At 33.3% G+C, this 72,089-nt stretch overlaps 3 protein-coding genes and 1 pseudogene across 3 annotated transcripts; 2 read left to right on the forward strand and 2 right to left on the reverse strand.

Moving 5' to 3' along the window:
- Positions 1-18,850: 18,850 nt before the first annotated feature.
- Positions 18,851-21,704, forward strand: LOC105762855 (BTB/POZ domain-containing protein At1g63850). The gene is made up of 2 exons (XM_012580793.2): positions 18,851-20,155; positions 21,011-21,704. The coding sequence occupies exons 1-2, from the start codon at positions 19,013-19,015 to the stop codon at positions 21,287-21,289; spliced, it is 1,422 nt and encodes a 473-aa protein (XP_012436247.1). The 5' UTR covers positions 18,851-19,012; the 3' UTR covers positions 21,290-21,704.
- A 166-nt stretch (positions 21,705-21,870) lies between these two features.
- LOC105761911 (protein NONRESPONDING TO OXYLIPINS 2, mitochondrial) lies at positions 21,871-23,110 on the reverse strand. Its single transcript, XM_012579847.2, has 3 exons — positions 22,904-23,110; positions 22,715-22,833; positions 21,871-22,250 (listed from the first exon to the last, which is right to left on the reverse strand). Exons 1-3 carry the CDS (start codon positions 23,026-23,028, stop codon positions 22,231-22,233), a joined length of 264 nt encoding a protein of 87 aa, XP_012435301.2. The 5' UTR covers positions 23,029-23,110; the 3' UTR covers positions 21,871-22,230.
- Positions 23,111-23,231: 121 nt separating this feature from the next.
- Positions 23,232-25,911, forward strand: LOC105762858 (NADH dehydrogenase [ubiquinone] iron-sulfur protein 8-B, mitochondrial-like; annotated as a pseudogene).
- A 730-nt stretch (positions 25,912-26,641) lies between these two features.
- Positions 26,642-31,048, reverse strand: LOC105762850 (probable LRR receptor-like serine/threonine-protein kinase At2g16250). The gene is given in 5 exon segments (XM_012580789.2): positions 26,642-27,058; positions 27,061-27,693; positions 27,922-27,944; positions 28,565-28,693; positions 29,055-31,048. Coding segments are annotated over 5 exon segments (2,763 nt in total). The 5' UTR covers positions 31,007-31,048; the 3' UTR covers positions 26,642-27,032.
- Between the last annotated feature and the right edge of the window lie 41,041 nt (positions 31,049-72,089).

Consider the following 72,089-nt stretch of genomic DNA (forward strand, 5'->3'; position numbering starts at 1 on the left):
AGTTTTTGGATTTTGGTCTCGGTTTTGGGCTCCCGTGCTCAATTTATGATCTGAAGACCAATTTTCAAAGTTTAATTACCCATTGGATTAATTATCTGACTTAAAAAATTAATTTCCAAAGATATCATATTAAATTTAATTAATTTGATTAATTTAATTTTATTTGATCAAAATTAATTTCCCAAAAGTACCATGATTGAAATTATGTCTAGAAGCATTATTCCGATAATTCACAATTATGTCTAGAAGCATTATTCCGATAATTCACAATTACTTAATCATGGAGTTAGTCCATAAAAAGTACCATGATTGAAAACTCCTTATTGTATACTCTTTACGAAAGCAATTCATCCAACTGTTTTGTCCAATGACTTTGTCATGTGTGTGTTACCCTCATATGATATCCTTGATCCCTTCAAGTTAAATTTGTTCACTCAATACAATCCTATTTTATCTCATTGTCACCATTTTGTCTTTTTAATGATTAAAATGATCATTGTCAAGAAATGACTGTAATAAATTGCTCGTTTGAGAACAAGCAACCCATGGTCACGTTCCATATTTATCAATCCACACAATGCCAATGGGAGGATATCATTAACTCTTTAATTGAGATATGAATCTCACTGTTGCTAGTAAAGTCGTGTCATACACAAGTCATGTACCCAACATACCGGCTATCGACTCGATTCATAAACCTCCACTTATATCAAAGCTCATGAGTTACATACGCATGGTCAATGACTAACTCAGGATTTAGGTAAATCACACCATAAATGTCACAAGTGAGTTAATTCACAAACATATTCAGAATTAATTCATCTTGGGTCCAGTCCAATGTATCATTCTGCCAATGAATACATCTATGTGTTTACATGTGGAGTCAATTGCTCCAATAGCCGAGACTAGTCATCTCCTTAATTGGAATTGTAGAGACATAATAATCCTTCTCAGTATTTGAATCAAATACTCAATTTGATTCTTTTACGAGATTACAGACTCGTTTAGATTATCTACTAAAATAAGTTGGATTTCCTGCAATGTAAACTTTCTTGCAATGCCACTTATCATTAGTTTGAACTTAGAGAACCAATGAGTTAATATTTGCTTGTCACAATTTCGCTATGCATGCAAAATATGGAAGACAAAAATACAAAAGACGTAACAGTGAAATGTGAAATTTATTTATTCATCGTTTAAATACAAAGAAAACAATTATATGTTTACTACAATATGGGCACATTTCCCAACAGTTATATGTTTACCCCAGTGTTTCTGATGAAACAGTTATAGCAGTATTGGTTAAAGAGGTTGAAATACAACAACACCATACATTAATAGGGTTCTACAAGATGGAGAATTGAATTACTCACGAGTTGAGAAAATTGTTTTTACTCTAATTGTGGCTACAAGAAAACTCTGCCTTTACTTCCAAGCTCACCCCATTATGTTGTTATTAGACCAACCGCTTAAAGAAATCTTGGGAAAGTTAGACATTTCCGAAAGAATGACCAAATGGAATGTCGAGCTGAGTGAATTTAGGTTGGAATATTCGCCATGAAAAGCAGTTAAAGCTTAGGCCTTAGCAAACTTTGCAGTAGAATGCTCATTTTCCCAACCATTCGAAGCCCTTGAGAATAACAATCCCACCAATGGTCCAATTAAAATGTCAGAAAAAGGTCCTTCCACAACCCACCACCTGCCACGAGAAAAGCCTTGGGTGCTCCATGTTGATGGTTCTGCAGGAAAATGAGGTTTCGAGGTAGAGTCTTATTGATTGGTCTTGAAGGAGAAGAATGTTAGTATAGTTTATCTTTTGTCTAGTTCACCATTAGCAACATTGTTGATTATAAGGCTCTAAGTGTGGAATTGGAGATGGCCTAGAAGCTGAGCATCCAAATTCTTTAGGTTCACATAGACTCCTAGCTAGTTGTGAAGCAAATCTAAGGAGAGTATGAAGTCAAAGAGCCAACACTGGCCAAATACTACTCTCTAACCATTAATTTGTTGAAAAAGCTCCCTGAGGTCCAAGTGAATAAAATCCCTAAGATAGAAAATGTCAGAGCCAATGCCCTATCCAAACTAGTAGTTACTATCAACATTACGGAGAAGGGAAAGATCTTGTTGGAACATAAAAAACATCTAAGTTATGACGCAACAAGACAAGTTCTTGCCCTCGACTCAGAAGATACTTGGATCACCTCCATTCAGAATTTCTTAACGGGAGAAAAGACATTTGAGGACCAAAAAGAATATATGAAGATGGCACGGATAGCTTCCCCCTATACCTTGACTAAAGAGGTTCTATACAAGAAAGGTTTCCTACAACTAGACCTGTTTATGGGTCGGGCTATTCGTCCAGACCCGAAGGCTTGCCCAAAATTTGAGAGGGTTTGGGCAAAAATATTAGGCCTGGAAAATGGGCTTGGGCAAAAAAATTATGCCAGTTTAAAATATGGGTTAAGCTCGGATTTGAACCTTCAGGGCCCAAGCCTGGCTTGACCTGATCCATTTTTTATTTTATAATACTTTTTATTATGTTATTTATATATATATATTATGTAATTTATAACACATTAAAAAAATAAACCTATACTAAATATATAATACTACTCCAATGTAAACATTAAAATAATGTTCAGATAACTATATAAAAAATTTTAATAAATAAAAAATGTATAGAATTATTAAAGATTAAAACAAAATAAAATATATATTTTTTTAAAAAAAATTTAAAAATATGGGCGGACCTAAAATGGGCTTGGGTTAATCTTTTGCACATATGGTCGGGTTTGGATAAGCATAAAGTATGTTAATATCATACTTAGACTTGACTCAAACTCAGTCCATGAACACCTCTACCTACAACCACTTCTCCAGCCTCCATAGCAACCGCCACCCTCTCTTCTTTGCCCTCTTGTTGTATCAACACGTACTAACTTGATATGCAAAGTTTAGGGTATTTTTTAAAAAAAATTATAAAGTAACTGTAAGAAATTTTAATGGAACTCGAAAACTAATCTGATTCTGGGTTCAGAAAACAAATAATAATAGCTTAATTAAATTTTATATAAAGTCTAGGTGATGTTTTATGTTTCATAGGATTGACTTGGAATATGGACTAAGGGAGGACAGTAACTATTCCGTGGGTGTTGGGCTATGGGGAAACACAACGGTGCCCCACGCTTGTGCGAGTGCAGTGTGCTTTGTTAAGTGTTCATTCGGTAATCCTCAAATGGGTGTGTGGTGTGGTCCTACTCCCGCGCTTCGCTTCTACACTTTGCCTGTCTGTTTACTTACGTTTCAATCCAATAAATCAATTTTAAACATAGGTCCACCCTCAACAATTTCCCATCATTCCCCCCTTTGATTCCAATCTGCAAAACTTTTGCAAACCTTATCGTTTTCAGAAACCACTAGAGCAATTATTTTATACAATCAAATAATTTTAACCTTTTAAAAATCAAATTTAAAGGATAACTTAATAATTATATATGAATTTTTATTTTAATAGACTTCGAGAATTTTTATTTGATATCAATGTATATAAAATATTAATTTTGGTTTAGTGTTTGCTAATCATTAATATCGGCACCATTTTATATTTACTTATTGTCTAGACGAATAATTATATTTACTCAACATAAAATTAATTAGAATTATTTTTTATACAATTGAATTAGAATCATTGTTTTCATAATTGGACCAAAGTTGGGTTAAGAGCCGGTCAAGCTATTATCCAAAATAAAGGGTTAAATTATTGACCCATAAATCGATTATTTATTTTTGAATATATATTTTTAATTTTTATTCTTTATTTAATTGAATTAAACAAATAGACTAAATCAAGTATCAATTGTCTAACCTATTCGAACACAAACCTTCATTAGATTTTGTCAACTGTAAACAATTTTTGTTGAATGTAAAATGCTACATTAGAAGGTATCATACAACCATAAGACTAATTTAAATTGAATTATTATGACTTTATGATGCATCTTTATTTTTATTTTTGAAACTAAGATTAAGTACTTTATTAATTCTAATGATTATTTATTTTGTAATTGAATCATTAATTCTACACATTTGTTAAAGAATATATTATAATAATAATAATAATAATAATAATAATAATAATAATAGAATTTGATTTGAATTGTACCAAAATTGAATTGGACGGGGAGAGGTGGATGTGTATGCATGAAATTCTGTGAATTCCTATCGTAAGGCCTAGACCCAGAGATGCATTATTATGGGGTCATTCACCCAGTGGTGCCTATATCACTATATCGGGTTATTGTTGAATAGCTTTTACACCGATATCCAATGATTCTAGGTGTCGATCTCGTAAGACTTGTTTTAGCTGGCACTAATGATGGTTTGTTGAGTTTTGATGCAGGCAATTGCATAGATGGTTCAGGTTTAGGCTAATTTACCAAAAAAACACCCTTTTTTTTCTTCTAAATTTACCGAAATGGGCCGATTTTTTGATTATTTACCAGAATGATCCATTTTCTGGGAAATCGCGTCCACGTCAGCGCGATGTCAGGGTACGTGTCAGGACATCGCGTCCACGTCAGCGCGACCTACTGACGTGGAAGGAAATCACGACCTGCTGACAACTTCTGTTGACTGGCTGTTTCTCGGATATCTATATTGTTCCGTATTCTAGTGGAGCAAGGTCGACCCTTTGGTTTGCGACGCAATTCTCTATCCGGTAACAGCTTAAAAGGAGCAAAAGATACGGGCGGCCACTTACGTTCATCTGGGACCGATGGGAAAACGTGTCTCCATACGTTGTACATGTTTTCTAATTTGTACACTTCGTCCACATAACTCAGCGGATCCAGACGGAGTTTCTGACAAGATGCAATAACATGAGTGCATGGATAACGAAGTGCATCAAACTTCCCACAGTCACAAGTCCTGTTTCGCAAGTGTACATGATATTGCCTTCCAACAACACCTTGGTGCGGTCTGTCAAACTCCGTCACGCGAAACCATAAATTGTCTCGATCGTGACACACTGTGTGCGTGATGTTTGCCCTCGCCTTCGCCTTGTTAATTTCTTGAACTACCTTACTGCACCATACATGGCCACCCTGCATCTGACCTGCATAAGTTCTTTGCCGCTTTGGAAATAACGCCGCGTAAACGGAAATATGTCTCGCACAACCGATGTTATCGGTAGATGGCGCGTTCCTTTAAGAACAGAATTTATGCATTCTGCCAGGTTCGACGTCATATGGCCATATCGTAGGCCTCCGTCGTATGCTTGTGCCCATTGTTCGAAACGTATGTTACAAAGGTAGTCCGCCCCTTCTTCGTTTTGGGATCGTAAAATTGCCAACATCTCGTGAAAACGATCTTTATTTATTTCATACCCTGCCAATATAAGTTCATAGTGAATATTTTATACCACTTCTACCAATAAAACTAATTCAAATTGACAAACGAAATAATACAGTTATAGAGTAAATACCCATGTTGGTCACTTGTCGTTGTTCGCTCTTAGATGGATATTGCCTGTAGTAGTTCGAAGCAACGTGTCTTAGGCAATATCTATGGTGTGTGCGCTGCCACAAGCTTCCCTCTCGATCAAATGCAGCTAGTATATCGGCGCCCCGATTTGAAATAACACAGATATCAGGTTGGGGGCACACATGCCCCCTTAACCTAGAGAGAAAGAAATCCCAATCATCAGACGACTCCCTCGGTGTTATTGCAAATGCAATTGGAATAATTCTCCCACCGCCGTCCTGTGCCACTGCAACCAATAGCAGATGAGTATACCTACCGAACATGAAGGTACCGTCAATTTGTACCAATGGCTTGCAGTATGGAAATATGTCTCGGCATTGCTTAAAGGTCCAAAATAGGCGTTTGAACACTTGGCATCCACGTAGCAATCGGCCGTTGTAGTACGCATGTTCCGTTTCAAGGTCTGTGATGGCACCTGGGACGTATCTCTCTAGCACCTGACACCACTGCCATATTTCATTATATGAGGCGTCCCACCCACTATGCAGCTTCTCCAACACCTTTTGCTTAGCTATCCAAGCCTTGCGGTAAGAGGGCGTGTACCCCATTTGGCTACGAATATTGGCAATTATCACCGACACTGAAGTCTTAGGATCTGCTTTTATCGTGGGCAGTATCAAGCTAGCCAACATAGCTGAATCCATTTTGGGATGATCTTGTGAAACACCTACAGAGAGAGTACATTAAATAATGCAACATTGAAAAATAAAATTATTATTCAGATACATTCAATACTGTACCTGCAGCACATGTATGTGGACCTTTGTACTTTTTAATCTCCCACAACCCTGTCCTTTTCCTTAACGAGGCGACCATTTTCCATGAACATGTGTCGTCTTGCACCGCACACTTTGCCTCAAACTTATCAGATTTTGATTTAACGACGTGGTAATTAACGCCGTTTTTGATGCTATGCTGTTTCAAAGAACCAATAAAACTATCTTTATTGGTAAACTGATTACCAACTTCAAGTTCACCGAAATCTACCCCAGAACTTGTACGATCGCACATCTGGTGTGGTAGATCTGGAAACTCTAACGCATCATCCGCTGACAGATCGACATTATGCATGTGGGCTGGAGGTGAGTATTCTTTGAATCGTGGATTTTCTTCATCATCTGAACTCCTTTCACCATCTTCACCTTCTGTTGGAATAGGCTCCGGTTTAGAAAATAATCCCGCCTCTACACCATCTGGCCCGAGCTCTCGAGGTGGATCCACATCGGAGTCATCTTCTAACCCACAATCATCTGCAGCGTACGACGTCCCCTCACCGATTGATGTCATAGGTAGTACGTCATCCCTTCTTCTGGCATTTGATAACGTCCCCAATTGGATGTAGATTGCCATCCACTAGAACTTGATGCAGTTCCCCAGTACGTATTTCCAGCGTCAAACGTCGAGCCACCGACGTACATGTCCCATCCACCGACAGAGTGTCTTGCGAGGGATGTGCATTCGACACCGCTACCGAACATGGGCTGTTCCGTATTTTGTAACCCGCTAACCGAGTGTCGGCCAGGGGTCGTGTATACATCTCGAACACCGGACGGAAGTACATCAGTTGGTGACGTAAATTGTACATATAACTCAATATAAGTTGCTCCGCTAGCAAGATGAGTCTGCACCATTGCCTCCAAGCTACGAGCACATTTTATGTCGAACGAGTCATATGTCACCGAATCAACACAAGAACAAAATCGATACGTGATTGACAGAACTTTCATTGGCTTCGTTTCGAATATTTTACGCCTAATTCTTTTACGAAGTTCTGTCAAATCTATGTTCTGGTTAAATGACAGTCACATCGTATTCTCCAAAAAAAAATAACACCATTCTCGGTGTGGCAAACCTCACCATCGTAATAAATAACAGCACTAATACGTTCACTCATTTTGAAACTCTAACTTTCTTAGCCTCTCTAAAATGTTTCTACTATGACTTATGCATTCTAAGAATATTTTCTGCCTAATTTATAGCCTCAACCCAAACTTGCTACTGTAGCAAAATCGCGTCCACGAGGGCGCGATTTTATACTATTTGCTTAGAAACGTCAAAAAAAATTTTATTTCTTACATGACCAACTATAGCGAAATCGCGTCCACGAGGGCACGATTTCACAATTTCTTCTCAAATAGCATCCTGTTAGAAGCGATTTTATACTATTTGCTCAGAAACGTCAAAAAAAGTTATTTCTTACATGACTAACTGTAGCGAAATCGCATCCACGAGGGCACGATTTCACAATTTCTTCTCAAATAGCATCCTGGTAGAAGCGATTTTATACTATTTGACCAGAAACACCAACTCGAAATAATTTATTCCGGGACCCCTAAACCTTAAAAAGCCTGCACCCTAAACCCTAAAAGCCAGAAAACCCAAAATTGAAATCAACGTCAAAATCGCGTCCCCGGGAACGCGCTACGTGGCAGGACATCGCGTCCACGTCGGTAGCGACTGCCGACGTGGACGCGATGTCCCGACACGCACCTCGACATAAGCGGCGTGGACGCGATTTCCCGGAAAATGGACCATTCCGGTAAATAATTAAAAAATTGGCCCATTTCGGTAAATTTTGAAAAAAAAAGGGCTTTTTTTGGTAAATTAGCCTCAGGTTTACTGTGTAGCAAGAGGCAAATCTTAGGGGAGCCCCTCCCCAAATGAAAAAAAAATATATTTTAACACCTTAAGTTAATATATAGTAAAATTGAACTTTTAACTTTCAAAAAAAAAAATATGTTCAATCCTATAAAAATAATGAAATCATAAAGAAATATATGATAAACTCTTAAAAATTTATAATGAACTTAATTTTTTTTTTTTTGATTCACCCCAATATGTGGCTACTTCATAAGGAAATTTTCACAACCTTCTTATGGCATTTATGAAGACATCACTTTGGAATATACGCAAGACTTTCAACATGAAATTTTGATGTACAACTTGTTGAAAAGGCCTTTATTGCCAAGAACTCGAGGAGAAATACACTGGCAGCCCCCAGTGGGTTCAACAATGAAGGTTAATATAGATGCGGCCTATGACACATCGAGCAAATGAGTGAGCTTGGAGGCTATAATGTGCAACCTTGATGGCCGGGTGGACCATGTGACGCGTGGTCGTAGCCTACAGTGCCATTTATACTATGTGGAAATCTAGATTTTATTGCCAAGCTCCACACCAAGAGGGACAGTGCAATGCGCTGGTTTGGAAACTGGATCCCTAGTGTCTACCCTTGCTCTATGACTGTATTGCTTAATTTCTCTTTAAACACTTCTATTACAAAAAGAAATGTATTTATAATTGACCACATATTTACCATAAGAAAAAATCTATAACTCTTAATATTAATGGATGATCATAATTGTATGCTAATATGCTAATTTAATGATATGTATAAATTTTATGTAATTACCATTGGAAGTGGAATAATAAAGATAAAGTAAGAGATGGACAATAATTTCCCTTTCAAAGAAAGGAGATAATTTATGTTCTCAATGTACGAAAAATGGTTTGTCATGTATTTATCGTGTATCCGAATATTTTATTATTCAATTAATTCCTTAAGAAAAGGAAATATATATCTCGTAGATAATATAACAACAAATATTATCCTTAAGGATAAAAATAAATTTCTTGTTTAGTAATGAAACAAACAAATCTTTAGTGGTAGCTCTAGAAGAGCTAATATATTGTTACCTTATGTTCAATGTGGCAATGGAATATGTTAATATTTTGTAATACAATGGTTAGAAGAGCTAATACATTGCTATCGGAGAAACAAAGTCATAGTTAATGCATTATGTTCTAGCCAGTCTCAAAGAAAGCATTATTTTTTAAAAAATATTTGTTGTAACGGATATCATATTGAGATTGTGGACTATGAGACAATTAATTTTATATATTATGTTAAAGTTGTGTGACCCAAATTCTAAGAGATTGCTTTGCTTGCAAGTCAAGTTAAACAAAATATATTTTCTTTCTAGAAGATTTAATATTTATGAGTAGAATATATTTAGCATTTATTAGCATAATATATTTGACTTTGATTAGAATTAGGTTTTTTCAACCTATAAATAGATGTAGTCAAAACTCCTTTTGTAATCATTCAAATTTGACATAGTGAATTTTCTTCTCCTCTGCCTGTGGTTTTTTTCCCGAAAGGGTTTCCACGTAAAAATCTGTGTGTTCTTTATTTTTATTTCTCTTTTCTTTACGATATATTAGCATTACTGACGTTCTATTTTCACAAATTGGTATCCGAGCTTCTAGGTTGTTCATCTCAATCACGGTAATGGCGTCTTTGAAGTATGAAATTTCGCTGTTGGATCGCAACACCAGATTTGTGTTGTGGCAGATTAAGATGCAAGTATTTCTTGTGCAGATGGATCTAGAGGATGCCCTACTAGGGATAGATAATATGTCTTCGACATTAACAGATGAAGAGAAGAAGCGTAAGGATCGAAAGGCGTTAACACAATTACATTTGTATTTGTCTAACGAAATTTTGTAGGATATGATGAATGAGAAGACCGCCGCTGCATTATGGAAGAGGCTAGAACAAATATGTATGTCGAAAACTCTAACTAGCAAGTTGCATATGAAGCAGCGTCTTTATACTCATCGTTTGGAGGAAGGTGCGTCTGTGCACAAACATTTAACAGTTTTTAAAGAAATTCTCTCAAACTTGGAGGCCATAGAGGATTAGTATGATAAGGAAGATCTAGGGTTGATTCTACTTTTTCTGTTGCCCTTGTCTTATTCAACCTTTAGAGACACGATTCTATATAGCCGCGAGTCTCTCACAATTGATGAGGTTTATGATTCTTTGACCTCGTATGATAAGATGAAGCAACTTGTGGTTAAACTGACTCTAAGAGAGAGAGAGTCTCATTGTTTGTGGGAGACAAGAACGGAATGTTGATGATGATTGTGGAAGGATACAGGAATGGAATCCTCGCGGTAAATCTAAGGGGAGATCGAAGTCTTCAAACAGAGGTAAAACTTGTAACTTTTACCAGAAGAAAGGGCACATTAAATCTGAATGTTATAAGCTACATAACAAGATAAAAAGGGAGGCTGTGAATTAAAAGGGAAAACAACAAGAAAATTTTGGTGAAGCTGATGTTGTAGAAGACTACAACGATGGTGAACTTCTAGTCACTTCTGTCAACAATTCTAAAGTGAGCGAGGAGTGGATCCTTGATTCGGGCTGCACCTTTCACATGAGTCCTAATCGGGATTGGTTTAAAACTTACGAAATAATGTCTGAAGGTGTTGTTTTGATAGGAAATAATACTTCGTGTAAAATTGTAAGTGTTGGAACGATTAAAGTTAAGATGTTTGACGGAGTTGTCAGAACACTGAGTGACGTATGACATGTTTCAGAATTGAAGAGAAATTTACTTTCGTTGAGTACTCTTGATTCAAAAAGGTATAGATACACAGTTGAAAGTGGGGTTTTGAAGATTTTCAAAGGTTCCCTCGTTGTGATGAAAGGGTAGAGAAAGACTGTCAAGTTATATGTTTTGCAGGGTTCTACTGTTACTGGTGATGCAGCTGTTGCTTTCTCTTCCTTGTCAGATGATGATATTACTAAACTTTGGCATATGCGCCTAGGGCATATGAGTGAGAATGACATGGTAGAATTGAGCAAAAGAGAACTTTTTGATGGGCAAGGAATTTGTAAACTAAAGTTCTGTGAGCACTACGTTTTTAGGAAGCAAAAGAGAGTTCGATTCACTAGAGGAATCCATAACATGAAGGGAACGTTAGAGTATATTCATTCTGATCTGTGGGGGCTATCTAGAATGCCTTTGAGAGGTGGAGCTAATTATATGCTAACTTTTATTGATGATTTTTCCAAAAAAATTTGGACATTTTTCTTGAAGCAGAAAAGTGATGTGTTTTTTGCATTTAAGCCTTAGAAAACTATGATTGAAAAATAGACGGGAAAATAAATAAAATACCTTCTCACAGGCAATGGCTTAGAGTTCTGTTCTAATGAGTTTAAAAAACTGTGTAAGTTAGAAGGGATCGTGAGACACATGACAGTTCGTCATACTCCATAGCAAAACGGTGTTGCAGAACGAATGAACAGAATGATCATGGAGAAGGTTCGATGTATGTTTTCAAATGCCAACTTACCAAAGTCGTTTTGGGCCGAAGCAGCCTGTACTGCATTTTTTTGATCAACCGATCTCCATCTATTGCGATTGAGAAAAAGACTCCACAAAAGGTATGGTTTGGTAATCTTGCTAACTATTCTGATTTAAAGATCTTTGGGTGTCTTGCGTATGCTCATGTTGATAATGGAAAATTGGAACCGAGATCCATTAAATGTGTTTTTCTTGGTTATAAAGCTGGTGTAAAAGGGTATAAGTTATGGTGTCCTAAAAATAGAAAAGTTGTAATTATTAGAGATGTTATTTTTGATGAAACTGCTATGCTACCTAACTTATCTCTTAAAGACTCTTCCAATAAAGAAAATGAAAAGTAGCTGGAGCATCAGATTAATCCAGAATCTACAACAGAGTCGACTCCTCAAGCTAGTACAAAAATTCAGAATAGAGTTTCTTCTTTACCACAATACTCTATTGCCAAAACAGAATTAGAAGAGAAATTAAGCCTCCAAAGAAGTATGCCAAGGTTGATCTAGTTGTTTATGCTTTAAATGTGGTTGAAGATATAAATGCAAACTAAGAGTCATCTAATTATTCTAAGGCGGTTAGCTGTGAAGACTCAGAAAAGTGGATGTTTGCTATGCAAGAGGACATGGAATCACTCCACAAAAACAAAACATGGGATCTTGTGAAACTTCCTAAAGGTAAGAAGGTTTTTCGTTGTAAATGGATGTTTAAAAAGAAAGAAGTGACTCCAAGAGTTGCAAACCCCAGATATAAAGCAAGGCTTGTTGTAAAGGGTTACAGTCAAATTCCAGAGTGGACTACACAGATGTGTTCTCCCCAGTTGTGAAGCATAGTTTGATTCAAGCTTTGCTTGGTATTGTGGTCATGCATGATTTAGAGATTGAACAGTTAGATGTAAAAACTTTATTTTTGCATGGAGAACTTGAGAAGGATATTTATATGCAACAACCAAAGGGTTTTACAGTCTCAGAAAAAGAGGACTATGTTTGCTTGTTGAAAAAGTCCCTTTACGGTTTGAAACAGTCATCAAGACAGTGGTACAAGAGGTTTGATTCCTTGATGACTTCTCATGATTTTAAAAGAATTAGTTCTGACAGCTGTGTTTACTTTAAGAAAAACAATGATGGTCCTTTTGTGTATCTACTCATTTATGTTGATGACATGTTGATAGCAGCAAAAGATAAAGGAGAGATAAGAAAGGTCAAAGTTCAACTAAGTGAAAAATTTGAGATGAAAGATTTGGGACCAGCAAAGAGGATACTTGGTATGGAGATTTTCAGATATGGAAAAGCAAGTAAATTGTACCTAAGTCAGAAGGGGTACATTGAGAAAGTTCTTTGCAGGTTCAATATGCAGAGTGCTAACCTGTTAGTACTACTTTAGCAGCCCATTTTAGACTTTTATCGGCTTTGTGTCTACAATCAGATGATGAGATTGAGTACATGTCACATGTTCTATACTCTAGTGCAGTGGGATCTCTCATGTATGTTATGGTTTGTTCACGTCCAGATTTATCATATTTAGTCAGTGCAGTTAGCAGATACATGGTGAATCCTGGTAAAGAACATTGGAAAGCAGTTCAGTGGATTTTAAGATACTTACAAGGTACTACTGATGTTTTCTTACAGTTTGGAAGAACTAGAAATTGAATCATTGGGTATGTTGATGCTAATTTTGCAGGAGACCTTGATAGAAGAAGATCTCTTATAGGTTATGTCTTTACAATCGGAGGTTGTACAATCAGTAAGAAAGCCACTTTACAAACTACAGTTGCTTTGTCTATTATTGAAGCTGAGTACATGGCGATTACTGAGGCTTGTAAAAAAATTATTTGGTTGAAAGAACTCTTTAGTGAACTCAATGAAGACCTTCAAATCAGTACAGTATTTTGTGACAGTCAGAGTGCCATCTTCCTTACAAAAGATCAAATATTTCATGAGAGAACAAAACACATTGATGTTCGGTATCATTTTGTTCGTGATATGATTGCTCGCGGTGATATTGTTGTGAGCAAAATTAGTACTCATGAAAATCCTATAGATATGATGACTAAGTCATTTCCTATAACCAAGTTTGAGCATTGCTTAGACTTGGTTGGTGTTCATTGTTGAAGTTAAACCCTTAAGGGGTTTTATGAAAGAGGTGAAAAACTTGTTCGTTGAGAACTCGTGTCAAGGTGAAGATTGTTAGAGTTGTGTGACCCAAATTCTAAGAGATTGCTTGCAAGTCAAGTTAAACAAAATATATCTTCTTTCTAGACGATTTAATATTTATGAGTATAATATATTTAGCATTTATTAGCATAATATATTTGACTTTGATTAGAATTAGGTTTTTTCAACCTATAAATAGATGTAGTCGAAACTCCTCTTGCAATCATTCGAATTTTACATAGTGAATTTTCTTCTCCTCTGCCCGTGGTTTTTTTTCCGAAAGGGTTTCCATGTAAAAAATCTGTGTGTTCTTTATTTTTATTTCTCTTTTCTTTGCGATATATTGTCATTGCCAACGTTCTATTTTCACATATTAAATCTATTCTATTAGGTAAGAATTTTGTATTGAAAAGCTATTATATTTTCCTCTAGTTTTTACTATGCATATATTTGTATGGTTAAATCATATGCAATAGCAAACCAAAAGTTTACATTAATAGTGTTGAATCACATGCATAGTAAGTTTTATTAGTCCAGATATATTAATATAGTAAGTTTATTAAAGAACCCAAAGATTTTTCATTTTAAATAATTCTCAAGTCTTCGCTTGTTCTTAAATAAGATGATTTATAAAACCTCACTAACAAAAGTTGTATTGAATCTCTTTCATTTTTAATGAATTGATTTTTAATGAAGTATGGTCTCATTTATCCAACAATAAGATGTTTTAATATAATTTTAGTAGATGGATCTACAAGATAACCTCATTTGAGTTATCGAATCGCAACCTGTTGTTTGTAAGATTACTTATTTAATGATTAGTTTTATAACAAAACTTTCAGATCATGCAAACGAAATAATTCTTGCAAGTTTGTGAGTTTATTTCTTGGTCTTTCAATGATTATTGTATGTTAGATTTTCGTTGCGAGTAACTATCGCAAAAGCATGTTGTTTATGTGTATAAATTAGTTTAGCAGAATTAATGATTAAATGATTCTAGACTCTAGTTAGTAGCTAAAACATTACTTGTAAGAACAAAACTTTTTATATATGTATAATGATATGAGATTTTACATGTATCAACATTTGTACACGTAATGTTAATAAATTATAATACTCCCCATTATAATTGGTTTTTGTTAGGAGTTAAATACAATCTATTTTAGAATTTTTGAATGTTAAGTTGTGTCATATTTATGTCCATTTCATCCCTTTCATCTTTGCCCTTTAACACATGAGATTTTCCCACTTTTTTGCTTGGAATGATTGGCTTGTTTGTGATAATTCTCCACACTTCATAAGCATTTGCTTAGATGAATAATTTCAACAATTTCATTGTTCTTCTCCAATAGGAATAATTTATTCCATTGAAGAGTGATGGCCTCACGATGGAATGACTTTAACTCATGCTATTGACCCCAACTTTAATGTCATTTTTCCTTATTCGAGAATGTAAGTTTTAATAATTTTTTCTCCCAATGGTGAAACCTTCAATGAAGATATTTCTCTAATACCAATTGTTAAGCTCAAGTAATTGAATAAACACCATGATGGGCTAGATGAGTGGATAATGTTTTTTCCCTTTATTTTACAAACATAGGAAGGTCTTAAGAATATCAACATAAAAAATTTATAAAGGTTTTGACCTCACTTGCCTATGTCCTCTCTCTTAGCCTTACTTGTCAAGGGGTTCTCAATTCACTATCTTGAACTACCTTTCAAAGAAAATATATATCCTTTACAACTTTATATTTTTACTTAGCTACTATTGAAGCCACTTTCACCTATCTTTTTAGGGCTAAGATATAACTGTTTTAACTTTCAAGGCCAAAATAGAAACCTCTCTTTTTATTGATGTGTTTTAATGTGTAAACAAGGAGACACTCTCTAAGGTAGGTGCTTATAAAGTTAGAGATTTCAAGAATACTAATAGAAACTTGTATAAAGATATTTAACTCAATACACTAAATATGTACAAAGAAAAAGACAAAAGAAATGAAACTTTTCTTGGATATTCTTGTAAAAGCTTTGTATTTTTGTTGGGATCCCTCTCTTTTGCTTATTGAAGTGTTGTTGAAGTGTATTTATATTAAAGAATTAATTTGTAGTTGTTTAGAGATTTTGGGGATGAAATATGACTATAAAATAAAGTGAAAAACTAAGCAGAAAAAATATACTTGTTACTCGTAAAGGATCAATCCTCTACCCCTTAAAAAAGTGCATTTGGCTACAAGTTTGGGGATCACTTGAAACAGATTTTGACTAACTCAAAAACATTAGAAACATATTCCACTATTTTAAACAAATGTTTTTGAGATTTTGAATCCTTGAAAATGTTTTAAGAGATTTTCAATAAGCTTTTAGAAAATAACTTAAGAATAATCTATAATTCCATTCTTAAATATTATTATATCAGAACTAATAAAATTTTCCTTTTTAATATAACATTTTTAAAAAAATTGCATTTTAAAATCTCCCCTAAATCATTTTCAAAATATGAATCTCTCTTTTAATAGTGGGAATCATTGTTTTCAAAACAGAACTAGACCAATCGGTTAGAGCAAAAACAGATTAGAGTATCGATTTAAAAAAAAGTTGGACCGAACTCGTGAACCGATTGAACTAGTTTTCTCTATTTTAACTTTTATTTTTTTATTTTTTATGATTTTTAATAATTTATTCAATTAAAATGAACAAATCGATCGAATTGAGAGTCGATGATTTGATCTATTTAATCACTGGCCCAATTTTAAAAACCTTCGGAAAAAAGTACATGTAAACATAAATTCATTTGAGAATAAACTTCAAGTTGTGAAATATTAACTTAATGTTGATGAATAGTTGGAATCATAATTGTAAAAAAAAAAAAAAAAAAGTTCATGAGGATGTGCAATTGGTGGCAATAGAAATAGAGAATTTGACCAGACTATGGGAGGAACTGTGCAGGCTATCTCCGAATTCCAAGGGGCCTCCTGCCTACTAATAATTTTTAGAATTACGAAGTAAGTTGGGGGAGTCAAACGACTTAAACCATCATACAAAGCAGGAAAACAAGCCAACCAACAAATTAGGATGTAATCGCCAAGTTGGCCTTAGATTTTTGTAAAACAATACTTGGTTTTTTTTTTTTTAAATTGACCCCAAAAAATGATTATTTGCAAAAATATCTAGGTGCAAAATCTATCACGAAAATGATCTAGGTACAAAAATTGACCCCAAAAAATTATCTATTTACAAAAAATGATTTTTTAAAACAATACTTCTGTTTTCTACAGTGCATTTTAGTGTCGGTCATCTCACCGTCAGCACCACCTTCCATCATCCCCTAATCATTGCCTCATGATTGCCCGGTAAATAAAAAATGGTTTTTTGTGCCGACACCGTGTTTACCAGCACCTATATGTATTTTTTTCAAATACACCTTAAAAATACTCGTATTTTAAAAAAATAAAATAATATTATAATACGTGTTTGCGTTCGGGTTGCGAACATCGGTTCATATTTTTTTTATATAAAAAGGTATGTCAGTGTTTTTTTGGTGCTAGCGTTCTCTTTGCCAGCACCGATGTGGTTTTTGAATTATTTTTTTTGCCGGCGTGCTCTGATTGTCGAGACCGGTAACTATTTCGTTCTTCTTCTTCAAGCCTTGGACAATATGACTCTTAAACCTTCAATTGCATTTTATTGGAATTGTCAATCTAATAATAAATGTAGTGTAACTCTCCATTTTCTTCTTGTCTATTTCTCTTCCAATTCTCATCTATTCCATCATTGATTTTCCTCTTCCTCTTCTTCTCTTCTTCCTTGATTGTTGGATTTTTTTTTCATCTTCTTCTTCTCTTATTCCCTTTGCCTACTATAATCAGTAAACTAAACTCAAAAGCTTTTCTTTTTCTTCTCAAATATTTAGTGTTTTTTCTCTACTGATTTTGTATTATGTTTTTCAAATATGTCTTCTCATGCAACTGAAGGCTTAGGAGTCACATTGTCCAAGGCTTGAAGAAGAAAAACCAAACAATCACCGTTCTCGACAACTAGAGCACGCAGACAAAAAATAAAATTAAAAAACCGCATTGATATCGGCAAAGAGAATACCATCACCAAAAAGACACTGACACCTTTATTTTAAAAAATTTTGAACTAGTGTCGGCAACCCAAACGTCGTCACCTATTAAAACATTATTTTATTTTTAAATATTTTTTAAAATATGAGTATTTTTAAGGTGCATTTGAAAAAAATATATACAAGTGCCAACAAACACAATGTCAGCACAAAAAAATATTTTATATTCACCGGGCAATCATGGGGCAATGATCAGGGGATGATGGAGGGTGATGCCAACGGTGAGATGATCGGCACCAAAATGCACTGTAGAAAACAAATCATTTTCGTGATAGATTTTATACCTGGGTCATTTTCGTAAATAATCATTTTTTTAAAGTGAATTTTGAATAGAGGTGCTCATGGGTCAAGCCAGGTTGGGTTCGGGCCAAAATTTTAGACTCGTTTACTAGGCGTGAGCTTGACCCGAAAAATGGACCTAAAATTTTGCTCAAGTCCGACCCGGATAAAAATGTTAAAACTTGGGCCCAACCCGAATCATAATAATTTTTTATATTATTTTATATATATATTTTTAAAAAATATAATACATCAAAAATACTAAAAATATTAAAATAAATATTTCCCAACCAATTAAAAATAAATTTAAAAAACATATGTATACTTAAATAACATTAAGATAGCTACAAATTAACAATCAAATACCTTTAAAATAGTAACAAAATTAACAATAAAATAAGATTTATACAATAACAATAAAATAGTAGCAATATAATAGTGAAATGGTAACAAAATAGTAGGAAAAAAAAAAAGAAAATTGCAAAAAAAATTACAGTTCTTTATATATTTGGGCCGGGCTGAAAAAAAGTCGTGCTGATTAGCAGGTATAGCCACAATACTTAATTGTTTGTCGGTTAGTATATATTACCAAGGCAGAAACTAGAAAAACAAACCCACCTTCATCCAACTGGTTTCTGTTTAACCTGTCCTCGTAACGTAAATAAAATTCCCAATTCTCCCTCTTCTTCTATTCAAATCCTAGACATTGTATAAATATATTCATTCAAAAACCCTAAATCAAAATTAGTAATTCCTCTAGAAACTCCCAGATGATACCAAACAGCTCCCGAAAGCGCCAGCGCCCGCCTCACCACCACGCCTCCGCTATCGTCGAAGCCTTCCCCCACAAGACCATCTCCGAATTCTCCCAAAAGCTCCCCCGAACCTCCTTCTCCTTCAACGATCCTTCCACCGCTGACGTCATCCTCCGCTTCTTCATCGACCGTTCCCCCTTTGATTCCTCCAATCCCTCCGATTCCGCTCGCCATTCCGACCTCCAGATCTATCTCCACTCCCGCGTAATCTTCCGCGCCAAATATTTCTCCGCTCTTTTATCTGATCGCTGGCAACACCAAGCAAACAACCACAATGCCGGCCATGATTCTAGAACCATTGCTAATTGTAATAATATGTTCCATTTGAATCTCGGCGTTCACGACGATCCGACCGTCCATTTAACCGTGCTTCAACTGCTTTACACCTACGATTTCCCAACCGTCATTGCCTCAGCTTCAACCGCACTCGAAATCCTCCCCGTCGCTCTCGAGTTACTCTTCGAAGATTGCGTCAAAGCATGCGTCAAATTCTTAGAAGCCGTGCCGTGGAGCGAGGAAGAGGAGAAGAGAGTTTTGAGCTTGATCCCTCTCTTGCGTGAAGAAGAATCCAAGGAACTCCTCGCCAGAGTTTCGCCGGGGGAAGATGATTTTTATGAGGAGATGTTGCATGGATTGATTGAAAAAGCGATGTATAGCCAGCCTAACATGGCGTTTGTTAAAGTCTTCGTGGCTAAGCTTCTGAGAGATTTTTCGTCGCGGGAATCAGCGAGGAGGGTTTTGGAGAGGGCGTTCGACGCGAATTTGAGGATCGTGAAGGAGAGTTTGGAGCAGTATTCGAGCCCTGATTTTAAAGGGGATCATAACGAGACAGAGGCGATACAGAGGTTGCATTTGCATACGGCGATGACTAATGGGAGGCATTTGTTGTGGCTGGTTGAGAGGATGATTGAGTTGAAGGTTGCAGATTTGGCAGTGAAGCAATGGAGTGAGCAGGCAGCGTTTACGGTGGATTTGCAGAAAGCGTTTAGGGATGATGCTTGGAGGAATATTGTTCCAGGACTCCCTGCTGTCATGCTCCGCTGTACTTGTAAGCTTGCCAGTGCAGTTGCTGCTGGAACAATATTATCTTCCAGACAGGTATTGTTGTTGTTGCAATTTATTTGATTATACAAACCTGCTGGTGTTTATTTAACATTGCCTAATCAATAGATAAACGTGATGTTTTGTCGCTGTGTTCTGTAAGAGTTTGCTGGATAGAGTTCAGGTTAGGTCTGCTTGTTAGGTATGTAAATTGTTTGTTCTGGGAACTAATAGCCCAAAGGAATAAGTTGATTTCAATTTAAGGTTATGATGGGTAATTTGCAATGTTGAAGTAAGCTTATTAGTTTTATCGGCTAGGTGACCATGGAGTATGGATTGGCTATAATATGATATGTAAATGTGTTGTTAGTCAAATCTTATTTAAGCTTTGCTGTAAAAGTGATTCTGAAATATTATAGACCCCAAGAAATTTGGCTTCATCAGTCAGTTGCTGAAAGTTAATGTCTTCAGTTAACGTCTGAGTCTTTGATAGGGTAATTGTTTAATTGCAGGCCTTAATCACCCTTTTTGGGCACCTGTTAATACATTTATGGTTGAAATGTACTCCCTCATCCTAGTATTTTGTACATAATGGTCATATCAACTAGGACCTCTAAGATTTCATCTATCAGAATCATTCAACTTAATACTCTTAAGATCTAACAAGTGTAAAGGGAATACAAATATTTTTGGTTGTTAGAGTTCAAAATGATCTAAAACTAAGTTTGTCTTCTAGGCAAAAGTATGGTCTGAACATGTGTTGTCGCCATAATTGAATGATAAATTGCGGGGTACTTAAGGGTAGAGTTATATATATATTCTTACAAGAATAGAGGGTTAAGCCAATTCTTACCATCGGCTTTTTGCCCATTATGGATGGTGAAAATGAGCTGAGTCTTTGTAAACTTTCAGGTGAGAATGAAGCTTGTGAAAGATTGGCTTCCTGTTCTGATCTCAAGCAAAGACAATGTCTCACCTATGCTGCCCAGTCATAAAACACTGTACCTAGAATTGGAGGAGACATTCCTGAGAATTATCTCAACATTGCCAATGTCAGATGCACAAGTTCTGTTGCAACAATGTCTAAGCTTCTCAACCAGGAATGTTGAAGATTGCCCCCACTTGGTCACAGCTTTCAATACTTGGTTCCGCAGGGCACGTCAACCTCCTCAAATGGAAAATCTTGGTTAAAAAGAATGGTATTTATCAATGGCGATGGCATTGGTTGTAGATAGTGCTGCTTATGGAGGTTTAGTTTTCTCTCAGACTTCTGTGCATATAACTGGTGAATGATGACGCGAACTGACTACTCTGTGCATAAAACTAGATATTCCCCAATGTGTTAACATATACAAAAAAAAGAAGAAGATAATATAGCTTGAGGCTGCTATGCACCTCTTTTTCCTGGTCTTAAACGTGAAAGTTATTGTTGGCTGGAAAGGAGATAAGATTGTTAAAATTGTTCGGTTACTCGATGCCTTATAACCATTCTATGTGTTCAAAGTGAGGTTATAGCTAACAATATTTGAATATTCCACCATGCAAATAGTGGTATGTATAAATTGACTTATCAATCAAAAGTTAAATGCAGGGCTTTATTGATTTATCTCACTGCTGTTCTTTTATTAGTCAAATTACTATCTTGAGTGGTTTGAACAAAAAAAATTACAATGTAAGCAAAGTGATCTGAAATGAAAATTGATTTAGTAAATAAGAAAAGAAAACTATGCTATTAGTACACGTGTGTGTGTGTGTGTCCATTGTTTTCCTGGTTTTTCATGAATTAGGTGCACCTTAAAACATCATATTTTTCTTTTCATGTCCAAATATATATCAAATACATGAAAACTTAAAAAAAAAGTTAAGAGCAAGAAAGCTTAGAAGTTCACTTTGTAAATAAAGTAATATGGATTTTGCTTTGGGCAGTGATTCCTCCAAAGCATATAAAAGGTCTAAATCAGATGCATCACAAATCAACAACAAAACCCCCAATATGCTGCAAAGGTAGCTAATCATTTGCTAAGGCATTGGAGCTGAAGAAGTTTCAGTTGTCCAGAAATCCCTTGACAGAGCTTTCAAAAACAAAGACCCTATGCTCTTAATGTCCCAGCCCCACAAAGTATACAGCTTTGTCACAAGGGTGTTGCAAGTCCTATTTCATGAATTAGAAAACCAAGTTAGAAGTAGAACAGCTATGTTTGTACATCAAACAACATGCTTTCATGGATAGTCAAGTTTTATTCCATGACCATTAGAACCCAACATTCTAACAATGCAGATCACACGGTTGTCTTCAAATACTTCAAGCTCACAATCCGAAGCCCATATTATTACTAGAAATTAGTACATATTTTTACATATATAATTCCTCAAAACAATTACAGCTAAGAGCATCGGAAGTCAATTTCTATATAAAGTTTCTACTTTGGATTCTTGAATAACGTCAAAAGGGAACGTAGGGAAGTGAAGGACAATTCATTCCTAAACTTGCAACAAAAACTATACGGCATTTGAAACTTATACCCAATTGTAGCATAAAAAAACTTGAACCAACAGAACAACTATAACGTTGATATATTAAACAATTGTTTCTTTTTAAAGGTAAAGAAGAAAAACCTTGAGAGAGGCAGCTCCAACAGGAGGAATCGACGGCTATGCTTGATTGCAGGCGAGCAGATGCAATGGCACTATGAAGTGGCATCATCGATTCTAATCCTCCCAACGCCGAAACAATCCTTTAAAAAAAAAAAAAAGAAGTCAAGAATTTGATAAAAATTTTAGATGGAAAAAACAAAAAGCAAGTACCTTGAGGCGCGAGGGAGGGATCTTGTTGAAGGATTTGGGATTAGGCTCTTTACAGTTAGGGTTTTAGACCGAGAAGCTAGGGTCCTCGAGCCAGCCCGCATTGCTGATCCGAAAAACGACGCCATTTCTCGCTGGTTTGGAAATTGGGTGGAGAGTTGAAACAGACACCGGGAGGCTGGCAGTGGTGTCTTCCTTAAACCCTAAAAATATGGGTTCAGAGATTTGAGATCCTGAGCTCCGTCGAAACGACGCCGTTAGGTTGAAATGTTCTTCTTGGACCAGTGGGCCCTACTTTCTTTGAGCTGGACATTCATAAGTCCATACTAATGTAGCGCAGGATAAAACGACGCCGTAAAGAACTGAAAAGAGAAAATACCCGATTAATGAGGTGGGGAGGAGAAGCTTAGTTACAGTTCCGATCGAGATCAACGCCATCACCAATCAAAATCAATGGCTGCGATATTCGCTCGTAATTCTCTCAATGCTTTCCGAGCTCGACACCTCGTAAGAACTCACTTTCCTCTTCTCCTTTTGATCCATGCCTTAGATTTATATAATCATGGAATTGATTATTCATTAGAATTTGTTCATAGCCAGCGGGAATTAAAATGTTATTTTTCTGGCACCTGATAATGTACAGAAATGAAGTTGTGGAACAACGCGAGGCTCATATGTAGATTTAGGTTAGAGACTTTTCCTCTGTTGTATATAATTTTAAAATTTATTCTCTTTTGTTTTACTTCAATTTCCATAAATTAAGCTCTCGTTTTTTCCTGTTTTAATTGCTTTGTCCATCGGTTCAAAAGCTATTAAGTATTAACAGAACCTCACTGATTATTTGTCATCAACGTTGCTATGATTTTTCTGGGACTTTTATTTTTTCTTTTTGGATATTTTACTGATTCTTTTGGATTATGTATTTATAGGCTGTGTCGGGGCAAGCGTTGCAAGGTTTACAAAACTATGGTCTGCAACTCAGTTCGCACTCCTATAGCACCAAGAAAGGTCTTGCCTTACTCCCTCTTTGATCTTCCTTTTTATTATAGCTATGGCTATTTTGAAATTGGAAAAGTATTAAGAATTCTCTGGAATATGGATGGAAAGTGAAGATTATGAATTATTTTATGTTATTAATGGGGAGATAAGTTTTGAGTTTTGGAAGAGCATGCAATGGGAATAAATGCCTTTCAGTTTTCCACCACGGTTCTCCATGGAAATCATAAGAAATGCTTTAACAATTTTCTTCCATGCATGACCATCAATCCTAGTGTTTGATGGGACTTCTATTTTTAAGGCTGTTCTTTTGCTTGATATAAGATGTCTTGGTTCATGTGTGTTTTCATGTGTATTAACTGCAGATGATTTAGAAAGAGAGTAGCTTGCAAAGGAGATTTCTAAAGTCTGGAGTTCTGGTAATATAGTGTGCACTGAAATGTTTCTGTCTCTATTACTTGTTAGTAGTTCAATTTTATCTTTTTCAATTAATGTCTTTTTATATTCTTCTCAATGACAGTTTTTAAGCGAAGCATAAACACATTGTTTCTAACTGAAATGGTTAGGGGCCTCATGCTGACTCTCAAGTACTTCTTTGACAGAAAAGTTACAGTAAGTGTCCTCATGATTCTTTTCTTTGAGCTTGCATTGAACATATTATGATACAAACCTGTCTTTCTTGTACAGATTAACTATCCATTTGGGAAGGGTCCATTGAGCCCATGTTTTCGAGGGGAACATGCTCTCCGCCAATATCCAACTGGAGAGGAACGTTGCATTGCCTTTGTGAAGCTGTAAGTTCAACATTATCAGTTACCTATATTACTTTTATTTGGTGGGAATGATACCAGCATGCAGTGATACAATATGGAATGACTATTATCAACCTGGGAGAAAGTATCCCCTGCCCTCTGGTATGGACACCTGACTGGAGTGGGAGTCTGGGGGCTTTACGCCTTTTCCTTTTAGTCTGTAAGTGGTCTTAGGCATACTCGCAATTAAATGGGTGTTATGGTCACTGAATTGGTTCACCTGGTAATATGCATAAAAAAAAGTTTACTATATTTGTTATGTGTATTATCTCTATTATACCCTCTAGTTATATAGAAAGGAAGATTAGTGTCTGCTATTGCTTCTCTTGAAGAGTAAGCGATCTGTGAGAAGTTGGACCCGTCAAACTGTTCTTGGGTTTGCTGATTAATTTTCACTAATCCTATCCATTATCAACTCCTGATTAAGCTTCTCTCACTGAATGTGGATTTACTGTTATGATGTTCTCATGTAGTGATAGTGGTTTATCAGATATGCCCAGCGCAAGCAATCACAATAGAGGCTGAGGAAAGGGAGGATGGAAGTCGTCGAACTACAAGGTTCAATCTCTCTTCTCTTTTTTTTCTTTTTCCCTTTTTTCCCCCTCTTTTCTTTTATGGTTGTCTTCTTTGTCTTACATTAGTTCAACTTTGCAGGTATGTATCTACTGTGGACTTTGCCAAGAGGCATGTCCTGTTGATGCAATTGTTGAAGGACCCAACTTTGAATTTGCCACCGAGACTCGTGAGGTTTGTTTTCCTCCAATAAATCAATCACAAATGTCCATTTTCACTTGTTGGTTGTGAGGTAAATTAGGTAATCTCAATGTTGCAGGAGCTGCTGTACGACAAAGAGAAGCTGCTTGAGAATGGTGACCGATGGGAAACTGAGATTGCAGAGAATCTCAGATCTGAAAGCCTTAATTGCTGATGTTGTTCCTCTATTTTCCTTCTCACTGTCGCGGCAGCAGCTGCTTGCTTTTATAGTTGCTGAAAAAAAGAAAATGATATATGCTTGGTTTTGTTGCATATACAATTTGTATTTTGTCCATTGTGAGTTCGTGGATGAATTACTTTGTTTTTGCTACATATAAAGGCAATGATGGATAAAAGGATCCTATATTCAGGCAAAACGAGAATAGCAAGATTTTTGTTTTGTTCCTTTTAAGGAATGGATGGAATTTTAAATCAATATTATATTATGCATATTGGACAGAATGGGCATACAGCGAAACTTCTGTAGAATTTAAAGTTTGGTGCTATGATGATAATCTTCAATTTAATGGTACTGAATATTTTGGGTTTATTGATGTAGCAACAGGGAATGGTAAAGATGGGGAGTTCGAAGTAAAAGGTTTATATCTCTGATCAGATTTTCAATTTGTCAATGATGATAGTGTACTTTCTTGCATAGATGGGTAAAGGATGAGTGGGGAGGGCAGTGTGAGGGCCATGTGTGGTGGTAGGGAGGAGGAGACGGCAAGAAAAAGGAATTTGTCTTGATAAGTTTCTAAGTGTTTCTTTATTTCTGGGAAACATGTGTCAACCAAGGTTCTATGGTCTAGTGGTAAGGCCATTCGACTCTGAATACAGTAACCGAAGTTCAGATTTCTGTGACACCTAATTTTCTTTTTCTTTTTTTTTTTTCTTTTTTCCCTTAAAGAACTTAAACCATCTAGTTTTTCCAAGTAAACATTAATCACTATAAATTCATATTACAGATGTTTTAATTTTGCAGATTTTGAATATTAATATGACCTAATAATGCAGTGAAAGGAAACAAAGACAACACTCTATGAATGGGACCATCACAGCTAGAAACAAATGCATATATTCTACTAGAAAAAATAATTGAACCTTCTTCCTTGACCAACCAACAAAAGATTAGCTGGTTTACCCATTAGCAAATGCAAAAATCCAATAGTAAACCCAAGAATAAAACAACAAATCAATCTGTATAATTTCATTTCTATCTGGATTTTCATGTCTTTCTGGTGTGAATGAAGGAATCTTCGACAATTACAATTTACTTTGCATTGCACAAAAGGCTCAAAAACAAAGATCAATTACAGATTAAAAAAAAATTGCAGCTTGTTCTAAAATAACAAGCTCTCAAAACAAATATGCATGATGGATGGGATTGTCAATAGATTAGCACCCTTTTCTGGTTGTCAAGAATGTATGTGCATCTCGAATCCTTCCCGGCTCGATGCCAAATATCATCCCAATAAACTAATAAGAGCTTCATCAGGTGGCAACCGGCAGGCACTCAAATGGGAAACCTGATATCTTATTGGGAAATAATGAAGAACAAATTAGTTTCTATGCTAGTTCTCATCCAGTCTTTCTATAATGGTTCCGGGAATATCTCCTTAGAATGTCGTCTCCAGGAGGATGAATTGTCACCTCCATCTTTTTGAGCACTGCCCCGTGAACCCGTTGTTCCTGAATGTTTGAAACTACTTCCACCTTCAGCTCTAATAGCGGAGCCTTCTGGAATGACAGGTTGTTTGAAACTACTTCCACCTTCAGCTTTAGTTGTTGAGGCTGCCGGAATAATGGTGACATCAGACGAGCTTTGACGCCAGCTCCCAAAAAGAGCAGCATTCCAAGATCCTCTTGAAGATGTTGCTCTAAGCCTTGCTGAGCTTGAATTATCTTCCCTTACCACCCTCAAAGGATTTTCCAATGCTTTTAGAATATATCTCATTGGGGGCCGCCTAGAAGCTTTAGGATTGAGACAGGACCTGGCTACAATAGCCATGGCCCAAACTTCCTCCAAAAGATCCTCATCCACAAGAAGAGACGGATCCAAAATTTTTGTCACAAGTTCCTTATCATATATACTGATACATGGCAGTGTCTGTTCTAACCATTCCTTCATCTGGGTATCACTTGAAGCACTCATGTCCAGCTTACCGGTTACCAACCCGAGTAAAACCTTCCCAAAGCAGTAAACATCATAGGAACATAACGCTGTAGATGAACCTATCCGTTTTACAAATAAATTTTTTTTTCAGAAAATGGTTTAGGGTTCAATGCCATCAGAATGTGAAACTCGAACGCAAAGGGTAGCTAATAATTCAAACAATACTTTCAACCACACAAGAGGTGCAACAAATATGTCGGACCTAAAGTGCAAGCTAACAAATCAAACAAATGAACAGCTAGGAGATAAAGATCGAGATCTATTGCATAAATTAAAGGTGCACATACCAGAAGAACCTTGTTCTGATGACCTGCATGTAACAAAGAAAAGAACTGCGTGACAACCTTTTATAGAGAAAACAAGCATGAAAATAAATACAATGCAGCTAGGTACATTTTGCTTGAAACAACAATAAAATCCACAAAGAGAATAAAGAGGTGGAAATATAATATGCTTTTTGATGCTAATTACTAGTTTAGCTCTGAGTTCTCATGCATACAGGTAGGTTTCGAAACATGTAAAGACTATGCATGTATTGTAGATGGCATAGCAAAATAACATTTATTTAATGTGTAAAGACTACATCAGCACTGAGTGCTGATGCATACGGATTTTATCACAAATCCTAAGCAAAAACATTTAGACATCTAGAACTAATGACAGATAAAGGCCTGTGTTATCTGCAACTAACAGAAGGAAACTCGTGAAAACGATAAGTAGAAAAATTGCATTAGAAAGACAGCCAGCAACAGTTTTCTGCAACTTAATTTGCTGCAAAAGTTAAGCATTAGAAACACTAATAGTCAATTGTAACTTACTAAGTAATATACTGATATAACAAAAACCATATTCAAGAACATGTCCAATAAACATCTAATGCAAAGTAAAATGTCAATCTGAAAACATGAGCAGATTGAACAGAACACTCACTGTGGCAACCGCAGTAACCTTGAAATTCTATTTTGATGACCATCACTTTCTTGAGCGCAGACCTCACTCAGGCTCCCTAGTCGCACTTCAAATTTATCATCAAGAAGTATACTGCTAGCTTGAATATCTCTTCAAGATCAAAACAGAACATGTCATTGCTTGTTATAGTTTTTTCAGTGCCAATAGGTTATATCTATTGCACAGCCAAAAGAAATTAAGATACACTCAAGCCAGCAAAGCATTTGCTTTGAATAATCAACTCATAGTCGATGTAAGCCAATCCATCAACACCAAAAAACAAAACAAATTATGTTAACAAAATCATCATCATATGATAATTTGCCTAGAGGAAATACAACTAGACTTCTGGCAGATAGCGCAAGCTTTTTAAGTGAAAATTTCTCTACATTCCAGTTCACCAGAAGTTATTATGTGCATGAGAAAAGGAACCATTGAAACAGAAGCAAGTTTAAGCATAACAAAAGAATACCTGTGGACGAGGGGCGGTGTACATTCATGATGCAGATAAGATAGACCTTCAGCAACTCCTATCGCTATTTTCAATCTAGTTATCCAATCTAATGACTGTAAACTATCATCTTCCAAATTGTTTTTCCTGTACAAGGAACTTGACAAGTCTCCATTCGGCATATATTTATAAACCAACAACTTTTCATCTTCTTTCTCTAAGCAGTGCCCCAATAAAGTAACTACTCTTGTGTACGAAACCTTACTAAAGAAATCCAATTCCAAAAGGTATGCTTCCTTTTTAATCGAATGCAAATCGATCCTTTTGATGACAACAGGAAGCCCGTCTTCTAAAACACCCCGGAAGAGATCACCAGAATGACCATGCTTGATGAGGTTTGCATCACTAAAATCACCAGTGGCTTGAAGAAGTTGTTGATACGTAAACAGATCACCTAGACTCGAGAAGTTAATGGCTAATCCTGGTGAAGGAGGTGTTCCTCCAGTTGGAACTGGTTCCACACCAATCCCTCTATGATTCGCTGTGTTCCGTCTACGAACACATAATAGAACCAGTAAAAGCAACAACAATAATAGCACAATAAGCCCAGCTCCACCCAATACAGCAGCCAATATAATTACCCTTCTGTTGTTGCTCCCACTTTCAGCTGCAGCAGGTACTGTGGCATTTGGGCGCCCAAAATTATCAAAGCTCAGGCCCTTCTCAGCATAAAATGATACACACTCAATTAAAGTCCTCTGGTTTGACACATTTTGGAGACAGTTACTAGTAAGAGAGGCATTGTCAAGCATGTAATCTGGAACCCTGCCTTCAAAATAGTTTCCAGACAAATTAGTAGAACTGAACCTTCTGAGAACAGTTGTTAGACCTCCATAAAACTTGTTCCGAGACATGTCAAGAACCGCAGCAATGGCATTATTATCCAAAGCAGTAGGCAGCTCCCCAGTGAAATTATTGTCAGAGATATCAAGCAGGTTCAACCCAGGAATTGACCATAATACTTGAGGAAGGTTACCAATGAACCTATTGTTTCTCAGAACAACAACATGCAACTGACTTGGTGCAGGGAACAAATTGACCGGAAGGGACCCACTAAGACCATTGTTCCCCAAAATTATTCTCTGCAAATTCCTTAGCCTTCTAAGATCTTGTGGAACCGACCCTGACAAACCATTGCTGCTGAGATCAAGGTCCACCAAGCTATCAAGGTCGCCAAGCTGTGAAGGTATCGAAGACGTTAGACCATTGACTGAGAGATTCAGAGTTTGAAGCTTGGAAAGGGCCCCAAGGCCAGGGGGAATTGACCCCCTTAAACTGTTGGAAGAAATGTCAAGACTTGTTAAATTCCTTAGTGAACCAAATGATGATGGAATAGATCCAGTAAGCGAATTCTTGGAAAGATCAAGAACTAAAAGGCTTAACAATTGACCCAGAGTGGATGGAATTTGGCCAGTGAGCCTATTATCCGACAAATATAAACTAGTTAAGTTTGTCAAATTGCCCATACTCGAAGGTAAAACACCAGTGACATTACAAGACCTGAGATCCAACACTTGCAGTGAGGACAGCCTTTGACCAAACCAATCAGGGATAGAACCAGGGAGCATGAACCTTGAGGCATTAAAAGACACCAAATGTGTGAAATTTACAAGAGAATTGACAGCAAACTGTGGGTTTTGTTTACCCACCCTTGTTCTTCTAAACCCAGAAATGTTAATCCCAATAACACTACCATTTTCGCATCTTATACCGTTCCAACTCGAACAAGGATCAACTTTTCTAGGCCAATCTCTGCTTCTGAGCCCCAAAGAGGATCTGAGTTCAAACAAAGCTGTAAACTCGACGCCTGAACTCAGCCGCTGCTGCTGCACTTGTTGCTCAAATGTAGACTCAAATAACAGCAACAACAAGAGATATAACAAAGCCACTCTTATGCTACGCTGATCCACCATGGCTCATTGACACTACCCCTAATCACCCCAACATTCTCAACGCCCCCCACTAAGAAAACAACCCAGAAATTTCTTCACTTCTAATTTCTTCAAAATTGTTGGTAACCAATCTGTATCAACTTCTGTTCTTCTTTGCCTTTACTTTTTCTCTTTCTACCTACTACTTCCTTTTCTCTCTCTAAATCCTTCAGTTTCTTAAGCTGACCAAGAAAAAAAGCAAGAGATTTTCAAAATGAAAATTGAAATCGAAAAACTCTTAAATTAATCATACTTAATTCTAGAGAGTGAGAAGGAGGAGGCTGGTCAAAAACTTAAAAAGTGTTGACCTTTTTTTATCTTACCCTTTTTTCTTATTCTAAACAGACCAAAAAGCAAAGAGTGGGTCTTTGAAGAGCAAAAAGAACAGAGGGTAAAAACCCATAAAAGGTAAATATAATGAAAAAGGGAGGCTTAATAATAATGGGTTTTGAACCAATGGAAAGAAGAGTGAAGGGGTGGTTCAGTAATTAAGGGGTTGAACAACAGAGCTGGCTCTCCCTCTCCGGCGCTGATTCAATTTCTGGTTTGACCACCGGCAATCCCGCCCATTACAGCTAAGCAAAGCTTCGAATTCCAAAAATACTATAAATTTTACTAAACAAACTGGACTCTCTCTAGTACTTTCCCACCATTGGTGGTGTTGTAGTCATATAGCCTGCTGGTTTTCTCATGTTTCCCGTTTTTAGTATCGGTTTATGTCGTTTTATTTGTTTTTGTTTGGGGCCGTACAGTTTATCAAATTAATTTTTTATTTTTATAATTTAGTTAAATAAATTATTGAAAATCTATAAAAATATATTTTTATAAAAACCATCCAATTTAGTCCAGTTCAAATAACCCATTAAATTATTCTGCTATATTTAATTTTTTTTCTTACAATATAAACATTAATCTGAAAAAAAAAAGAATTGCAAAAAATAAGGATCCAATTATGAAACTAACACTAATCATTTTTTTAATAATCTCATTATATATTCTGATAATATCGGTTCTTTTTAAGATAACATCTAGAACTACCCATAGCCTCTCTTCAATCCATAAATAGGAAGATAATGCATTTCAACGCATTCAAACCCACGTCCTCTTCCATTGGCAAAAATATCCATGTCAATCGAGTTAAGACTCAACCGGCAACACTAATCAATTTTAACCCGCGCCAACTTTACCGTTAAAGATCGGATAATTTTCAATTTTAAATGTTATGGTTAATCGAATTGAATACTATTTATCATTCTATTTGAAGACTATTTAATTTGCCATCTTAAAATAAAATAAAATATTTAATCGTTTTATTGTATTAATGTAAAATATAACATCGATGCACCAATAACGTTTAATTTTATCCAAAATCAAATTAAATTCCAAATTTTATCTCATTTTTTTATTTTATTCCAAATTTTAAAAAATAGTTGTAAGTATTAATTTAATCACGAGTATTTTTGTAATGTTTGGCCTCAACTGGAAATTTTAGCCGAGAATTAGGGATTGAAGAGCAATTTTTTTTTTCCCTTTCGGGATCTCTAAGACTATTATATTTAAAGAAAGATGATAATGAAAGATTGCTGACCGTTAAGATTCTTATTGGGATCACTCAATTTGTCATTTTTAACTAACTTTGAATAATTATTAAAAAAATTATACATATAATAACATATACAAGAATTTATAATTTTAACACAAAGTTCAAATCTTGTCATACGCAGATGTTATGTGTGAGTTATCCCTTAAATAATTTTAGATTTAAATTTTATTATATGTAGGTCTTAGCTAAGATATTTACTGATTTTCTATCCATTGTACTTTGTATTGAGTTGATCGAACATATATTATTAGTGATTTATAAATTCCCTAAGATAGCGTTTGGGAATTTTAGGATTTGGATTTGAATTTAGTTTTTAAGTTGAGTAGTAAACTATTTAAAATATAACATTCATAATCATTTATCAAATCCATCAATTTGCTAAAAGCTTATTTAATAATGAATTTGGAATCTTTAAAATATTTTAAATTTTGATAAATCCATATTTTTTATATTTTTCTAATATATGGTAGATAGATTGAATCTGAACTATGCGTTTTATTCTTACTATTTACATAATAATTGAAATCCAAATAAAAACTTCTTTTCTTTTTTCCTCCAAGTAGTTTGCTTCTTCTCTTTTATTTTGTCAATTTAAAAAAGGTAATTGCTTCATCAGGTCTCTGGATGTTTTATATAATCACACTTCAATTCAGTGTCGCCACTGTGTCAAGCGACACCACTAAAATATTGTTTTTTAAACATTGATGATTTGATCATGATTAAAGGGGGAAAGCGGGTGGCGACACCAATAATTACTGTAACAAACGAGTCATTTTCGTATATAATTTTTCCTCCAGTTTTATTTTCGTAATTAATTAATATATTTAGGTTATTTATATAATAAATGAGAGGTTGCATCTCTATAACACGAAAAAAGAAATTAGCAGCAAAAATCAATTAGGCTATCAAATAGAAGTGTCTATAGGCCGGGCTGGACCCAACCAAAATTTTAGTCTCATTTGCTAGGATCGGGCTCGGCCTGGATAAAAATATTTAAACTCGGGCCCAGCCCACCCTGCCTGTATTAATTTTTTTATATTATTTTTTATATAAGTTTTTTGAAAAATATAATGCATCAAAATTATTTAAAACATTAAAATAAATGTTTCCCAACAAATTGAAAATAAATTTAAAAACAATATGTATACTTAAATAACACTAAGATAAATACAATTTAACATGTAAATACCTCTAAAATAGTAATTTTAACAATAAAACAACAAAATAGTAGCAACATAGTAGTGAAATGGTAGCAAAATAGTGAAAAAAAAAAGAAAATAGCAAAAAAACAGCAAGAACAATAAAAAAAAAAAGTAGCAGTTTTTTTTGTATATTCGGGCCGGGTCAGGTTAGGTTGGGTCGGGCTCAGGGCCAAAAAAGTCTTATCCAAGATTTGGCCCATTTTCTAAATGAGTCTTATTGTTTTGCCTAAACTCATTTTTCAAGCCCATATTTTTACCTAAACTCTCCTACTTTTGGACGGGCCTTCGGACCGAATCAAGTAATCCAACTCATGAACAAATCTACTATCAAATATTGAAAATGCAACAAATCTAGTATTAGTTTCTTTTTAAGTCATGAAAATATGAGTTGTAGTGGAGTTTGCAATTTAATTTTAATTTTATCTTTCATATATTTATGCATTTTTTTAATTTTTATATATCTAAATAGAAATTTAACTTATTTTAAGATTTCAATTATCTAATATTATCTTTTAAAATTTAAATAGATTTATTTTTATGAGCCAATTCCAATAGATAGAATAAATTTCATTGAGTAATTGATAAACTAAAAATTTAAATTAAGTAGTAAATTTTATTGTTAAATTTTATGAAGGTTTAATTTATATTATAAACTTGTATGGTAAATTAGTAAATATAAGTGCTAAAACTAATTATTTTATAAAAGCAAATACTAATTTTTAAAATATTAATTATTTTAAATTTTAGTCTTGTTAATATAATATTTTATATTGTTTTGGATCATTTTGGATGAAAGATAAATATAATAATTTGAACATCTCATTTTTTTAAATGATAATTTATTTTAATTTTTAATAAAATAAAATAAACTTAATATTTTCTACATTAAGTGATTATCTTATTTAACAGTTTTTGTTGAAATTTTTATAATAAGTAAAAAATTAAAATGATTATCATACACATCTAAAATATTAATGTTGACAATAATACGAAATTTTTGTGCGAAAAACGAGATAAAAACTTTTAATAATTTTTAATTATTAACATAAACTACTGTGTAAATGGTTATGTGGTTAGCTATTTTTCGGCTATTTTACCTAAATAACTCAAAAATATTATATTTACAAAATAACCCAAGTTTAAAACAATCACCAAAATAACCTAAAATGAGCAGTCTACACTTTTTTTGCACCAATGATTGGCTAATCATTGTGTCGACTTAAAAATTATTTTTTGGGTTCGACACATCAATGGCAAACCCATGTATTTTTTTAAAATTGTGTAATCTTGAAATACGGATATCTGAAAAAAAAAAAAAAAAAAAATTTTTGGGTCTTTGGCACATCAATGGCGGCACCCAGATATCTGATACAAAAAAATTTATTTTTTTCGTGTCGAATCAGATAAAAATAAGAAAAAAATTTTAAAAAAATTTTTGGGTCTTTGGCTTTATCAATGGCGGCACCAAGACACAAGACAAAAAAATTTTATTTTTTGTGTCGAATCAGATAAAAATTAAAAAATAAAAAAAAAATTTTGGGTTTGGCTTTGTCAATGGCGGCACCAAAGACACAAGATACTGAAAATTTTTTTCGTGTCGAATCAGATAAAAATACGAAAAAATTTAAAAAATTTTTTGGGTCTTGGCTTTATCAATGGCGGCACCCAAGATCTGTAAAGACAAAGAAAAAAAATTTATTTTTTTCGTGTCGAATCGAGATAAAAAATACGAAAAAATAAAAAAATTTTCTTTGTCTTTGCGTCTTTGGGTGCCGCCATTGACAAAGCCAAGACCCAAAAAATTTTTTTAATTTTTTCGTTTTTATCCGATTCGACACAAAAAAAAATAATAAAAATTTTTGTCTTGTGTCTTGGGTGCCGCCATTGACAAAGTTGAAGACCAAAAAAAAATTTTTAAAATTTTTTCGTATTTTTTATCTGATTCGACACGAAAAAAATAAAAAAATTTTGTCTTGTGTCTGGGTGCCGCCATTGATGTGCCAAAGACCCAAAATTTTTTTTTTTTTTTTCTTTTCAGATATCCGTATTTCAATATTACACAATTTTTAAAAAAAATACATGGGTTCCGGCCATTGACAGGCCAGAACCCAAAAAAATAATTTTTTTAAATCTAACACAATGATTAGCCAATCATTGGTGCAAAAAAAGAGTGGGTAATGTTCATTTTAGGTTATTTTGGTGATTATTTTTAAACTTGGGTTATTTTATAAATATAATATTTTTTGGATTATTTGAGTAAAACAACCTATTTTTTCATACATAAAAACAAGTATAAAATATTCATTTATCCATTCAAATGATTGCCTCGACGACAACCTAACTTAATCTAAACCACAATTATAACAACAAAAGAAATTTCTACTTTTAAACTTTAAATTAAATTAAATTATCTACAATATACAATAAATGAATAAAACACACATTTAAATTTTAAATATAAAATATAAAATCATTATAAATACTAAAATTTAAATTTAATTATTAATTAAATAAAATATACATTATTAAAAAATTAGCATTAACACAAAGAAATATTTTAAAATGAATTATTAAACCTCAAATTTTGAAGCATATATATTATTAGTATTAAAAATAATATTATCTATTTAGAATTGTTAATTTATATGGTAAACTATATTGGTAGTCATCCAACTATTAGTAAATTTCTTTTTGATCACCTAACAATTCAAATTTTTTGTCACCAACAATTGAATTACTAACAAAAGATATTTGTTAACTTTTAAAATTGGCATAATAGTAATTTTAACCTTTAACATTTATACATTGTATCAATTTAGTCTTGATTTTAAAAAATCAACCCTAAACATTTGCATATTATGTAATTTGATATTTTTTACGCTTTTTTTCTTTGTAAGCTGTAGGAAATCAATCTAGGCATGTAATTAGTTGTATCACGTTGTATAGTTGATTCTTAGGAAATTAGTTACCTAAATTATTGATATTATATATTAGTTAAAATTTTCTATTATAGATCCTAATTTATAGGAGCTTATTAAGGCCATATGTACATGATATTATGTTTGTGTATATAGCCATTTAGCTTCACGTAAATAATAACAAGCATTTTTCACAATTCTCACAAAACTACATAGTATCAGAGCTGCAAGTTCTGAAACCCTACCCTTCCATTCTCAAACTGTCACTCTTAGCTTTCCTCTCTTTTTTTTTTTCAAAAATCATCTTTCATGGTGGAATTTGAACAAACATCTAGGGGGATTCATATACATCTAATCCGTCTCTCAATACTCCTATAACCTTTCGGCGAACTCCAACCACCACAATAAATAACCTCATCCTTATTACCATTCATAAATTAAATGGCCACAACCACCTTCAACGGTTATCCCAAAACCAGATTCAAACAATGCTGAATACAAAACCTGAAGAGCATAAACTAATCTAGTTGTGTCTTGGTTAATCAATTCCATGACAATCGAGATAGGAGAAATTTTTTTCATGTACACCATGGCAAAAGTGTAACACCCCTAACTCATCTTCGTCGTCGGATTAGGGTTACGAAACATTACTATACAATCGGAGAACACTTAGCATCATAACATATAAAAAAAATTAAACATATAATAAACCATCTGTTCACATGCATTTTGTCCTTAAATCGAGCCTTCGAGGCCCTAAAACTAGCTTAGAAGCAATTCGAGACTAAATTGAAACAAATTAGAGGTTTTAAGAAAAAGATGGAAAAATTGAAAAATAGGGGTCACACGGCCATGTAGCTAGGCTGTGTGACATAGCCCAGGCCGTGTAACAATCAAACAAAGGGACACACAGCCGTGTCCCAGCCCGTGTCCTCACCCGTGTAACTTATTGAGTAGGGTCACACGCCGTGTAACTCACTGACTTGAAATACTAAGAAATCTCAAATGACACACAGCCGTGTGACAACCTATGTCTCAAGTTGTGTGACAGCCCATGTCCTAGACCATATGAATCCAAAATTTAACAAAAAAACAAGCCACTTCAAGTTCAATTCATGCCTAACCATTCAAACCATTTGGGCACACATTCAAAGGGTTCAAACATTATTCGAACAGACGTAACATGTCATTTCAAACATCCTAAAGCACCACAATTGCATCAAAACATCATTTACCAAAACAAGTTAACATTGCCTCATTTCACGCATAAAGACCTAGTTCAAATATGTACTAAAACATATCACAAATTGACCATTTTCAAGCCATCATCAACATACCAAAAGAACCTTATTTACAAGTACTCAAAAGTGACCAATTTGACATAACTTGGTAAGGCATTAAAATGCACCGGACCATCATCACCTCAAAGCATATACATACCAAAACCATTAACACATTCACCATAATACCATTACAAAATAACCTATACATGTCATTATTAACATTGGCCAAAATACACAAAAACTACCGAAATGGTTGCTGGATAATGTGATAGGTCTCCAACAAGCTTCCAACTAATCGAGCTTCCAATTATCTATAAAACAAAGGAAAATAACTACGTAAGCAACAAGTGCTTAGTAAGCTCGTATAAACTTAAACTTAACTTGCCATTTCATCTATACAATGCATAGATTAACCATAATTCATTATCAATACCATAAGCTTAGCTTAAGCCTATACAACATCATCAAATTCACAAGTTAGTACACTTGTTCGTTATACAAATGAATTCAACCTTAAGACAAGTAAATTTCCATATGTAGATACAACATTTAGTTCATAAATCTTTTCATAATATCATGATTCAATCCATCTGCATACTTACCATTTTGTTTCATTTTCTTACCCGTTAAACCATCTAGAATTACATCAGATACTCGGGAAAGCTCACATATAGTGTGCCTTTACATATAAACATAACCTTTCCTTCACATATAGTGTCCTTTAACCTTTACATATTTAAAATCACGCCTTTTACTCGCTATTTATAGTAGCTAAATTTATTTGAGATACATGAATGAAAGTGTAGATTGTGTATATTTTAAAAAGTTCATGGAGACTAAACAGGTATCCAAATTCTTGATGGGGCTTGACAAATCTCTCGATGAACTAAGGGACAAAATTCTTGGAACTAAACCTTTACCTAGTTTACGAGAGGTTGTTTCTGAAGTGTGTAGACAGGAAAGTCAAAAACGGGTTATGTTAGGACAATCTTATATTGCCTCTAACCCTAAAGTTTTAGCTTTTTTAATAGTCAAAGACAATCTACCAGATTTTGGTGCTTTTGCAACTCAGAGTTATTCACAAAATATCAATGACAATTAAAGCAGAAAAGGTCGCCCTTGGTGTGATCATTGTCGGAGACCTGGGCATTTGAAGGAAACTTGTTGGAAATTGCATCGAAAGCCCACTGATTGAAAGCAAAATTGAGATCATGAGGAAAAATGGAATATTATTTTTTTTGAAACATCTCAACATGGTAATTTGCTCCATTTAGTAAGGAACTATTATAACTTTTCCAGTAATTCATAAAAAAAGGCAAATAACCCTACACAAAGCTTTAACAGTTCTACACTACATGAAGCCAAATCATCCTATTCATCTTAGATTGTAGACTCAGGTGCATCCGATCACATGACAGGTGACAGACTACTTTTCACAACTTATTTCTTTTGTAACAAACTTCAAACAATGTGTATTGCCAATGGTACATGCACCAAAGTGGTTGGACAGGATCCGTTTGTCTCTCAAATACCCTCACTATCAAATCAGTGTTATTTGTGCCTAAACTTGACTATAATCTCATATCTGTTAGTAAATTGAATCGTGACCTAAACTATGAAACTAAATTCCTTTCTAAATCTTGTATTTACTAAGACTTGAGCTTCGGGAGGACGATTGGTAATGCTGATTTTCATGTGAGCATTTATGCTCTAAATGTCAACACTCTTTCAATCCATTCTGTCAGTCATCGGTATCCATTGAGTCATAATTTTAAATCTGCTGGTCATTTTGATAAGGAAAGTGAAATCATGATGTAGCACTTTCGTGCCATCCAAACTTTTTGTATTTAAAACTTTTGCTTCCATCCTTATTCATCCATAAAATCCCAAATTTATTTCATTGTGAAGTTTGTCAATTGGCAAAGAATACTCGTAATACATATTCACCAATAACATACAAACTAAGTCACCCTTTTTCTCTCATTCACGGTGACATTTAGGGGCCATTTTGTATTCCTAGTATAACTGAAGCTTGATGGTTTTTATTGTTAGTTGATAATACACGATTGTGTTAGATGAATCTTGTGAAAGAAAAATTTGAAACCAAACGCATATTTCAACACTTTCATATCACAGTTCAAACTTCATTCAAAGTAAATATTCAAATCCTAAAAATTGATAATGACAAAGATTTATTCAATTCAAACCTGTGCCCTTATCTAAAATCTCATGGTGTCTTTCAACAAAGTTATTATGTTGACATACCACATGTAGAACTCAATTTATGCCCGGGCCCAAAATTAAATAACCCATTTACAACAGGCCTAAAACGGCCCAAATTCAAAAAAACATAGAAGGCCCATTGGAGCCCAAAATCAAGCAAACACCAGGGAACCCTAGGGTTCCCTCCCCTCTCGCGCCGTTCCTCCCTTTTTCGGGCCACCCGAGGTGCTTCGTCCCGAGGTCTGCCTCCCCTTTGCACCGAAATGGCAAGGTCACCTCCGTTGACTTTGCCTAACCCTGCAAAACAAAGCCAAAAGAGGACAGAAACGCAGAAAGAAAAAGAGAGAACCTTTGTAATCGGCTATAAAGCCTGAAGAAAAAATGTAATCTTTACAGAGAACAAAGGAATACAAACAGAGAACGAAATCAATCAAAGTATCAAGGTTGATTTTTTTTACTTCGCGCCTCTGCTTCTTTTCGATTTTATTATGCTTTTTTACACTGTTATAGATAAGAATAATAACCAAAATAAATATAGAAAAGAGGTTTTGAAACGTACCTGAGGATCGGCCATAGACCACCGTCGGATACCTTCTCCGTTCGTCGGGGTCACGGAAGCCTTTAAGGTTTCGCTTGGACCGTGATTAAAGGGGCGTTGAGGCCGAAAGGTCACCATTTATTTAGGGTTTATTCATTTATTTTTTTAAAAAAAAGGGGGAAGAAAGGGGAACCCTTCTCTAAAAACCGATTTTGGGCCTTCCGGCACGGCGGAGCTACGGCAGTGTGTGACGGAGCCACCGTGCAAGCTCGCCGGCGATATAGGCTGGGCTTGAAAACCTAGAGAGAAGGGGGAGAGAAAAAAGGAGAGTTTACTTCCTTTTTTTTAGAAATGGGGCTAAAAAAAAATCTTTAGTTTAAATAATAAAAATGAAACGACGTCGTTTTGGCCTTTAAGATCGGCGCGCGATCCGACCCGCTCCAGGGGATCCGCGCGTTTCTGTTGATTGGGCCATTTGCGCTCTCGGTCCCTTTCATTATTGTTTTGTTTTAATTTGATCCTTCTGCTTGTTTCTTCATTATTTAATTTGGCCTCGTAAATTTGTTGCTTGTCCCGATTTAGTCCGAGCATAAGTGGCGCGCTGCAGGACTTGGGTATATTGCCCGATCAGTCCTTCAGATTTTGTGCGTGCTTCATTACAACCCCCGAACCTTTTATTTTACGATTTGGTCACAAAATTTTATTTTTGATTCATTTTAGTCCACATCTAAGTGCAGCGTTTTGGGGTTTCAGGGAATTTACCATTTTGGTCCTCCCATTTTTTGGCTTTAGTCCCTTTTTATTTTCTTATTTCGATTCCGCCCCCATATTTTAGACTTTACTTCGATTTAGTCCCCTTTTTAGCATTTTCATCATTTTCTTTATTATTTCAATGTATTATCATTTATCATTATCATTATTCATAATATTATTATCTATATCATTTTTATTTATCATACTATTATTATATGATAGTTTCGATACATACATGAATAATATTGTCATTATTATTTCCTTTTTTAGACTTATGTAATATATATAAATACCTTTTTATATGTGTATCTATATAACCCCTCTTTTACGAATATATGTATACATATTTACATATTTTATATGGTTTCTTTTATAACTATATGTATGCCTTTTACATATTAAAATATATATTATATATTATCTTATTTTATTTTATAATCCACATATATTTTTACCCACATATATATACTTTTATGTTTCGTAATACTTATGTATACCTTTCTTAAAATATATATATACTCTAACCTTTGTAAATACATATACATACGCACACATATTTTGGTTTATGTCCATATATATCTCTTTACATTTAATTTTCTTTATCATTTGGAATGAATGTTTTAATTTATTTGTTTATATACATTGTTATCTTATATGAGTGTAAGTATGACTTTTATTTATTTTATATTGTGGTTATTACTAGATATAACAAAATTTGTTAAAAAAAATATTTCGTGTTTAGATTTGAAAGGATCGTACCCTAACTCACCGGGTTTCGATTTTTATAATAAATCTAAATACACGAATCTTTTCAAATTCAAGTTTTTAAATGATCTCGGGAACTAAGAAAAGATCGTGCCCTAACTTACTGGGCATGATTCGCTTTCTAAACCCGAGATAATAAAATATCTTTTAAATAAGTAAAATTTTGGTATTCATTCGCGTATTGGGAATTTGAGACATCGTGTCCTAACTTACTGGATATGATTCTATTCCTCGATTAACGTGAAATATGCCCCTTTACTCAAACATTTTCAACATTTTAATACAAAGATCGTATTTTTAAAATTCTTCAAAGTTTTCAATTTTCGACGTTAAGACATTAATTAATCAACTTAGGTACCAATTTTTGGGCGTTACGAGGGTGCTAACCCTTCCTCTTACGTAACCGACTCCCGAACCCATTTTTTTCTGAATTTCGTAGACCAAAATCGTCGTCTTAATAAAATCAAACTGTTTATTAAAAACAACCGTTTTACGAGGTGGCCCGATCACACCTCATTAAAAAAGATTGGTGGCGACTCCCGTTTTCATTTCTATTTTTCAAAACCCAAGTCGACCCCGTTTTCATCCAAAAAATGGTGCCAACACCACATTAAAGTTGTGTGGCTAAATGTAAAAATTGTAATGCTCTTGAGGTTGCTTGATATTTTCTTTTCAAGCCAATGTTCCTGAAAAATTATGGGGTGAAGTCATTCTCATTGCAACATACCTGATCAATAAAATACCTAATCAAATTTCACTCACTTTTGCAAACGTTCCAAGGTCAATATCCTACCTCACGTCTTGTGTCACAAATTCCTTTCAAACTTTTCGGTTACACTGCTTTTATTCATGTCCATTCTCAATACTAGTAAACTTGATGGCCGTGCACTTAATTGTATATTTCTTGTATATTCAACCAATAAAAAAAATGCTACAAATGTTTCTCTCCTACTACTCTAAAGTTTTATAATGTCATAGATGCTACTTTCTTTGAAGAAACTCCTTTCTACCCCAATTTTACAATTCAGGGGAGAATAACATAAATGAATCACAGAATTGGGATTGGTCATCACTCATTAATCGACTTCTCAGAATCCTCAACTTTAATCCACTTTATCTTCTCTTTCTAATACTCTAATTTTGGTTCCAGTTTTAGATTCAAGTTCAGACTTGATCCAACATATGTCTTCATCAAATTTCATGCCTGATCAATCTCTTATTGTCTATCCTAAACATCTTCTTCTTTTTGATGATGCTGTAAAATTTTATGAAAGAAAGAAAAATCATGATTTGCCCATACCAAATCAATAAGGTCAAGAAACTCTTTTGAGCAAAGCCAAACTTGAAAGAATACAAGATAAGATAGATTTTGGTCCTCAGTCAGGTTTAGGTTGTGACCCGAAGTTAGATCTTCCTATTGTACAGAGAAAAGGTATTCGATCATGCACTCAACATCATCTTCACAACTATATCTCTTACATAAATATGTTTCCAAATTATTAGTTATTTGCAATATCCTTAGACAAAATCATGGTTCCCAACTCAATTTATGATACTCTAAAGGTTCTAGAATGACGCAAAGTAACCTTAGAAGAGTATACTGTACTTGAAAAGAATGACACTTGGTGTTGGAAAAAAATATGGTTTGAAAACAGTTTTCTTGCACAGCGAAAAATTAAAACTTCGAAAACTGGCCTGATTTGTAATTTTTATAGCAATAAACCTTAACCGAAGTCATACCTGTGTTTTCGGCTTAGCGGACGTTCATTATTCTCAAGTTTCAACCAAACAATCTCCTCTGATATTTTCGTACCACAAACTGCTTCGAGTGTGGGTTTGAACCAATTGAATCGAAACCAGAATTAGAAAAAGTTCTTGCTTTTATTTGGGATGAAAATGAAAATTCTCTCTTCTTTAATAAAAACCGGTAGAATTATTATTTTGGAAAAATATATTTAATAGTTGAGAATAAATTCTCTTTATTTTTCGACAGGGTAACAATTTCTCCAAATACTTATGCCCTATTGGTGCCTTCTATTTATAAGAAAAGTAGGTAAAACCTTTGTTGAGTTGTAGTGATTTATTTCAAATGGGAAAACAACTTCATACTTAGAGTAGGAGTGAGGTGGATGACACACCCTAGTATTCCTACTAGGGTTGTTGCCCCCTTCATGTTATATAAGGAGTTTTGGATCTCTCTCATATCAGGTTCAATTACGAGTACTTCTTAGACCTTTTAACCTAGTACTCTAAAATGTGATCCAATAGGATTCGATTTTTCTATTTCTTAAAATAAACTTTAATATTCTATATTAAACAATTTTTTCATCCCTATTTTACCCTAAATAAAATTTTGACAATTTTACCCCTAACAACACCTGTAAAAATTTTGAGAAAATATGTTTAATATTCCACAACTCAACATGTTCACTGTGACCGAATGATCCATTTTCATTTTTGGGCTTCAAAACAACTCAAAAAAAATAAACTCATTCTTCTGATAATTTATAAGTAATCCATATGGAATTGCAAATGAATCATTTCCATTTCCCTTTTGGAAACCTACTTTCATTTTCAAATGATTACATTTTTCCATTTAAGAAAAAACCATAATCATTCCTGAATGTTTCTCATTTCATCTTTCCTATCCATTCTGTTCATTTCTATTCAAACATATAATTCATTTCTGGTTTCAATGAGTTAGCGGAAGGAACAATTGGACATATGTAATTAGGGCTCAAATGATTTATAATTAAGTTCTGATTGTTCACCTACTAATTATAAACTCATTTAGTCATGAAGCCATTCTACTATAGTATCGTGACTGAGCTCTCCCTAACAACATACCATTACGAAAGCAACTACTTAGTACTCGTCCAATGACATTGTCATAAGTGTGTTACCCTTATAGGATATCCTTGGTCTCTTTGGGATAATATTTGTTCTGTCAATATGATCCTATTTTATCTCATGGTAACCATTACATCTTTCTTCATAAAAATTCAATTACTATCGAATAGTAATTAAGTTATTCAACACAAAGACGCAAGACCCGTGACTATGTTTACTTTTCATCAACTATGTAATGCCAATGAGAGGATATCATTTACCCATGTCTCGTGCTATGAATCCCACTGTTGTAAAAGATGTTACATACTGTAGAAGTCGTACAGCAAATGCACCAAGTTTCAGTTCTTTATCAATTTGAACTCAGGCTTTTTCTTGCATCAAAGTGTTCAAGTCACACATATATAGCCCGTCATCTACTCAAGATTTAGGTATGTCGCACTGTGAATGTTACAAGTGAATAAATTCATAAATGAATTCAAGATTTATTTATCTTGGGTCAAGTTCGATGTATTTTCAGTCTAGTCAGTCATATCTATGTATTTATCTTCTAGGAGTCATTTGCTCCGATGCCCAAGATAAAACATCTCCCCAATTGGACTTGATAAACGACATATCAATATTTCAATCGGTTTGCTCATTTCAAATTAGACTAAGGACATGTTTAGGTTCGTCTAGTAATAAATTTGTTTTTCTGTATTACAATCCTACCACATAATATCGTTTAATATTACTTAAACATTACACAACCAGTGAGCAATATTTGCTTCTTCTTCTTTTTTTGCATGCAAAAACCATGTGAGGACAATATACAAAGTAATAATATAATTTATGAATAGTTTTATTTTCCAATTTTCTCAAAAAATTATAAGTGTACTTAGATGAAATTATCACTCTTAGGGCACCGTATCCAACACAAACTATCTTCTAAAAGAAGAGAGTGGTTTGAAAATAGATATTCCCAGTAAAAAAGAAGGCTGACGGATATGTAGATAGATACAAAGCTCGACTAGTGGCTAAAGTGTTCACTCAATCATATAGATTGATTATCAAAAGACTTTTACTCCTATAACAAAGCTTAACATGGTTCATGTCTTATTGTTTATTGTAGTTAACCTTGATTGGCCATTTTTCAATTTCATGTCAAGAACTCATTTTTAAATGGAGACTATATGGATATACCTTCTGGCTTTGAGACTAAGGATACACAGGGGAAGGTTTGCAAGCTTAGAAAGGCATCATATGGGCTTAAACAGTCCACTAGAGCTTGGTTTGACAGATTCGCCAAGGTCCTTGAATAGGATCGATACTTCTAAACATAGACAGATCATACTTTATTTGTTAAACACTTCACAAATGAGAGAATAATTATTTTGATAGTGTACGTTGATGACATAGTTCTCACAAGAATCATAAAGGAAAAATGAGGAGGGTTAAGATGCTATTGTCCAAGGAATTCAAGATTAAAAACTTGGGTTTTCTAAAATATTTCTTGGGAATGGAAGTGGAATAGAGTAGTCAAGGAATCTCAATCTCTCAATGCAAGTGTGTTTTAGATCTCTTATGTGAGACTAGCATGATTGGGTGTAAACCTGTTGAAGCTCCTATAGACCCTAATATCGAACTAATGCCTCGAACTAATAAAGTGGTAGCCAATAAGGGGCAATATTAACACTTAGTGTGTCAGCTAATATATCTAACTCATACATATCCAAATATAAGTTTTGTTGTTAGTATTGTTACTCAATTTCTCAGCAACCCATCAATAGATCACTAGGAGGCAACAAACTGTATCCTAATATACTTACACCAATTTTTCAGTTCTTTATCAATTTGAACTCAGGCTTTTACTTACACCAAAATGTATAAGTCGTGCATATATAGCCCGTCATCTACTCAAGATTTAGGTATGCCGCACTATGAATGTTACAAGTGAATAAATTCATAAATGAATTCAAGATTTATTCATCTTAGGTCATGTTCGATGTATTTGCAGTCTAGTTAGTCATATCTATATATTTATCTTCTAGGAGTCATTTGCTCCGATGCCCAAGATAAAACATCTCCCTAATTGGACTTGATAAACGACATATTAGTATTTCAATCGGTTTGCTCATTTCAAATTAGACTAAGGACATGTTTAGGTTCGTCTAGTAATAAATTTGTTTTTTTGTATTACAATCCTACCACATAATATCATTTATTATTAGTTAAACATTAGACAACCAGTGAGCAATATTTGCTTCTATTTTGCTTTGCGTGCAAAAACCATGTGAGAACAATATACAAAGTATTACTATAATTTATGAATATTTTATTTTCCAATTTGTTCAAAAATTTATAAGTGTACTTAGACGAAATTACCACACTTAGGGCACCGTATCCAACACAAAATATCTTCTAAAAGAAGATAGTGGGTTGAAAATGGATATTCCCAGTAAAACAAGAAGGCAGACAGATATGTAGATAGATACAAAGCTAGACTAGTGGCTAAAGTGTTCACTCAATCATATAGATTGCTTATCAGGAGACTTTTACTCTTATAACAAAGCTTAACATGGTTCATGTCTTATTGTCTATTGTAGTTAACCTTGCTTGGCCATTATTCCAATTTCATATCAAGAACTCATTTTTAAATGGAGACATAATCGAGAAATTCTATATGGATATACCTTCTGGCTTTGAGACTAAGGATACACAAAGGAAGGTTTGCAAGCTTAGAAAGACATCATATGGACTTAAACAGTCCTCTAGAGCATGGTTTGATAGATTCACCAAGGTCCTTGAATAGGATCGATACTTCCAAACATAGACAGATAATACTTTATTTGTTAAACACTTCACAAATGAGAGAATCATTGTTTTGATAGTGTACGTTGATGACATAGTTCTTACAAGAAATCATAAAAGAAAAATGAAGAGGGTTAAGATGCTATTGTCCAAGGAATTCAATATTAAAAACTTGGGTTTTCTAAAATATTTCTTGGGTATAGAAGTGGAATAGAGTAGTCAAGGAATTGAGTCTCTCAATGAAAGTATGTTTTAGATATCTTATGTGAGACTAGCATAATTGTGTGTAAACCTGTTGACGCTCCTATGGACCCTAATACCGAACTAATGCCTCAAACTGATGAAGTGGCAGCCAATAAGGGACAATATTAACGCTTAGTGTGTCAGCTAATATATCTAACTCATACATGTCCAAATATAAGTTTTGTTATTAGCATTGTTACTCAATTTCTTAGTAACCCATCAATAGATCACTTGGAGGCAACAAACTGTATCCTAAGATACTTGAAGAAAGATCTTGGAAAGGGACTTATGTTTAGAATAACAACCAATCAGGCAGTAGAATTTTATATTGATGCTAATTGGGTTAGATCTCATTATGACCGAAAATCTACATATAGATATAGCTCATTTATTTGGGGAATCTAGTGACATGGCGTAGTAAAAAAAAGGTAGTGGTAGCACGTAGCAGTGCTGAGGATGAGCTCCATGCATTAGCCTTAGGCATCTATGAAGGAATTTTGTTACAACGATTATTAAACAAACTTAATATTGGAACTTCAGATTCTATCAGGATCATGTGTGATAACCAGTCAATAATTCCAATTACCAAAAATCTAGTCCATTATGATCGAACTAAGCATGTGGAGATTGATAGACACTTCATCAATGAGAAAATTGAAAACAAGACAATCTCACTCAACTATGTTCCCTCTAGGCATCAATCTCACTGAACTAAGTACTATACATGGTTTGGAGAACATAGATTGCCTAGTTTGAAGAGGAGTATAGGGAATCAATCTAGGCATGTGATTAGTTGTATCACGTTGTATAATTTATTATTAGGAGATTATTTACCTAAACTACTGATATATTATATTAGTTAATATTTTGTATTATAGATCCTAATTTATAAGAGCCTATCAAGGCCATATGTACAAGATATTATGTGTATATATAGGCATTCAACTTCACGTAAATAATAACAAGCATTTTTCACAATTTTCACAAAACTACAGTAACATTGGGGGTTAATTTTAAAAGAAAGTGAAAAAAATTAAGATCTTGGTTTTCTGGGTGTTTCCATTTTGGTATTTTAGATCAAATTCAACTAATATTTTTTACCTTTTTAGATGAAAGGGTCACAAATAAAAGCAAAACTGTAAAAAAAAAAAATCAAATTACACAAAGTGTAAATGTTGAGGGTTAAATTTTTTTTAATTAAGACTAAATTAACACAATGTATAAATATTGAGGTTAAACTTGCTATTATGCCAATTTTAAAAACCGTTACCTCATTTTTCTTTTAGCCATTTAACGGTTAGTGGCCAAAAACGGTAAAATCGAATAGTTGGATGACTATTTTGTAACTTTTCATAATTGGACGACAGAAAAAAAAAACTTACCAATAATTGAGTGATTACAAGTGTAGCTTACCCTAATTTATAATAAGTCTAAATTTTGAAAACTTAAACATTACCCATTTAATTAGATAAAAAAATCATTTCTCTAAGTAAAAACATTCCCCATTTAATTAGATAAAAATAAAAATAATTAAGTCATTTTCTCTCGTAAAATACAATTATTATTATTTTGAACAAACTAATTATAAGTTTTGATCATATCTATTTTTTGACACAATGCCTAAAATTACCCATAACCCCACCCAACCCAAAAATAAGAAGATAATATAATTCAACACACTTGAACCCACATTCTCCTGCATTGACATTAATAACCATACCAATTGAGTTAATATTCAATTAACAATACAATTATTACTTAATTTTAATTAAGTTCAATTTTGTAATCAAACATTAAAAAAATACTAAAGCCCTGCATGGAATTGAGATATGAAAGCCCATAGTTTTAATTATTTGATTATATACTTAATTTAGATTTTAAACTAAAAATTTTATCCAAGTTTTTCATAATTTTTACTCAACAAAATCATATCTATTCAATTAAATTTTTTAATATATATACAAATTTTAAATTTAATTATAATAAACTACAAAATCCTAAATTCCATAAACTATGAAAAATTTTATCTTAATGGTGATGAAATTTTTAATTATTTATTAAAAATATAAAAATAGAGAGTTTTTAACATTTAAATATTAAATAATTAAACTGTTTTGTTCTTCTTTCATTATTTAGGTTTCAAAATTAAAAAAAAAAAAGAAGAAGAAGAAAATTTAGGTTTCACATTTAAGTTATAATTACATTTTGAGAGTTTTGGTAAAATGTAGTTTAATTAAATTATGTTGCTCTACATTTCTTTTATTTTACTTTTGGTAAATTACATTTCTTTTACTTTAATTATAATTCTCTAAAACTTAAATATGAAATATAATTTATACTAAAATAATGAAAGAAGAGCACAAGAATTTTACGTTAAGCAACTACAAATTGTTGGGTATATATATATATATTGTAATATTTCACATTAAGTGAAGATGATTTTCCAGAGATAAATATCAATTTTATTTTTATATAATTACTAATAGTAATAATACTATTTTTAGGATAATTTTATTTATAACCATGTCATTAGCTAAGTGATGAATTATATTTGTTTTATATGCATTTAATTGTCGGTTGAATCTTAATTTGATTGGCATTGTATTGTTTCCATTGCAGTAGGATGTGGGTTCGAGTGCGCGAAAGCGCATTATCCTCCTATTGAAAGGTTGGGGAGGGGCCGTAGGTAGTTTTAAATTTTATATAAAAAAAGAACAGATATTATAAAAACCTATAATGAGATAAATGTTAAAATAATTCAAAACCGTAGCTATTCATTTAGTTATTTCATATTATTTAGACGTTATTTTATTTTTAAACATTAAATCATCAGACATCTGTTTGGCATGGGCCCAAATCGTGTTACCCCTCTCCCTTCCCCTAATATTATATCAAAAAATATTTTAGTATATTTAAATGTATATTATAATGTATGGTAAACTAATTATTTAATAAATCAGCATTGGCATAATGTGACAATAATGTAAGTTATATAAAATATTGATATTAAATTAAATAATGTAAAAGATATAAATTTCAAATATATATCTGAAAGATACCAAAAATATAAGTGGTATGACATTAAATTATTGTTTTTGTTGTGGGACAAAACAAGAGAGCCTAAAAGAGTAGCACCAATCTTTTACTTTTAAAATCAAAACAAGCACCTATGGTCTACTATGCTATTGCCTATTTCGTTCCACTATTTTCATTATTTCTCCTAAATTTAAAAGAACAAATGCCGCATTTGCCCAAATATTTTTAAGAACATTACTAAAAAACTCAACATTACAACGTCTTCCCCACTTATTAATCTCAAAACTATACATTCTTTTTAATTATATATAAATTTTAATTCAATGTAAAATTTTACATTATCGAGGAAAGTTAGATTTCGGACCCTTAACAGAAGGAATTGTTCCACTAAGAGATCTTGTCTCTGTAACACCCCAATTATCGACCCAATCACCGGGTCCGGGCAATGGGATATTATATTCGTTGCCGGAGCAACTGAAAACATTCATTCCAATATAAAAAAAAATCATACATTTAAACCCATGACTAAGTCATGATTAGTATATATCGGTATCTCAACTATTAACCTATTTATTCGTTGCATTTCATGCATCCTGTTTTCTAATTATATATGTTAAAGCACATCCAAAGCATTATAATCACATCTAAATACTCACATAGCATCATCAACACCAAACATATACATGGTACAAACCATTAACAACTATCATATGTACCTATTTATAAAACATCTTGAAGGATGAATTAATTCTCCAACTAAGTAGAATATAACATAAAATCCTATAGGTACATGCCAACCAAATTAACAAAAGTTTCACTCACATTCAGACACATTTAAACAACAACAACCATCAATTAAACAAGAGGGATTTTAAACAGTTAATAGTTATTTCCATCATAATCAGCAGCAAATTATCCACCATTTAATTAGCTTAGTTTCAGCATTAATTCAGTAATGAGCAACAATATACAACAACATTCAATCCACCATACAAAGATATTTCAAACATTAATTTACTCACTTCCGGTCCTCATTAACAGCAACAATTTAACTGAATTTTTTCATGCAGTTCTTCCAACCCGAAACAGCAAGATTAAACCACTAAAGATTGAGCATTTTACGTGACAAAGACCAAGGAAAGCTCACCAAAAGACCTGTTCAAAGTGCCGAGACCCTCGCACTAGCTTAGATTTCCCCTTGCCATTTGGTCCTTCCACCTCCTTGCTAGCAAGCATGAAACTTTCACTTGAGCAACCTAGATACTAAATTTCATCCAACATGCAGCCGTATCTCACCCTATCTCCTCCATACGGACCGACCAAGGAGAAAAAAAATGAAATTTCCTTTCTTTCCTTCTCCCTTGGTTTGTCCGTCACCCCTTCCCACTCAGAAGTTTTTTTCCCCCCAAATTAAATTAAAGTAAGTCCCACTCAATTGTAATAATTTGGCCAACTTATTCCAATAGTCGGCCACTACAGTAACCATTTACATAATGGTTTATTTATTAGATAAATCCCTTAGTTATAATTTAGCTTTTAATTTAATAACAATCACACTTTTACCACTTACGCGATTTAGTCCCTGTACTTAAATTGAGCACTAAATCAACGAAATTATCTAACCGAAATTCAATTCACTTAAGACGTAACTTTGTAAATATGTAATAAAAATATTTAAGACATAGGTTTACAGAAACAAAGTTTCAAAACTGGATTTTTTGGTACTACTGACTTTCGGTCGTTACGGTCTCCCTATTCCGAGGAAAGCCCAACCGGGTTCAAGGAGTTTAGGGAGTGTTCCCAGTTGATGTATATACGACCTACAAGCTCACGGGAGACGTGTTAGTATTGTTAGAAATATTAATCTTACAAAGTGCGCCTACGGGAGATCAAACCATCAACCAAGGCTTAAATGTCTTACCTTAGTATACCTGGTATTGGCTAAGCTTGGTCAAGTTGTAGTATTCTTACCCACTAAGACCCTTTAAGGGCATGAATCCGAATCCCGCTAAGGCAAAAATGATAAAACATTTCCCTGGAGGACCTTAGGTGCTCCCGATAAACTCCATGAATCTGAATCCCACTAAGGCAAAAATGATAAAACATTTCCCTAGAGGACCTTAGGCGCTCCCAAGAAACTCCATGAACCCCTTTGGGCTTTCCTTAACGTCAAGAGATAAAACCCTATGGCTATGACCGAGAATAGACATGACCACATCACAACGTACAAATGTCGAGCAGAGAATTAGCACAAAATATTAGAAATTAAAGCTGCTTAACTACAAGTGTGACAAGTTAAAAGCAACATTTTCAAGTATTACAATGTTATACTCAGAGCATTCCAAGGACCGAACCCAAGAAAGATCGGGTGATAAGGTGAATGACAATGATAACACATGCTAGTCAATCACTAAGGGTGCGTTTGGTTCGCTATATTGGATTAGAGGTGTATTGGATTAAAGGTGTATTGGATTAGAGGTGTATTGGATTAGAGGTGTAATAGCAAATCAACTGTTTGGTTGAATGTAATGGAATAGAGGCGTAATAGTAATCTTGTGTTTGGTTGAATGGAATAGAGGTGTAATAGCATAGTGGAAAAAACTAAAATGACTAGAATACCCTTAGCATAAATTTGTTTTGGTAAATGATTATTGTTATTGTTATTTAAATTTTAATAAGATTATTATTATCAATAATAAATATTTTAATCATATTTAAACATAATTATTATTAAATATATTATAATTAAAATATATAATTTAATAAAATTCTTAATAATTAATATTCTTATATGAATTTACTCAAATCATAATATATGATACTATAAAAGATAATTTAAAATAATTAATATTAAATATATTTTAATTAAAATATATGATTTAATAAAATTTAAAATAATTATAACTAATAAAATTTAATAAGTGAGTAAGAATTGAACTCTAAAAAATAAAAAAGCATAACCATATCGAATTATCATCAAGAACTCGATTGAATTTACAACAATTCTGAATTAAATGGAAGTACTGCCTCAATATCTCACTTCAACTAAAAATATAAAGCAAGCGTTCAATAGAAGAAATTCAAGCCAATACAATATCTCTTTCACCCTGCTCTCAACTCCAATTGACCTTCCATGAAACCAATTCTTCACTTCAAACAAAATAGCTCACCAATCTAGCAGGAAAACGAATACTATCCAAAGTTGCCATTGAAAATAACCTCCAACTTCATGTGTCCATTCCACAAGTTAAGGGAAAAGCAATCTCGCCAATTCGGATTTATATGATGCATTGATAAATCGGAAATAGAAGGCCATGAGGTAAGGTTGCTAAAAATCACAATGAATCAAAAGTAATTTACCTCTCCAGAAGGCTAAATTGCCAAGAGTACATGTTTCCTCTAAAGCACCAAAACCGAAGGCATATTTGTTGACAAGTTGCGATCGCCTCGGATCTTAGTTCAACTACAATATAAAGCAAGCATTCAACGGAAGAAATTAAAAGCTTACTTGTTCCTCGTTTTCAGCAGAAGGGAATCTGCTATTTATTCCCTCTACACTCTTTGTTGTCTTCGTTCCTCGATAGTAGCAAATTTCTAAAGTCAAAGCTTAAACTCTAGGTTTTGCCTTACTTATACTACAATTCATTAAACCACATCCTTTGAAAAGCACATCTATAATGTTAGATAAATTTTGTCTTGCATTGGTCACAACCTTGACATTGAGACCACTAGAGATCAAAGTTATATAATTCTAAAAGACAATGCAGAAAACACCAACCACCTAGTCTTACATCAACATAAAAGCCTAAGTTACAAGAAAAAACAATCTTTCGATTAACATTAATAAAAATCGAAATCGGTGATCAATCACTAGCTTTTAAACGAAACATGAAATGTATATCAATGAGTCAATATACCATTGAATGAAAATGCAGTGAGTATAGAGATACAAGATGATCAAATCTCTACTTACTCGCCTATGTCATGAGCACCAATGCCGAAACTAAACAATGAAGTGAATGATGTCCATCAACGATCCTATGAATTAAAACAATCAATGCAATCACTAAATTCGAAAAACAATTACATGACAATGAAACATGAAACATGAAATAGTATAAGAACAATTTTATTACCATAATCCAAGTTTTGGTTAGTTCCCATTGCAACGGTAACTCTTTTCCGTGCCCAAGTGCTTGATCAACCACAACATTCGCATAAAGAACCATGAAATAGCCCAAACCAGTTCATAAGTAATATATCAATTATCACACTCCTTAGTATACAAATTTAATCGAACAAGAGAATATATATATAAGTTTTAAGTCATGTTTGAGCTTTCTGAATGCAAAATAGGAAACTACAACTTTGTACAAGAAAATAATTCAGAGCAAATATGATCTTTCCCATTGCCAGCTTTATATGAAAATCTTTTTAGTGCTTGATACTATAAAAAAAATTATGGCAATGCCAATAATTGAACAGCATGAAATTAGCAACTAGGAATTAAATGTTCATCAACAGACTTAATTTCTTTCCATGTATAACTTCTATGCTCAAAAAGAAGTTTGAGCCAAAAGTACGAAAGAAAAAAGACAATAATCATAAGCCATTAACAACTTCAAGGGGCAAACAAGAAGATTTTCAGGATAATATAGCCATTAAGGACCAGTATGTGGTTAAATAAGTTGATAGCTATCATTAAAATTTGCCTATTAAGGTTAAAATTTGCCGCTTGATTAAAAAGAAAAGAAATTATGCAGGCAGCAAGTTAAAGTGAGTCACACTCGCACAAGAACAGACATACCTTATCTAAACCTACATCGACCACTGTTCCCACAGAGCTTGTGGGTTTTTCCTCAAGTGTGACACCTATAAAGTTATCGCAACAAATGAAGTCAGCCAAAGATTCAATTCAGGCTCACCATTGATCAAGCATGTCTTCTAGTAGGCAACAGATTGCTAAGATTCCCCATAGAAACTACACTCAAGTTCCTAATAATTTGGAACCTAACCTAACCTTATCATTTCTTTATAAAAGCATGTAACCTCAGTTTCCAATCAATTCCCCATACAAATTACATCCAAGCTCTTTACATTTAAAAAGCATATCAATTTATCTGTCCGTATCTATCCTTCCTACAATTCACCTTTTAACAATTATAGACCTAGTAAGAAACCTATAACAACCACAAAAGGCAGCAGCCAAACTTTACCTTCCCGGTAGGGAGCCCACTCATGCTTACGCAGATGATGTGGAGCATCAAGTGGAGGCAACATTCCTTACAATAGGCAAAGAAATGTAAAAATCAGTTTCAAATTCACTTCCATTAAAGGAAAAACAACAACAGCAAAATAAATTCATCAAAACTGTGTGAACTTGTTAAAAAGAAATTGATATTCACCACATATCTTAGAAGGGAATTATGCTTAGCGAAAAGAGGATGGAAAGATACAGTGAAGAAGCACTTACCGAAACAATGGGGCCGGAGACCTGAGACGGTGGAGTCGGGTGGAGGTGACTTCGCTCGCAGGTTTTTGATGTTGGGAGGGAGAGGCTGGAGGTGGATTTGGAGTTGGAAGGGCAAATTAGGGCGTGAGATGTAAAACGGATGTAAACTGAAGAGAAGGCAGAGATTACAAAATAGAGAATTTCGGGGATTAGGAAAGTAACGGATTAGAGGGGGATTAGCAATACATTGAACCAAACGGCATATTAGAGGGGGATTAGGTGGGGCCCACCAATTAGGGGTGTATTGGCATAGCCAATACACCAAACCAAACATGTTGTAAGTATTATATTATAACAAGTCATCATCAAAGGTTAATTACACTAAACTACACCTAGGAGGACTAAATTGAATCACAGACAAAAGTGCACAAATATCAATCCAATGAGATAAAGTGGTCGATTGATATTCATGTTGCTAGTTAATTCTTGGATTAGGGATCTAAATTTCTCAAACTTCTAATTGGTCCAATTTTACCTAATTAAATGATTTAGTTCAATTTATCTATTGACCTCACTAAACTAAATTGAGACAATAAAATTGGTTCACAATAGGTTCTCCTATCGGTCACCCCTATCTAACTATTCATCCAGAGGCGTTAGTTCTAGGTTTTAAGTCTATTTGAATTAGTCCAATTTTTACGAGTTAGTCCCTGGCCCAAAAATTAACCATACAACATTTTAAACAACCAACCACTATAAGATTTAATGCTTATTCATCATCAACATAGAAAAATCAGCCAATTTCATGCTTAGATGATTCATTTTAGAAAACATAAAAAAGGCAAAGTTGGGAGGTTCTCAATTCAACTAACAGACTACCATCATTTTCAATACTAAGTTGAGCAAGCATTGTTCACAATTCAATCATTGCTTTCCTACTCAAAACATCAGCTACAACATTCGCTTTTTCAGATTACACAATCAGTCTTTCAACAACTCAATCCAAAGACGCTACCTCAAGTTTAAATCTTTTTAGGATAAGAGGTATTTGAGACTTTTGTGATCGATATAAATATGACATTTTTCACCATATAAGTAGTATATCCAGATTTTTAGAGCGAACACCATAATAGCTAGCTCTAGGTCATGCTTTGGGTAATTGCGTTCATACGATTTTAATTATCGAGACGCATTCGCAATCACCTTAACATCCTGCTTCAAACACAACTTAATCCATTCAACTAGGCATCACTATACACCACAAATATTTTCCCTGATTTAGGAAAAGTCAAGATCGGTGCTTCGGTCAACATCACTTTCACCTTTTCAAAACTTTCCTGGCATTGATCATCCCACAAGAATGACACATTTTTATGCAAGAGCTTCGTTATCGGTAGGGCTATTTTGGAAAACCCGTTGAGAAATCTCTTGTAGTAATCGGTTAAACCAAGAAAACTTCGAATCTAAGATACCTTCTTTGGTGTTTTCCACTAAAGGATAGCTTCGATCTTTTTAGGATCAACTCGAATCTTTTTGGTTGAAATAACTTGCCCCAAAAAATATGTCTTCAGATAACTAGAACTCGCACTTACTGAGCTTTCCATAGAGTTGCTTCTCATGTAACATTTGTAATACGATTCTCAAATGCTTATCATGTTCAGCTTCTGACCTTGAATAGATCAAGATATCATAAATGAATACCACTACGAACTAATCCAAATAGGGCTGAAATATGCAATTCATGAGATCCATGAATGTCGCAAGGGCCTTTATAGTCCGAATGACATTACTAGAAACTCATAGTGACCTTACCGCATGCAAAACATTACTTTTGGTACATCACTATCTTTCACCTTCAACTGGTAATACCCCGATCTCAAGTTAATCTTAGAAAAGACTGAGACACCCTTCAATTGGTCAAACAAATCATCAAAATAGTTATTGTGGTCCATCAATAAAAGCCTATCGTACAACCATGTCGTTATCTATCCAATACAAAGCCCTAAACATTATTCATAATGAAGGGAAATTTTTTGAAACAAAGGTCTATGCTTTTTTCTGGAGAACATCTGTGAGGCTTACCCAGGTGTTTGGAACTTTATTGAAGACCTTAGTGCAAGTGATGAGAGCATCCACTTCATTTGTTTCATAACGCAATAGTTTATAAGCACTTTGGTCTATTAGACACTCACAAACTAATTGAAGCAAGAAAGAGAAAAGTATTTGAAAATTTTGAAAGCATCGAATGTTCGCCTCATTTCCTTGTTTCTAGGAATCATCCTACCATGACTGTCACATTCATGTTATGGATGATGACAGGGATATGTAATTCCCCTACATGTTTCAAATGTTTAGTTTCTAAGTTGCGTGGCTTTTTTGTTAAATATTTATAAACAGTAAGATGTAATCTTTGTTGTTTCAATGCGTTGATATTTGTTTGGCTCGAGTCATATATGTTTAGAATGCTTTTAATCAACATGGTTTTATTCTGAATAATGTTTTCATTTGATCTTGTTATGGTTGATTTTTTTCTTCATGTTAGTTTCCTAATTATGTAGAAAGTTATTTCCCTACACCCTAAAAACATAAAATGTTAGTTTACAGGCTTTTCTTAACTCCTATGATAAGAGGAGTACAATTTTACCAAAAACGGTACACTCAAAGTTTTTTCACCTGAAACACCATATAAAACTTTTCATCTTCTTTTTTCATTTAATGCTTCCTTACAAAATATTCGGGGGATGATGGTTTATATTGAAAGAAAGAAAGAAAAGAGGAAAATAACAAAGTAAAAATGAATATGATTTGTTCTGAAGAGGAAAAACGAAAAGAAAACAGAGATGTGTTTATTCTGGATTAAAGGAAGAAAATAAGGAGCTATTAAGAAGATAGAAGTTTTATTGGAAAAAATATTGAAGGTGGTTAAGAAAGAAAATACATTGGGTAATAATAGGGTTAGTTTCATTGGGAAATGATTAATATTAATTACAAGTTTAGAGAAAAAAACCTTTAAACGAGAGCAATCTTAAATATATATTTACGCACACACTCATTTAAATTATCACATAAAACACATCTTGTAAACACCCTTAATCAGTAAATAAAGAAAATAAAATTGAATTTAGAGAGAAAATCAAAATGTTTAATTTTTTAATCAAATCTTAAAAAGAAAAACCTCAAATAATTGTCCCGAAAATAGATACGGCCCATTAATTGAAAAACTTTGACTTGTCATATAAAATATAAAATTGGCCAACAATACGTGGGTCAATTGTTTGTTGGAAATTGACTCATTCCTTCCTCCTTTACTTCTCTAAGATAATGAGATTTACCAAATTCAAATGGTAAGAAATTAATATTTAAAACTTATTTCTTTAATCTTCTTGATTTTGTATTAATTCAAACAACAGAAGTGAGGATAAAAGTTTACGAGAAAACAAATTTCGTGTGTTGGCTTAAGTTCGAGTCGCATTAATCGCGCTCTTGCCCTCCTCTTAATGGGATTGAAAATTGAACCAAATCTTTTAATTTTAATTAAATTAATAATCAAAATTTTGATATTTTAACTCAAGCAACCTATATGTCAAAATAACTACAATGTAAAATCCAACAAATAAAGAAAACCAGACAAAAATTGGACTATTTCGAAAATAATTGGTTAAAACCCAGATAAGAAATAGGAGAACAAGACTTGGAGATTGAAATTATAAATGGTAGAATTTGAAGTTTTAAAGTTAAGTACCTCAGCCTTTGCCGAAGAATAATTGGATTGATTGAAGAATGTGTTAGGTTAATGGGTTGAGGTAAGGCTTTAAACATTAATTAAAGACAAGACAAAGCAGAAGAGAAAGAGGAAGTGAAAGTGAAAGCTCAACAACTCTTTAGAACTTCAAAGATATAAAAACCAAACTGTTGGGAATACGAAGAGTAGAGTTGTTGCCAACTACCAAACATTACCCATCCAGTTGAGCCTTAAAAATACATTCAAGGGAGGGAGAGATTTTTAAGTTCTTGCTGTTTATAGAGGGAAGGATAGACAAATAAGATTGGATTAAAGAGAAACATTAGTAATAAATGCAAACAGCATTTACTTCAGATGACATGCTTTCTGTGCAGGGTGTTGGACTTGCCCTCCTTTTTTAATGCTGCATTCAATTGCAACCTTATTTCAATAGTGAAGTTACCAAAGTCTAATGAAAATTGGTTCATACATTTAATTTTTTTTTTTAAATTATATGTGTTTGTAATGTGTAGAATTGTTCATGGGACAGGTTACCCGTTCAGGTCTAAAGGCCTACTCGAAATTTGGGAGGATTTGGACAAAAATATTAGGCTCGAAAAATGGGTTTTGGCAAAAAAATAAGCCTTTTTAAAATATGAGTTGAATTTAGGCTTGAACATTCAAGGCTCGAACTCAACCCGACCCAACTCGTTTTAAGTTTATAATACTTTATATTATGTTATTTTTATATATCCTGTAATTCAGAACACATTAAAAAAATAAACTTATACTAAATATATAATATTACTTTAATGTAAACATTAAAATAATGCTAAGGTCACTATATAAAAAATGTATAGAATTATTAAAGATTAAAATAAAATAAATATTTAAAAAAATCAAAAAATAATATGAGTATGCTTAAAATGGCCTTGGATTAGTCTTTTGCAAATATGGACGGGTTTGGACAATTTTAGGCTCAAATTTCAGGTCGGATCGGGTTTGGACAAACATAAAGCATGTTAATATCATGCTTAGGTCCGACCCGAACCCGGTCTAACCCGACCCATGAGCACCTTTAGTAATGTGAGTCAACATTTTCTTCTTTGATAATAGAGAAAAAAAACTAAGGCACAAGTAATATTTAGAGTAAACTACACCCAATTACTCAATTATGAATTTTTTTTAAAAATTAGTTACATAACTATTGGTTTGTATCTTTTTTGGTCATCTAACCAGTCAAGTTCTTTTATCAATTTCTATTAATAGCATTAACAGGAGGGTGACATGGCGGTTAAAAAATTGGTATAATAATAAATTTTAACTTTTCAACATTTACATATTATATCAATTTAGTCATAATTTTAAAAAATTAACCCTCAAATTTTACAAATGATCTCAATTTTATCCTAAGTCTAAAAAAAATTTAGAAAATATATATAAAAACATAAATATTTATAAAAAAATATAATAAAAAATTTAAATTTTATATTAATATTATATAAAAAAATCCCCACCCCTCTCTCCCACCGTCCCTCTCCCTCCCCTCTCCATGAATTTTTTTTTTTAAATCAAGTGACATAAATTTTTTTTTAAAAAAATACATCAATATAAAGCCCGAGTATTAAGTCATTAAGAGTGGCAAAACCCAGACGATACGAAACGCCGAAGAAGAAGTGGGAGAATTATAGTGGCTATATCAAGGTGGAGGCGTCGGCCAAATCGCGTCTGGTGAAGAAACAAAAAGTGTTATGGATCAATTACCAGCTTTCACCTGAATAATAAGGACGAATTGAACTGTCAAGTGGAAGCGTTTATTCAATGACGAGATGAAGTCACTTAACCAGTACACAGAGATGATTAACTTGTGGATATAACCACTAATTATTGATTAACCATAATGTAAACATCTTTTTAAAGAACACACAAAAAAAGAGTATTGTTGTATTTTTAGTATAAATTTATTTCTTTTGATTTTTAATTTAAAATTTTATCAAAAATAAATTTGGATGATTTTTCTTGTATAAATTATTTATAAGTAAACGATAAGTTGTTAGAGGTTACAAGCAAATGAAATGATTAAATTTCAAATTATAAAAATTAACATTTGGGTTTTTTTTCTAGAACAGGTATAGAGTGATGAATTGAGATCACAATACAAGTTCGTAAATTTATTATTATTATTTTTACTGGAAAATTTTCATAAACTTCACATTTATTCATGCATTCAATGTTGGACCTGCATTATGTTTTGGTTCGTAGGTGATTTCCATGTTTCCATTATGCTTTGGTTTGTGGGTAATTCTCACATTTCCCAGTGTAATTGGTGATTTTTTAGGGGAATTATCATTATAAATACCAACTAAGTTAAAGTTTTTATATATCGAAAAATTAAAAAAGTAAAAAGTATTCCATCTAATGAAGTTTTTGAGTGTTTAGAAGACTTTGGCAGTTTTCAATTTTTCGTACGGCTAATTTTGATGACCTCGTCGGTGGTTTGACGTGCTCGACAGTGATGTAATAAAATTTGGATTTTAGCATTTGGTTCAGGCAATGGCTGGAGGTTTTTATGTTTGATTTTTCCATTGTACTATAACGTTTAAACCGTTATTTATGCTTACATTTGGTATCCGAGCGTAATTAATCTCTGCCTTGTCTGATTTTAAAAGTAGGGGTGAGCAAATCTTGATTCGATTCGAAAAAATCAAAAAAAAATCAAATTTCGAGTTAAACGAATCGAGTTATTCAAGTTAATCGAGTTATTCGAATTAACTAGAATTTTTTTTCGAATTTCGAGTTCGAATAGAGTTGAGTTTTCGAATTCGAATAACTCAAATAATTCGAATAATTCGAATATCAAACTATAATATTTTACATTTTTACCCCAAACTCCCAAACCTTTTTACTTTTCCCTCAAAACTTTTACTCCTTCCCACTTTCCCCCCAAAACTTTTACTCCCGTCCCCTCCCAACCCCCCAACCCCCCAATCTACCCAAAATCCATTTTCCACCAAAATTTTACTCTCCCATTTATTTTTTCTCAAAATTTTACTCCCCAAAACCCTCAAAACCTTTTATTTTCCCCCAAAATTTTTACTCCCTCCCACTTTTCTCCTAAAACTTTTATTCCCTTCCCATCCCACCTAGGGGTGTGCATAATTCGGGTAAAACCGAAAAAATTCGGTTAACCAACCGAATTCGGTTAATCGGTCGGTTAACCGAATTTTTTCGGTCGGGGGTCGGTTAATTTTTTTATGATTTTTCGGTTAACGGTTAATTCGGTTCGAAACCGGTCGGTTAACCGAACCGAAAAAATTAATAAATAAAATTATCCAACCCAGCCAAAACTCAATTACCCAACCCAATTACCCAACCCAATAAAACTAAAACTAAAGTTTACCCAATTACCCAATCCAATAAAACTAAAATTAAAAGACAACCCAATTTACTAAAGTCTAAAACCTAATTTACTTTAATAATTTATAAATTTTTTAAATTTTAAAAATAAAAAATAAAAAAATTCGGGTAATTCGGGTATTTTTCGGTAATTCGGTTAATTCGGTTAATTCGGGTAATTCGGGTAATTCGGGTAATTTTTAACCAAAAATAAAAAATACATAATTTTCGGTTAATTCGGTTAACCGACCTTATTAACCGAAAAAATTTCGGTTCGGTTAATTTTTTTTAAAAAAAATCGGTTCGGTTAACGGTTAAAATTTATGGAAGGTCGGTTAATTCGGTTATAGTAATTTCGGGTTGGTTAACCGGTCGGTTAACCGAATGAACACCCCTAATCCCACCTCCCATCTATCCCAAACCCTCCCCCCTCCAATTTTTTTTTAATATTTTCCCTCCAAAATTTTACTCCCCCCTATTTACTTTCCCTCAAACTTTTATTCCCCAAAACTTTTTATTTTCTCCCTAAACTTTTACTTCTCACCCTTTACTCTCAAATAAAAAATCAAAATATCCAAAAAAAGTCACTAAACATAAATAGTAATAATTTTATTTATAACTACTATTTATATTATTAAATTAAATTTCACATTTTATATTATTTATATTATTGAATTGTTTAGTCATATTGAATATTTATATTAAAATTGAATTATTAATTATGCCATAAAATATTCGTGTTAAAATTTTATATTGGTATCAATTTCAAATTTTATTTTTAAAATAACTTTTATTAAAAAATCATATTTTTACATTTAATATATTTTTAATTCTAAAATACATAGTGACAAGAATCAAGATAATTGAAACAACTAAGCAAGCAAAGAAGCTAACCAAGATATAAAAAATTAATAAATAAATTATGAAGTGATGAAAGTTAATAAAAAATTTGATTAAGATGGACAAATTTTATTACGATGGGTGACAATGGTTACAAGGACCCATGTTAAGTATGACTCCTATTTTCAGTCAAATTTGAGAAATAATCTTTTAGTTAAACTCTGTTTATTTGTTTCAGTCAAACACTGATTAGTTTAGATTATTTTATTATTATTTGACATATGAATTTAACCTATAAATAGGCTCTTTTACAACCTTAGTAAAAACACCCATTAAATTAGAACTCATAACACATTCAGAGAATTTTGTGTTTACGTTTTGAGGGTTCTTTGTTTTTCGGGGTTTAGTTTTATCTCCATCTTTTGTACTCTTCATTCTTTTGCTATTAGAGTAAAATTATCTTTGCCCGTGGTTTTTTATCCTCTTTGGAGGGGTTTTTCCACGTTAAATTTGTGTGTTCATCTTCTCAATTTATTCTGCTATTTTACTTGTTTGTTGCTTAATCGGGACGATCCCTAACAAGTGGTATCAGAGCTAGTTCAATTTTCATAGATCAGCCCATTCAGATATGGCAACAACAAGATTTGAAATTGAGAAGTTCGATGGTGAGACAAATTTCAATCTGTGGCAAGTTCGGATGATGGCAATTCTAGTTCAATCCGGTTTGAAAAGGTTGTTACCGGGAAAAAGCCTGAGAATCTAAATAAAACATAATGGGAAGAGCTTGATGAAAAGACCTTGTCTGCAATCCAGTTGTGCCTCGCGAATACGGTATTGCAGGAGGTATTGATGGAGAAGACCCCATCCGCCTTGTGGAAAATGTTAGAAACTCTTTATGCGACTAAGTCTTTGGCTAACCATTTAGTGTTGAAACAACGTCTATTTACGTTTCGCATGAACGAAGGTGAGCTTCTTAGAGATCACATCAGTCAATTCATTACACTTTTAAATGATTTAAAGAACGTTGAGGTTCATATTGATGATGAAGATCAAGCTATGCTATTATTGTGCTATTTACCCCCTTCATACAAGTCTTTCAGGGAGACCCAGATTTATAGCAGAGACAAAATCTCGTTCGAAGATGTGAAGAGTCATTTGTTGAGTAAAGACAAACTCGACAATGAGCTTCATTTGGATAGCAAGGCAGATAGACAAGCTTCCATTTTGGTAGCATCAAAGAAACGAGACAAAAGGTGTCGCTATTGTAAAAAGTTAGGTCACGTCAAAGCAGATTATTATAAACTGCGAAATAAAAGAGCTGCTGAGAGTAATGAGGAAGATGTAGCTGGTGCTAATTTGATCGATGAAAGCGGTGATGATTTCTTGTTAGTGTCAACGAGTGATAACTCCAAGCTCACGTCCGAGTGGATCCTAGATTCGGGATGTTCTTTCCACATGTGTCCCAATAGAGAATGGTTCTCTACATACAGTTCGGTTGAAGGTGGAGTTGTTCGCATGGGAAATGATTCATCTAGTAAGGTAATTGGTATTGGTACTGTTAAAATTAAGATACACGATGGGACGATTAGGACACTCTCAGATGTCAGGTATGTACCTGATTTACCAAAGAATCTCATCTCCTTAAGTATTTTAGACTTGAAAGGATGCAGAATCAACATCGAGTCAAGCGGCATTAAAGTATCTCGTGGAGCTCTCATTTTGTTAAAAGGTAAAAGAACTGGCAGTCTTTATATTCTGGAAGATTCTACAGTGACCGGTGAAATCGAATGTCCCTCATCCGTTACAGAGTCGAAGTCAACTCGTTTGGAGAGGAGGCAACTTGGTCATAAGAGGGAAAAATGTATGACCGTTTCGTTGAAGAGAGGTTCTCTTTTGGATGCAGGTTTTGAAAAGTTAGGGTACTGTGTTCGTGAAAATCAAACCCGGGTTAGTTTTGATTTGGCAGTGTACAAGTCGAAGGCTAGAAGTCTTCCAGTTTCTAAGCACAGATTCGACTCAGTTAATTCCCTGCATAGTCAAGGTGGAGATTTGTTAAGTATGACTCCTATTTTCAGTCAAATTTGAGAAATAATCTTTTAGTTAAACTATGTTTATTTGTTTCAGTCAAATAGGCTCTTTTACAACCTTAGTAAAAACACCCATTAGATTAGAACTCATAACACATTTAGAGAATTTTATGTTTACATTTTGAGGGTTCTTTGTTTTTCGGGTTTTCGGGGTTTAGTTTTATCTCCATCTTTTGTACTATTCATTCTTTTGCCATTATAGTAAAATTATCTTTGCCCGTGGTTTTTTATCCTCTCTGGAGGGGTTTTTCCACGTTAAATTTGTGTGTTCATCTTCTCAATTTCTTCTGCTATTTTACTTGTTTGTTGCTTAATCGGGACGATCCCTAACAACCCAAAATTATTTTTTAAAATTTAACTCGAACAAATATATTCGATTCGATTCAATTCGAATTTTATCTCACTCGACTCGATTTGAGAAAATTTCAAATAAAGTTAGGATGATAAAATGAGATTCGAAAACTCGATTAACTCAAAAATTTTCGATTCGATTCGATCAAATGCTCACCCCTATTTAAAAGTTTGTAAATTTCTCAAAATAATGATGATTTTTTATTGCAAAATTTTATGCAAAATCATTGGATTTCATTAAAGTGAAATTTCTAAAATTAATTATGTTATAAATAATTTAATGAAAGATTTTAAAATTTTTTGTTGTTTGAATTTTTTTTATGTGCCAGAAGTAAATGGTTTTATTTGTATCCAATGAGAGTATTTATAACTTATTGGCTTGATGCATACAACACGTAAATCAACATAATCTCATGTTGAAATAGGAAGTTTAGTTCTCATAGGTAATTGTTTAGACATTAATCAGAGGTGTTTAATCAATCATTTCTCTAAACTATTATGCGCAAACTTTTACAAAGTTTTAGAAAGATTTTAAATGAAAAATTGTTTACCGTGTTGCTTCTATCGTGAAGGGTGATAAGTTTAATTTGAACCAGTACCCAAAGAACTAATTTAAGAGGGAGCAAATGAAATACATTCCATATACTTCTGTTATTAGAAGCCTGGTGTATGCTTAAGTCTGCAAAAAACCTGACATTGCATTTGCAATTGGAATGTTGAGAAGACATCAGAGTAATTCAGGTATTAGTCACTAGAGAGTTGCAAAGAATTTTTTAGATATATTAAAGGGACAAAGGAGTACATGCTTACGTACAAACGATCAGACAATTTGGAGGTGATTGACTACTCCGATTCAATCTTTTCTAGCTGTGTTGATTTACGTAAATCAATTTTAGGTTACATATTTATGTTTGTTGGTGGAGTTATATCTTGGAGGAGCGTCAAGTAGACCTTAACTACTACTTCCACTATAGAGGTTGAGTTCGTTTCATGTCTTAAGGCTACCTTACATGGAGTATGGTTGAAGAGTTTCATTTATGGGCTTAGACTTGTGGGTTCAATTTCTAGGCCATTAATGATATGTTATGACAATTCAATCATTGCCTTTATGGCTAAGAACAACAAAAGTGGAATTCGAAGTAAAGATATCGACATTAAGTATCTAGCCATAAATTAACGTGTTACAAAAAAGAAAACAGTCATTGAGCACATTAACACTGAGCAAATGTTAGCGATCCTTTGTCTAAAGACATGCTACCAGACAAATTTAAGGATTATGTTGTCACTATGGAACTTGTTCCCACCTTGTAAATTTTCGTTGAAAGAACGATTTTAAAGAAACTCTATTAAATTTGATGTTTCTCATAATTTTGTGCACACATTAATTTGATTATTTCGAGAAATATCACTAAAGTTTGGACCTGGAAAAAACATTGGGTTTATTCATTAAGAAATTTGGGCTAAAACGTTGAGACATGATATATTATGACACATGGAAGATACTACTTTAAGTTTATCCCCAACTTATATAAATTAACACCTCATTATATAATGTGGCCAACACGGTTGATCCCCAACTCAATCGGTCGCATTCTTTGAAGTTGATTAAGTGTAGTAGCCACCTTATGTGTACCAAATTTTGAGATTTATCGGACATTATAATGCCCCCAATTAACCTCAGGATAAATGCTTAGGCGTATTGCTCTTTGACGACGTTGATCGCGTTCTTAGGAAGTTGTTTGAAATTATTTTCCAACCACTTCATATCTATCCAATCACCAGAGAGAGTTGAATTTGAGTGAAAATAAAATAAAAAATGGCCTAATATTTATAGGAAAAAAATTTACTGTTGGCCCTTAAAATTGTTTACTATTGACAATGTTTAAAAAGTCGTTAGGGAAATTACCGTTGGAGAAAGCTTTCTCTCCAAAAATAGTCTAGTTTCCTAAATTATTTATTAACGTAACATGTAATACGGATAATGCCATGTCAATATAAATTACATGTGACATACGAATAAAAAAATAGTGTTTTAATTAATATTTTCTTTCAATAAATACTAAAAAAGAAAAACTCGTAAAATCTTCCAAACCAATCACTTTTCACCTTCGCATCAAAAATTAGGATTTTAAACTCGTTGGGAGATATTGTAATATACCCAAAAAAGAATAAATCTAATTAAGAGTTATTATCTTAGAAAAAAAATCTGAATTTTCTCTCTGACCAAATTATTGTAATTTATTAGTTGACACCACTCACCAGCTGTGTTCGACGGGCCTGCCTTGATCTTTTATAAAACCCAAACTTGCACGTATTTAGCCTCTCCTTTTTTATGTTTAAAAAACTTTTTTAATTGATTTATGATTATCAATTTTATTTTATTTGATGTGTAGACTCATTTATAATTTTATATACGTATAATGGTTTTTTTCACCTCCAACTTGTTTTTTTTAGCTTTGTTGATGTTATATACATGTGGATGATACGTCAATATTTAATTATTTCTTAAAATCATTAAAATTATTAAATAATATATAAAAGCTATTTTTAAATTTTAAAAAATAATTAAATATTGACGTATCATTTATGCGGCAATCCACATGTATGTCATGTCAGTAAAGTTAACAAACGTTAAATTTTCCATCTATTTTGGGGTCATTTGACAAAAATTATAAGTTCAAAGGCTAAAAGAGACAAAAAATTAAATAGAAAACTAAAATGATTTTTTTGTAAAGTTGGAGGGCCAAAAAAGTCCATGGGCGAACCCATGGGGTGTTGGTAGGGGCCCAGCCCCCCTAAAATAGAAAATTTTCAATTTAGGCCCCTTAAAAGTTTTTAAAATTTTAAATTAGTAAAGGTGAAATTATATTCTAGCCCCCTAGAAATATAATATTTTTATTTAATGTTAAAAAATATAAAAATATAGACTATTAAAATGATAAAATTATATTTTTGTATCATAAAAATTATAATTTAATTTTGGCCCCTAAAACACTTTCCCCTGAAAAAGTCATTATCTTTTATATAAGTTCAATAAATTAACGGTGCAATTATTTAAAAATAAAATAAATTTATTTTATTTTTCAATGGCATTATTATCTAATATATTAATAATGTATTGGTGATATATCAAATGTAAATCATTATTAATTTATCATTATTATAATAAGGTTTTTTAATAACTAGGTATAAGTTTTAGGGTTTTTTTTTTTTTACATTTGATATTATATTTTTCATTATTTATTGAAATAAGTAGATGAAAACCCAGAATACTTTTTTTTTTTAGCACAACCTTAACAGTAATGGTTGTTGGATTTAATTTGTTGTAAATTAACACATTTATTTGTTACAAAATCCCAGCATGCTAGAAGGGAAAGTAAATGTTGGTACTACAGGGTGTTTATGGGTCGGATCAGGTTGGACCCAACTAAAATTTTAGTTCTGTTTGTTAAGTCTAATTCGAAAAATGGGTCTAAAATTTTGCTCAAGCCTAAATCGGATAAAAATGCTAAAACCTGGGCCCGGCTCGGCCGGACAGTATTAATTTTTTATATTATTTGTTTATATAATTTTTTAAAATATATATAATACATTAAAAATATTAAAAATATTAAAATAAATATTTCCCAACAAATTGAAAATAAATTAAAAAATATGTATACTTAAATAGGTGCAATTTAACAAGAAAATGCCTCTAAAATAGTAACAAAATTAACAATAAAACAAGAATTATACAATAACAATAAAATAGTAGCAACATAATAGTGAAATGGTAGCAAAATAGTGAAAAAAAAAATAAGAAAATGACAACAGAACAATAAAAAATAGTAAGAAAATAGTAAAAAAAAGTTTTTTTTTTGTATATCTAGGCCAGGCCTGAGCCAAAAAAGCCTTACCCAAGACCCAACCCATTTTCTAAACATGCTTTATTTTTTGCCCAATCTTATTTTTCAAGTCTATTTTTTATCTAAATTCTCTCACTTTTCGGGCCCGGCCCGGCCCATGAGTAGGTTTTGGTACCATATACAACAACTCTACAACAACGGCTATCGAGTTTAGGGTTATTATGTTTGACCAAGTTATTTATTTCGCAAATGGCCCAACTAATTGTGATTATTACAATGGAAGTCGACTCTGATAGATGTTGATTTCCACTCTAATACCCCATTTATCCATTTTTTCTTACTCACATTCTCCTAATACTCTCAAATCCTTAAAGTCTCAAGCTCTCAACTAATCTAAGCAACAACTGTCTGATTTTTTGTTGGTTTACTTAGCTCCAAAGGGAAAATGGCTGACCACATAGCTAGCTACACCTTGAATATGCTAAAATATAAGGTTTAATTTTTTTTTTTATAATAGTTAATTTTCTATAAATATATTTTTTTAGATTAGCTATAAAATTAATTATTTGTGATTTTTGGAACACCAGCAGATCGAACTCTTCTGTCCTGATAGAATTTAAAGTTCTTGGCTCCCAATGATCGTATCAATCAACGCTTGAAGGATGCTGGTTTGTATTAGGTGTCTGAAATGGAGAAGTTTAATATCATTCATGAATTGGTTGTTATTGTGGTCGAAAGATAGAGGTCGAAAAGTCTTGCCTTTCATTTGCCTTGTAGGGAAGCAACCATCACTTAGGTAGTTATAGTATCCCACAGATGGGTTTTTACTAGAACCGTTACATACCCACACTAATATGTTTTGATGTACTGTTTTTGATTTATCGATATTTCTGAAAAAAAGATTAATGACCAAATTTTTGTTAGTGTCAGAAAAACTCGGTTTGAGATTGAGTTCCTTAAACCGAGCCATTGAGAAATTATTAATTGAGAAACTCATAAGGTGAACACAAGAACCAAAATTAGCAATTGAATTGAGAAGCTATTAAAAGAAGTGCAAGGACTAAATTACATGGTAACCAAAATAAATGGGATTTGATTTAATAATTGAGCAGGGCCTTAAGTAGCAATTAAGACAAGGACTTAATAGAAAATTGACCCTTATTAATATGTGA

Source organism: Gossypium raimondii, chromosome 12 (assembly GCF_025698545.1).
Source record: "Gossypium raimondii isolate GPD5lz chromosome 12, ASM2569854v1, whole genome shotgun sequence".
Classification (NCBI taxonomy): Eukaryota; Viridiplantae; Streptophyta; class Magnoliopsida; order Malvales; family Malvaceae; genus Gossypium; species Gossypium raimondii.

Coding starts and splice junctions, on each gene's coding strand:
- LOC105762855 (XM_012580793.2), top strand. CDS start 19,013: ATGATACCAAACAGCTCCCGAAAGCGCCAGCGCCCGCCTCACCACCAC. Junction 20,156..21,010: donor CAATATTATCTTCCAGACAG/GTATTGTTGTTG, acceptor GTAAACTTTCAG/GTGAGAATGAAGCTTGTGAA.
- LOC105761911 (XM_012579847.2), bottom strand. CDS start 23,028: ATGGCGTCGTTTTTCGGATCAGCAATGCGGGCTGGCTCGAGGACCCTA. Junction 22,834..22,903: donor TCCCTCCCTCGCGCCTCAAG/GTACTTGCTTTT, acceptor TTTTTTTTAAAG/GATTGTTTCGGCGTTGGGAG. Junction 22,251..22,714: donor TTGGAGCTGCCTCTCTCAAG/GTTTTTCTTCTT, acceptor TTCATGAAATAG/GACTTGCAACACCCTTGTGA.